The 51,279-nt window shown below is 49.5% G+C and overlaps 2 protein-coding genes and 1 long non-coding RNA gene across 5 annotated transcripts; 1 reads left to right on the top strand and 2 right to left on the bottom strand.

Moving 5' to 3' along the window:
* Positions 1 to 3,144: 3,144 nt before the first annotated feature.
* LOC119531881 lies at positions 3,145 to 9,423 on the bottom strand. The gene is made up of 3 exons (XR_005216438.1): positions 9,295 to 9,423; positions 5,410 to 5,523; positions 3,145 to 4,604 (listed from the first exon to the last, which is right to left on the bottom strand). It is a non-coding gene; the product is annotated as an uncharacterized LOC119531881 (long non-coding RNA).
* Positions 9,424 to 9,586: 163 nt separating this feature from the next.
* Positions 9,587 to 50,924, top strand: IGDCC4 (immunoglobulin superfamily DCC subclass member 4). 3 transcript variants are annotated; one of them, XM_037833673.1, is made up of 20 exons: positions 9,587 to 9,681; positions 22,605 to 22,955; positions 23,622 to 23,763; positions 29,696 to 29,832; positions 31,165 to 31,305; positions 34,092 to 34,247; positions 35,105 to 35,518; positions 36,119 to 36,283; positions 36,871 to 37,008; positions 38,477 to 38,647; positions 40,142 to 40,378; positions 40,526 to 40,627; positions 41,885 to 42,068; positions 42,801 to 42,931; positions 44,537 to 44,707; positions 44,941 to 45,078; positions 45,721 to 45,826; positions 46,310 to 46,538; positions 47,312 to 47,473; positions 48,015 to 50,924. In XM_037833673.1, exons 1-20 carry the CDS (start codon positions 9,612 to 9,614, stop codon positions 48,420 to 48,422), a joined length of 3,753 nt encoding a protein of 1,250 aa, XP_037689601.1. In that variant the 5' UTR covers positions 9,587 to 9,611; the 3' UTR covers positions 48,423 to 50,924. The 3 variants fall into 3 exon arrangements, with proteins under 3 accessions (XP_037689601.1, XP_037689602.1, XP_037689603.1); XM_037833674.1 differs by having other exon boundaries at positions 42,804 to 42,931; XM_037833675.1 differs by lacking the exon at positions 38,477 to 38,647.
* LOC119530905 (non-histone chromosomal protein HMG-17-like) lies at positions 14,666 to 20,032 on the bottom strand. Its single transcript, XM_037831590.1, has 2 exons — positions 19,952 to 20,032; positions 14,666 to 14,965 (listed from the first exon to the last, which is right to left on the bottom strand). Exons 1-2 carry the CDS (start codon positions 20,030 to 20,032, stop codon positions 14,666 to 14,668), a joined length of 381 nt encoding a protein of 126 aa, XP_037687518.1.
* Positions 50,925 to 51,279: the final 355 nt, after the last annotated feature.

The raw sequence follows: 51,279 nt of genomic DNA on the forward strand, positions 1-51,279 counted from the left end.
ACCTTTGAAATCATCTAAACTGCTTTCTTTACAGACAAACTGAGGCCAGGGCCAGCAAGTGATTCCACTGTAGCTATCACAGCTGTTGTAGGGAGTCCATTCTTGAGCCAGATCTTCTAGATCTGTCTCCGCTTCCCAGAGCAATGGTCTCCCAAACCATAGCTCAGCGGAGGAATTTGCCAAAAAGCGAGGATGCCAAACTTTTCAGGGTGGCCTCACAAGAAGTGGAGGGAGTTGAGATCCCAGTGTTCCTGGAATCTCCAACCCTCATCTCATCCAGAGCAGTTTAGCTTTCTACTGTGTGTGATTTTATTTGCACCCTAAAGGAAGCTTAAAGGAGGAGGTCAGACATCAGTGGCCCCTACCCTTATTTTACAGATGAGAAAGCAGGTCCAGAGAAGATGGCAAAGCCAGGCAGCTGTCATGTAGCATAGCTGGTACCAAAACTCAGGCCAATTTTCTGTGGTACAGGCAGGTAAAGTGATTTGCCCAAAGAGACACAGCTAGTTTGTAGCTGTACAGTAACTTGAATGCAGCCTCTGGGACTCAAGCTAGAACTCTTACTAAAGTTCCTAAAATCTGAGATGTCACCATTTGTAAGATCCTGGTCTTAGAAACATAAAAATGTGAATAAGAATGTATCTTAGTGGGATGATGGAAAAGTTTTGCTAATGGATGGCAATGATGGTAACACAGCATTGTGAATGTAATTAACAGTACTGAATTACTACATATCTGAGTGTGGTTGAAAAAGAGGAACACATCTTAGCATCAAGAAATGATATTTGCCTGAAATAAGTTCTTTCAGGGACTGGGCTCATGCTGTGCTCAAAAATCATGTACTGGTTGGGTCTTGGATATGAATTTCCTGAACTTTCCCAGAGAAAGAACAGGGAACAGGGGAAACAGTAGGGAATTTTGGAATCTGATAGGTTCAAATCCAGCAGTTGTGATCTTGAGCAATCCCTTTGCTTCTCTAACCTTGGTTTCCTGGACTCTAAAATGAAGTTCTAGCACCTCCTTCACAGAGTTGCTGTGAGGCCAAATTGCTGAGCACAGGCCTGGCATGGGATGGGGTGTGGGGTGTTGGAAGTGATTTGTGAAGTTGAAGTTGGCACACCTGCCACCCCCTCCCAGACTGCCAGTGAAAGCAGTCTGCTCTCCAGGACCTGAGCTGTCAGGGCCACACCCTGGGGAGAAGATAGATGCTAGAGGGGTGGGGGGGAGAGCAGCATGACTCAGCCTGAGATCTTGGGAAAACAGCTGGTTCTGGGCCTTGAGCAAGGAGGGTGGGCACAGAAGCCTCCCATGGGGGTGACGTGATATGTCTTGGCTCCAGATATGTCCCACCTGCCTTTTCTGGGGCCTGATCTGCTTTCCATGTTGCACACTACTAGGGATGAAGGCATCAACAACTGCAAGGCCCATGTTAGGGATAACATACTACCTGTGAGCCAGTCACACATTCACCCCCAAATACCAATAGCTAACATTTGTACACTGAGTGCCCCACTACTTACAGAATATTCCCTCATACAGCATCATGTTCAATTTGATCTTCACAATAAACTAGGATGTCAGGCTGTATTTTTATACCCTCCCTTCCCCCACACACACACCCCTCAATTTTTAACCAAGAAAGAAATTAGAGCTCAGAGAGGTTATGTGCCTTGCCCAAAGTCACAGTGCAAAAGAAGAATGCTAATCCCGGCTGTGCACTTTCGTCAATAGGAATTGAGCAACCGTCATGGACCTAACTTATGCTGAGGGATGCAAGGATGTGGGGATGCTCAGAGGTGCCAGAGACATTTTCTGCTCTTTAAGGACTCTAAATCCAATGGTGGAGATGGACATGTGAACAAAAAAAGGTCAGCACAGAGAGAGATGCCAAGTACTGTGTGATCTCCAAGGAAGCAGAGAAGGACAGCACTTAGGAGTGGGCTTGGAATCAGAAAGCCTGCTGTCCTATCTCCCCCTCCTCTTCCAACTGTGTGACCTCAGGCAAGTTACTTAACTTCTCTGTGCTTCAGTTTTCTCTTCTGAAAAATAGAGTTAGTGAGGTACTATTTCATGCAGTTGCTGTGAGTTTCAATAAGAGAAAACGCACATCAAGCTTTTAGTGCTTGGCCCTTGCAAGCACTTAAACATGAGCTATTATTTCCTCCAGGCAGTGAAAAAGAGGATGGTCAGGGAAGACTGCATGAACAAGGTAGCATTTGATTAGGCATTAAGGGGGGAGTTTCCTTCCCCAAGCGGGAGAAAAATCATTCCTGGCAAAGACAGTAGTTTACACACAGAAATGAAGGGATACAAAGGGAGGAATGCTGGAGGATTGGGGGCGGTGGGGAGGAAGGGGCAACTGGGAGACCCCACAGTGGAGGTGGGGGGGGCGGGGTGATACGAAAAGGTGGGAGTGCCAGGGATGGATTGTGAAGAGCCTTGAATGATGGGAGCTAGGAGGGTTGTGCATCCACCCCAGCTCTTCTGCTTGCTTCACCTCAGCAGACTTCATTTGAGAGAACAGAGAAGGGGATTGGGATAGTTGTGCTTCATGGGGAAAGTGAGGAGGAAAAGGTCTGCCAGTTAGGGCCAGCTTAGGGCAAGAACACTGGCCCCCAGGGGCTGTGGCGAGAACCAAGCATCCAGTGGGAGGGGTGCAGCTTCCAAAGAGTGGTGGACAATGCGACCAGTGGCACCTATCTTTTAGTTCTGCTAAAGGCTCCCATCCTGCCATGGCCAGTGTGTCCAGCTGTAGGTAGAGAGTCGGTAAAACCCAGAAGAGAGCAGGTCTCAGCCCTTACCCATTATGGCAGATGTGCAGGGCCCCTCATAAAGGGGAACAGAAAGAAGCCTCTGATTCCCATCTTGCTGGGGCAGGGTGGCCTTGAACCTAGGTGGTGGTCAGGAGGGGTGGTCCCAGGCAGGAACTAGCAGGAACTAACTGTTGGGCACAGCAAGGCAGTGGTGGAGAACAGTGTGTGCCTAGAGGGCTGGTGAGAGAGGAGGGCTGGTTCAGCCCAGGAGGGCATCCACCTGAACAAAACAGACTTGCAGCTACTTTTTTATTTTTATTTTTATTTTTATTTTTAACATGGTTACAAGGACACATAACTTAAAGAGTCAAGTTCTATAACAAATCTCCAGTTTTCTCAGTTTTGATGAGTTAGCTAGTGGCGTCCAGTGTTACGGAAGGTTGGGAATTAGCTGTTTTCCCTCCCATTTCCACCCGACCAGCACGCTTCCCATCCCCCTCATCCTCTCAGTATAGTTCTATGGTAATTTTAGACCAGTATTCAGTGTTTTCATTATTATGTTTATGTTATTATGTAAATGTGTTCAGAGATGAGGTATGTAATAAACTTTGAATTCATTTTCATTCACACAGAACTTTTTTATTTACCTAGTTAATAACTGTCTTTTTTTAAAGTTTGTTTATTACTATTTCAATCCCAAACTCATCAAGCTTTCCATTGGTTTTTCTGTTTTGTTTAATTGCTAGCATTTCAACATTTCCCTACAATATATGGTCATTGCCAATATACAATATTTTATATATTTGCAAGTTAAATAGGCTTTGATCTACTAGTCTGAGAACATAGCCATCATTTATAGTTCTTGATTCTTTGGGGCAAAGGCATTCTGAATTCCAGGCAATTGGTTTATAGATGTACTTCGAGTGTGACTACCCACATAATGCTCAGTTTCTGCCCTCAAGGAGCTTCCAGTATCATTTGAGATGCAAAACTGAGACATATGAATTATATTCATAAAGAAATAACTGTACAGCACAAAATAATCTAGTGTCCATTGAGTGGAACAGGAGGGGGCCACTGGACAGTCACCCTGAAGAGGTGGGACTTGAGTTGAATTTTAAGGGATTGTATGTATTTTTTTTTCTTCTCTGAGTTGCATTTACTATTTCTGATTACAAAAATAATATGTGCTCAATGTAGATAATTTGGAAAAAAATAGAAAAGCACAAAGAAGAAAATTAAAATACCCCGTTATCCCATAATTCTACAAGTTGGTTAGGGATTTGATGATGAGAAAGGGGTAGAAAGGCATCCCAAGGTGAGATAAGACCCATTCTACTGGCTCAGATGATTTGAGCAGGGGAGTAGTGGGAAATAGTTCTGAATAGGAAGGGTGAAGATATAAACATACCTATTTTTTGTATCTTCCATAAAAGAAAGTGAATGGGGAAGGCAGTGAGTGGTTGTGATAGTGAACCAATCCAGCTCTAATAGTGAACCCAACTAAAGCAGTTGTTCTGGTTATATATTGCTCTACAACAAATCACCCTAAACTTAGGGGTGTGAAATAGCAGCAATCATTTGCTATTATTATTATCTCTCACAGTTCTTGGCGTTAACTGGGCTCGGGGTCTCCAGTGTGGTTGTAATGTGACCAAGACAGTGGCCAGAGTCCTTCTGAAGTCTTCCTCCCTTAGCAGTTTGGCTCCTGGGCCGGAAAGACTCAAACATCTGGGGCTCCTCCAACATCTCTGTCTCCATGCAGTCTCTCCACACAGTCTCTCCAGCATGGTGGCTTCAAAGTGGCTGGAATTCTTACTAGAGGCTTAGGGCTCCAAAGGTGAATGATCTCTGAAAGAAAACCAGGCAGGAGCTGTACCCCTTTTATGACTTAAAAGAGAATCGGACTCTACTTGAAGGGAGGAGTGTGAAAGAATTTGTAGACATGTTCTAAACATGTTCACATGTTTAGACAATTCACCGTGATGAACTGTTATCTATTCTAGAATGAGTGCCACAGACACCCCCACCCCCACCCCAGTGCTGGTCCCACAGAGCAGGTTCTTAATTTAGACTCATAGAGCTGACAGAGTTCTTAGAGATTATTCAGCAAGCACCTCCTAACATTTTTTGATGCTTAGACCCCTTTCACATCTTGGCATCTGAAAAGCATTGATGATTTTGCTGTCAAATGAATGAATGAATGAATGAACAGGGTGTCAGCTATATATGTAACCTTGAGAACCCCCTTAATGATTTCAAACTTTCATCATTTTTGCATGGCATATAATAAAGGAGTAACTTTTTTAACATTCATTTTAAAAACATTCATTGTGGTCTTAATATATGCTATGCATTCTGCTAGATTCCAGGGGGACAGGAGTGAGCAAGATATACATGGTCCCTGCCTGCAAAGAGCATTGGAGCCAGATGATTTAATAAAGAATTCTAATGAAATGTGTTAAATGTAATGATAGAAGTAGCAGCTCTCAAAAGAATTACTCCAGTTTTGCTCTCTGCTCAAATCAAATCAGTTTCCAATGCTTTAACATTTTCACTTGATGCCGTGCAGACACTTCACACTCAATAGGTTAAAAAAACTAATTTTCTCCCCTCTCCCCTGTCCTGTTCTTCCTCCTGTGTTCCCTTTGTTTACCAGCGTCACTGTCCACCTGGTCAAAGCCATAGAAACTGCAGTCTTCAGCCTGCAGTTCTGTGCATCGACCTGTCCCCAACATGTTGCTTCTGTCTTGGAACTGTCTCAAAGAAACTATTCAAAGCAAAAATAATAATATTTTAGAACAGTACATTATTAATTCAAGGTCACTTTAATACATTTAGTTAAACTGATGATTAGAAAAAAACACACTTTCCCCATTTAACAAGTGATCCATGCTGATTTTAATTTAATTGAAAAGACAAACATGATTTGTCAACAAATAAAACTACGTATCAATTTTAGTTTGGAGACTCAATGTGCACTTCAATCTAACCATGCATTATAGGTTCAAAAATAGACAAAAAGTACTATCATGATATGATTGTATTTTGTGCTAATAAGCAAATTTTTTAATTTTTGTTTTTTGAAATGTGAGAAAAATTTTAGGCTCTATTGGGAAGCACTTCTCCACATATAATACCTTGTAGATATGAATGGTCTGCCTTTCCAATAAACAACAACAAAAAAACAAATTAAATTTAAATTGTCATTAGATTTTATGTTTCAAACATTGATTTTTGATGTACTAGTGACCGGGAAATGTTGATTGGAAGACAGTAACATTCTTTTCTGGTGAGGATCAGCTTGAGGCAAATTTGCAAAATTATCATTTTCTCCTTAGCATCAGTTTTTTGCAGTTTAATATTAGTGCTCCTTATACTGACTGTCATATATTTCTCATGGTCTGACATGGCTATAAATTAAACAATATAGAAATAACTAAGATTGAAAACAGTTAAGGCTGTTTAACGATAAAAACCATGACAGTGGCTAATGGTGTTCTCCTGAGCATGTCCCTCTGCCCCCCACTGACCTCCAACAGTAAACAGTAAACACACCTAGAGGCATTCCAAGGCACCATTGCAAAGAGGAAAATAATAGAATAATTATTTCATTGATTGATTTAATTAAAAAAAAAAACTAGAACAGGTGCCGTCTCCACCTTTAATGATGTGATTCATTGGAACCCCTGGTCAGCAAATGTGGCTTACACCCTAGCCCTCTTTTTTTCTCAGTAATGAAGCTGAGACCCAGAGAGAGGAAAGAAGTTGTCCAAGGTCCCACAGCCAAGTCTGTGACAGAGGCAGGACAAGAACCATGACCCTCATTCCTTACACTGGGTTTGGCTGGCTGAGACTGTAACTCAACCTTTCCTTATATCCCATACTTACTCCCCAAACAGAAACTGTGACATATGAATATAGAGAAATTAATTGGATATTTGTGTGTGGTTTGTGGAATCAGTCTCTTTATATAGTCGACACCCTGTTCATTCATTCATTCATTCATTCTACAGCAAAACCATCAATGCTTTTCAGGTGACACTGGCCCCAGCCTCCCTGTTTGGCTTCATCTCCCACCCCGGCCCTCCTGCCCATTCAGACCTCCTACATTCCAGGCTCAGGTATTTATTTCCTCAGGAAACCTTTCCTGCCTCCCCCCAAGTTTGGCTTTAGCGCCCCTCCTCCTGCCGTCCCCCATCACAACCTCCATCACATGGCATTATAATTGCTTGTCTACTCATCTGTCTCCCTCACTAGACTCAGTGCCATGCAGGCAAGGACCTTCTTGTTCAATGTTGTGCTCCCAGTGTCCAGAGCAGGGCCTGACTCGTGAAGATCGGGGAGTGAACTGGATCTGCCATTGCTGGAGCACTACCTGTGCTCTCACACAGCTGGGCCTCTGCAAAGGGAGTTATTTCCTTCTCTTCTCTGTTGGTTCTACCCTCCTTAAATTCTCAAGAATTCAACAATCCTGCAAAGGCTTCTTCCTCAATATGCCCCAAACCAAACACACACACACATAGGCACACAGAGTCCCTCCTCCTCCTGCTCCTGTACCCCCTGCCATCCCATGCAACTTAGGACCCTACCGTCCCTGGGGGCAGTGACTTGCCAGATGCTGGTCTAGCTATTTAGAACTCAGCAATGAACCTAACAGACAAAAATGTTAGGTTCTGTTCTCATGGAGCCTACATCCTAGTTGGGGGAATAAGTAAAATTTTGAGCAAGCTTGAAAGTATTAGGGACAAAAATAAGGCAGGGAAGGGGGATAGAGAGGGTGGGGGGAGTCATGAGGAAGCCATAACAGGTATCTGGGGACGAGAGCTCCAGGCTTGCAGTGGCTGGGTCTTGAGGCTGGAAGAGAGGGGGCTGGGCTCCATCAAGTTGCAGCAAGAAGGCTAGTATTGCTGCTGAGGCATTGAGCAAAGGGGATGGTATAGGAGATGAGGTCACAGAGGTGAAACAAGCCACCAGATAAGACAGGGCTTCTCAGTCATGATAGAGATTTTGGCTTTTACTCCAAGATAGGAGCTACTGGTGGTTTTTGAGCAGGGACGTGACAGGATCCTGCTGACATGTGAAGGATCACTCTGGCTGCTGTGTTGGGGAAAAAGTGTAGGGAGTCAAGGGCAAAGCAGGGAAACCAGCAAGGAGGTCACTGCAACAATCCAGGTGAGAGGTGCTGCTGCTTGGACCAAGGTGGTGTCAGGAAAAGTGGGGAGTGAAGGATGTGAAAGTGAAGAGTCAAGGATGATCTAACGTTTTTGACCTGAGCAGCAGGAAAGACAGATGCCAGAAACTGAGATGGGGGAGATTTGTAGGAGAAGCAGGTTTGATGGGGAAGCTCAGGAGCTCAATTTGGGGCATGTTAAGTTTGAGATGCCTATTAGACAGCTAATGGAAATGCTAAGAAGATCTGGGCTCAGGGGAGATGGTCCACGATGGAGTGAGAAATTTGGATACCATCACCATATACATTCTATTTAAAGCCTTAAGGACCAGATGAGATCTCTAAGATAATCAAGTGTTTCAAGGAGGAGGGAGTGATCAACTGAGTCAAATGCTGCTGACAGTCAAGTAAAGATGAGGCCTGGCAATGAATGAGTAGATGCCAGGTCCTTTTAGATCTCCAAGTACAGGTAATTATTACGAGTTAACTGGCAACAGATGGCCAAGGCACCTAGCAGGTCCCCAGCAGAGACAAAATGGCTCTAAGTCTCCAGAGAACACTGGAGACACAGGGAATGGATGAACCACAGGCATCTCAGTGTTGGAAGGGACCTTAAATAGGTCATTTAATCTGTACTCTTCTCCCCACGCCAGCCTGGCTCTAGAACAAGAAATACTTGTGGGATACTGAGGCAACCAGTCTGGCTAGGACAATTGGGGAATGAGAGAAAGGAGAGTTCCGTCAACAATGGACTGCAGACGCTATAGGAGGGAGTGTGAGATGACCGCTTCCCAGGTCAGAAAGCCAGAGTTAGGTCCCGCATCTGCTACTCTCTAGCCTCATGTCCTTAGGTGAGTCGCTTCACCTCCCTCAGCCTCAGTTTTCCCATATGAACAATGGGAGCAGTCAAACCTTTCTTATTCTTCCTGGAGTTGCTGTGAGGACTTAAGGGAGCAGTGCTTGGGGTAAATGCCCTGTCTGGGTTGGTTATTGCAAGAGCAAGGGAAGGCGGCCAATAGAAGCATTCAGCTTGGAATGGCAATGGAAACGGGGATGAGACGGTAACTACCATGTCCTGGGTGGGCCTGTTGGTGTGTCCTGTGGGGAAGTTAACCAAGATTCAGGTCAGAACCTGGGCTTGCAACGGGTTGGGCTCCCGTGGCAAGATGGGGCTAGGTGGACCATGACAGAGGCCTCAAATCCATCTCCACTGGGCCTGGAACAGAGATGGAGAAGACCCCGAGGCAGCGACAAGGAGAAGATGCGGACACCCAGGGACAGGGAGAGCAAGAGACGAATAGACCAGAAACAAGCCACCCTACAGGGACCCGAGGCAAACCGGAGAAAGCGAGGCAATGGGGCGCAGACCTCAGCGGAGCAGGGCCCCAGCGCTGCGCAAGGTCGCGGCGCGCGGGACAGCAGTCCGTGGCGAGGCCGTGGCGGCCGCACTCTCTAGGCACCCCCGCCCGGGCTGCTCGCCCAAGATGGCGATAGAGGGGCGGGCGAGGCGGCGGCGGCCCCGGCCCCCGCGCCGGCCCCCACTAGGGCCCCGGCCCCCCGAGGCCGCGCCCCCGCCCGCGGCGCCGCGCCTCCCCGGGCCACTGACGCCCGGCGCGCCCTCCCCCGGCGGCGACGGCCAAGGCGCGGGGAGGCAGCGGCGGCAGCGGCGGCCCGGGCCCGGCCCCATGGCGCGGGGGGACGCTCGCCGCGGCCACGGGCTCATCGCGCTGACCTTCTGCCTGCTGACTGCGCGCGGTAAGGGCGGGAGCGGCTGCGGCGTGTGCGTGCGCCCGCGCTCCGGGCTGGACTGGGTGGTGGGACTGGCGTGGGTCCCGGGTCCCGAGAGAGTGCGGGGGCCGTGGGGCGCGGGCTGCGCGTCCCGTGCCTGGGGATGCCTGGGCATGGGGTTCTGCGAGCTGCGGCCGGCGGGCGTTTGCGGCGCGTGCTTGTCCGCAGGGGGTGTGTGTCCTTGGTTTGCGGAGTCTGGAGTGTGTATGTGTGTGTGTTCGGGGGAGGGGTGCTCTTGCGGGCGTATGTGTCCGCAGTGCGTGCCACGGCCGCGGCGTGGCATTGGCGGGGCGGGCAGCTGCGGTGTTGGTGGCTTGCGAGAGTCCGCCTCTGTCCTGCCCTGAAGTCTCTCCGGGTTGAGAGTCTGTGAGAAAGAGGAAGGGTGCGGGGGTGTGAGTACCTCCATTTGTGTCGGGTGCATGTGTAATTGTGTTTATGGAGCTGAGCTAATATTTGGCCTTAGCTTTGGGGGAGTGTCCTTGCCCGTGGTGGGGGGCCAGGGTGGGAGATTCTGGACTGACTGCGAGGGGGACTTCACCCGCTCAACTTCAGCCAGTGGGTGTGGTCCCTGGAGCAGGTTGGGGCGGGGGTGGGGAGGTTGGGGATTGCTGTCCCAAACCTGTGGCCCCGAGTGGGCTGGAGGAGGGGGCAGGAAACCAGTTGCTTTCGTGGACGTGTCCAACACTCGCTCTCGGGATGGGACGTGTGTCACTCTTGCCCCACCCCGCAGGGGCCGATCGGGGAAACGGAGACGAGGTCAGCAAGGCCTCCTTCTGTCCCCATCCCCCAATGCGGGGTAGATGTGGGGGTAAGAGATTTGTCCACGCTGGAGAAAGAGCTGGGGAGGGGATGACAAGAGGCCCCAAGTATGTGTGTATGTCCAGGGTTCCTTCTTTCACCCCTAGCCCTGTCGCTTTCTGTCCTGTGTGCAACTGGAAGGAGGCCCATAGGGAGGGTAGGTGGTGGGATAGGAAGGGGGTTGGGCTGCCCGCTTTGTTCGCCTCGCTCTAGCCTTCCCTGCCGAGGGGAAAGCTGAGGATGTGTCCGGGGCGAGTCGGGGAGGGACTTGGAGAAGGGGGTGGGGAGGGGGATTTCTCTCCAGCTGCTGCGGCTTTCCAGAGAGACTCAGCCAGGCCACGTGGGAAGCAGGCTTGGAGGGCGGCGGGTGGGGGGAAGGAGCCTCAGCCTGTCCGGCCCCAGGCCCATCTCCAAGAAACCCAAACGGCGGGTGGAAAAGTGCGGGGAACTGTTGGGACCCTTCTCTCCTAGCAAAGACACGCCCCTTTCCAGCCCCGACAGTTGTCTCTGCGTTCCCCGCTACTGGAGGCTGCCTGGGGACCGGATCCCTGCAGCGGGACCGGATCCCGGCAGCTGGACCAGAGGAGTGGGGAGCCCGGGATTGTCAGGGGAAGGGGCCGGGGAAATGTCAGAGAAATGTCTTTCCTCCTGGAGCCCCGGAAATTAAGGAAGTTGTGTGCCCCCCTCTTCAAGCTCCAGGAACGGGCTCCGAGTCTCCCAGCAAACCCGGAGCAGAACTGGGAACCGCACAGCAAGTACTGACTACCGGTGGGGCCTCTGGCAAGCAGCTCAGCTTCCCTGAGTTCTAGACCTGATGTCCCCCTTTCCTAGAGTGCACAGCACAGGGGCAGGGCCCCGAGCTGGGGTTCACCTTGGCTGCAGTGTGAGTGGCTAAAACAACTACTCTGTTCTCCCTCCTTCTCAACCACCTCACTTTGAGTGTGCAAAGCTCAGCAGGACTGGGGACACTCCAGTGGAGTTCTGATTAGCCACCCTGATCCAGACCAAAGTCACTCATTCGTTTATTCATTCAACAAATATTTACTGAGCACCGTACTAGCATGTGCCTGATGCCTGGAAAATAGTGAATTAGGAGGCAGACGTTGTCCATGGTACAAAGCTGTGGTGTCGGAGGAGACTGACAGGTAAACAAGTCCTCTGCCTTGCTGTGGAAGATGCTAGGAGGGAGGGCTCCTAACCCAGTCTGGGGAGGTCAGGAAAGAAAGCCTTCCTGGAGGAAGTGATAAATAACAGAGCTAAAGGTGAGGGAGAGTTAGCCAAGTAGGAGAGGGATGGAAAAAGTTTTCCAGCAAGAATAGCATGTGCAAACACTCAGAGGTGACTTAGTTTACACCACTGAAAGAAACTAAATCTGGCTGGAATTTAGAGTACAATGGGTGGGAGTGAGGTCAGTGGGAGAGCGGTGGGACAGCGGCCATGTAGTACCACGAGAGGAGGTGAAGAGGAGAGCTGGATGCAGCTCATGAAGGACCTTGTAAGCCTTGCCAAGGTTTCTGCCCTGAGAGCCCTGTAAACCGTTGGCAGGTTTTAAGATCAGCTTTGCATCAGCTCACTCCAGCCGGTGTGGAGAATCGATTGGGCAGGGTTGGAGGCAGGAAGCTCCAGCTCCTTGGGAGGCTCTTGTAATCCAGAAGAGAGGATGGTGGCAGCTAGCATGCTGGCAGTTGGGGTGGCCACAGTGGCTGGATTCTAGAGATATTTAGGAAGTGGACTCAGGAGGACTTGAGAATAGATTGAATTTATAAGGAGTGAGGGAGAGGGAACTCAAGAGTAATAGATGCTTCGGCAACCACAACATGGGGCAGAACAAAGAGCTGAGGATATAGGGTCAGGGTAGTGCCAGGGGCTGCCCATCTCTCATCCCTCAGGCTGCTCTTGAGTTGGAGATTGGGACTTGGGAGGCATCTTTTGGGAACGGGATTTTTTTCTGTGGGAGTGGGGATTTAGAAAACTGAGTTCTTGCTTTTCAACACATGCAGGAAGTGGGGCTCTCCCACCTAAGTCGGAAAAGGGGGGTGGGGAAGCCAGAGGTAAATAATAGAAGAGGCTCTAAGAACCCGAGAGTTATTTTCAGCTGGGAAGCTCCCACCCCACACCCCCATCCCAAACCCTTTCTCAGCCCAGAGGCTCAGAGGAGAGCCCTCTCAGCCACTTGGGGTGGTCCTCTCTGATCCCATGGAAGAGATTAGAAACGAGGTCAAACACGGCTAGTTTCCCTTAGTAGTGAATCTTATCCAGGACTTATCTAAACCTTCATTGATTCTTTTAGTACTTTCATGACCCCATTAATCACACATTTACTTGTAAATTAGTATTTCTTTTCCTTTCTCTTTCATTAACTCTTTCAAGTTAAGTGAGCTCCGAACTGGAGTGTTATCAAATGTCAGCCCCTTCTCAAAGGAACTTAGAAATAATTTTAACTTGACCCCATTTTGCAGATGAGAAAACTGAGCCCTCAAGAGGGAAGTGGTTTCCCAAAGTTACATGGATAGAAAGGAGCTGGGGCAGAATCAGGTTTCCTGCCTCTTGAACACTACTCTGCAAGGCTGGAGCAGCCACCCTGTCCCAGGATTTGGTGGACAGGTACCCATGTTCACCCTCTCTGCACCCCACCCCCTCATGAGACATTATCAGCTTTGGGCTTGGCCCCCCTCAGTCTGTCTGGACTCTGGAATCCACCTTCCTCCACCCACCCCAACCTGCCTCCTCCTGTTTGGCCTCCATTGTCTCTGACGTAACAAGCAGGCTTGACACAGAACTCCAGATGCAGAACAGATGTCATTGCCAGGCAGGCCTTGGAACTCCCAGCTCCCTGAGGTGGAGAGGAGTAAGAGTGGCTCTGATGGAGAGGACCCCATCCTGGTTTTGGGGGAGGGGGTAGGTGGGAGAGAAAGAAAGCCAGAGGATGTGCTGGGGCTTGGCATGCAGAGAAATCCCTCGGGCCAGCCAGGCTGTCAGCTACTACTCCCTCACTAATGTGGCTGAGCAGTCTTCTGGATTCAGGGATCTATGGGGCCATTGGGACTAGGGAAGCAGAGAAACAGTGAGCGCTCTTCCAAGTGACAGGAGCAAGCTGGTGCAGGATTTGAGGTCTGTGGATGGTTTGATAAGGGGCTTGTTACCTCGCCACATAGTTTGTAGGACAGGGCTCTGGTGAGTGAGTGGAGCATACAGGGATATCGCGTAGATGCAGCAGGAGCATGGTCTTATCTATATCGTCAGGAGAGCAGGGATGGTAGTGAGCTCCCCAGGCCTGGTAATGTTTAAGTACAGACTTTCTTTCAGTGTGGGTTTGCTGCTTTGTCTCTGTGCTTTTTTTCTTTTTTTCCAAGCCAAACTGTATCCAGCTTTATTAAAGATACTTTTCATAAACGATCATGGTATTTCAGGCAGGACATGGGCAGACAGTCAGTAACAGTACACAACAACTTTCAAACTCCGTTCTTCAATGGACTACCAAAATCAGAAAGCCACTATAAAACCCAACGGAGTCTTCATTTGATGCTCTGAACAGGGGAAGTTTAGAGTGAGGGTTGACATCTCACATTTAGCATGTTGTTTGACAACTTTTCACAAGCTGATCCTGACTTTCAGGAAATGAAATGAAGACAGCAGAATTATCAGTTTTAAGATCCACAACCTAAACAAGGACTCACTACTCTTTTGTAAGATGCCATCTCAGGAGCATCACTGGAAGATCCGAATTGCCTGATATTCTGATAACCAATTCTTTTGGGTCAGGCCCCAACAGGTTTAAGAGAGTCAAGTCTGTGCTGAAGGCTGAGAGGGAGAAGAGGACATAAAAACAAATTTTAGTTTTTCCATACAAGGCATTTGTGCCAAGGTGGCCAATGTGTGTCAAAATCAGGGAATCCCATCTCCTGGGAGTAAAGAGGAAGTCTCTCAAAATTAGAGGGGAAGGGTGTTTTCCTCCATATCAATCCAGCTTCAGAGACATTCTATTATAGTGACATTTGCCCTTTCCCCAAAAAACAACAATGAAGTGTTCAGTGTGCTAACAACACAGTTTAAAAAAAAAAAGTAAAACAAAATTCTGCATTTTTATAAAACTTGATAAAAAATAGTATTTCAAACTGCACAGAAATACAGAGTTATCCAAAATGCACACACTTCATTTGGCATCTCCAGCACCTTCAGCTTTCCGTGCCTGGTCTGTTTTGGCATCTCCATGTTCTGCAGGGTTATTCCCATCCTTGCCAGCATCAGCTCTCCCCTTTTTCCCTTTGGGTACCTTCTCTTCCTTCTCTGCAGGGACCTTTTCAGGCTTGGATTCTGGCTTTGGAGGAGCAGGTTTAGCAGATAACCTTGCAGATCTTCTCTGTGGTTCCTCTTTTACCTTGGCTTTACCTCCTTTAGCATTCCCTTCAGCCTTTCTCTTGGGTATGGAGGCAACGGCGGTGGGACGTAGGCGCTGGATGTGGGGATGCAGAAGTGCGCAGGCTTTGATCGCTCCGGGGGTTGCTCTCACCTCTTCACACTACTCCTGTCTCTGTGTTTTTTAAGCATTTGTTAGGTGTCTACTCAGTGCCATGTACTATGCTAGGCATTTTCCACATGTATTATTCACATCTTCTCTAGCTCATGAAGGGAGCTATTATTTATTTTTTTTTTTTATTAAATTCAGTTTTATTGAAATACATTCGCACACCATACAGTCATCCATGATATACAATCCACTGTCCACAGTATGATAACATAGTTATGCGTTCATCACCACAATCTATCTCTGAACATTTTCCTTACATCAGAAAGAACCAGAACAAGAATAAAAAATAAAAGTGAAAAAAGAACACCCAAATCATCCCCCCATCCCACCCCATTTGTCCTTTAGTTTTTATCCCCATTTTTCTACTCATCCATACACTAGATAAAGGGGGTGTGATCCACAAGGTCTTCACAATCACACTAGCACCCCTTCTAATCTACATTATTATATAATTGTCTTCAGGAGTCCAGACTGCTGGCTTGGAGTCTGGTAGTTTCAGGTATTTACTTCTAGCTATTCCAATACATTAAAGCCTAAGAGGTGTTATCTATATAGTGCATAAGAATGTCCACCAGAGTGACCTCTCGACTCCATTTGGAATCTCTCAGCCACTGAAACTATTTCGTCTCATTTTGCATCCCCCTTTTGGTCAAGAAGATACTCTCAGTCCTACAATGCCGGGTCTACATTCATCCCCGGGAGTCATATTCTGCATTGCCAGGGAGATTTACACCCCTGGGAGTCGGGTCCCACGTAGGGGGGAGGGCAGCGAGTTCACCTGTCGAGATGACTCAGTTAGAGAGAGAGAGGGCCTCATCTGAGCAACAAAGAGGTACTCAGGGGGAGACTCTTAGGCACCATTACATGCAAGTTTAGACTCTCCTGTGCAGTAACGAGCTTCATAAGGGCAAGTCCCATGATCGAGGGCTCAGCACATCAAACCGCCAGTCCCAATGTCTGTGACAACATCAACACCAGTCCAGGTGAGGATGTCCAACACATCCGCACCTTCCCCCAGATCCTCGGGGGGAGCTATTATTTTTATGAATAAGGAAACTGAGGCTGGGAAAAGTATGAGTGACTCTGTATCATATCTTTTTTTTTTTTTAAGAGCTGTTGTAGATTTACAGAGAAGTTGTGCAGAAAGTACAGAGTTCCCATATACCCTCTTCTCACACAGTTTTCCCTATTATTAACATTTTGCATTACCATGGTACCTGTGTTAGAACTGATGAAACATTATACTAGTAACTCTACCCCATAGTTTCTATTAGGGTTTACTCTTTGTGTTGTACAATTCTGTGTGTGTGTGTTTGTCTGTGTTTTTCTGGTAACTTATATACAAACTAAAATTTCCCATTTTATCCACTTTCAAATATACAATTCAGTATTATTAATTACATTCACTAAGTCTCCATCACCTTCATCCATTGCCAATTTTTTTCCATCACCCCAAACAGAAACTTGTACCAATTAAACATTAACTCTACATTCCCCATACCCAACACAGCCCCTGGTAACCTGTATTTTAGTTTCTGACTATGAATTTGCATATTCTGATTATTTCATATCAGTGAGATCATACAATATTTGAATATTTGTCCTTTTGTGTCTGGCTTATTTCGCCCAACATGATGTTTTCAAGGTTCATCCATGTTGTAACATGTATCAGAACACCATTCCTTTTTTATGGGCAAATAATATTCCATTGTATGACTATACCACATTTTATTTATTCATCTGTTCATGCACACTTGGGTTGCTTCCATCTTTTGGCAATTGTGAATGATGCCTTTATAAACATCAGTGTGCAAATATCTGTTTGAGTCCCTGCTTTCAATATTTTGGGGATATACCTAGAAGTGGGATTGCCAGGTCATATGATAATTCTGTACTTAAGTTTCTGAGGAACAGCCAAACTGTATTCCACAGTGGCTGCACCATACATTACCACCAACAGTGCCTGAGGGTTCCTATTTCTCCACATCCTCTTCAACACTTGTATTTTCTGTTTTTTTTTTAATAATAGCCATTCTAGTGTGTGTGAGATGGTATCTCGTGCTTTCGATTTGCCTTTCCCCAATGGCTAATAATGTTGAGCATCTTTTCATGTGTTTATCGGCCATTTGTATATCTTCTTTGGAGAAATGTCTATTCAAATGTTTTCCCCATTTTTACATTGGCTTGTTTGTTTTTTTGATGTTGTTGAGTTATATATTCTGGTTATTAACTCCTTACAAGATATATGGTTTCCATGTATCATATCTTTTTTAGTGTGTCTCTGCATGTCTCCCCAGTCATCCACTCGGAATATTTGTGAATATCTGCTCTGCCAGGCACTGTTGTAGGCACTGAGGATTTAGAAATCCGTAAGATGTAATTCCAAGAGTTTGTTGCCTAGGTGGGGAGAAAAGCAAGTCAAAACTTAAGTGCAACTGTTGAGGCACCCAGAGTCCTACAGAGCAGCTAAAGAAGTTATTTTAATCGGCCTGTCAGGGCACTGCTATTCTAGACAGAGGGAGAAGCACAGCAATGTATGAAGCAGGTACGTCCTTTTAGAGAACTGGAAGGGGTTTGGTATGTTGGGGGCAGAAGGGAGCAGGCAAGAGCCAGGTCAGGCTGAGTTTAGCTTTTCCATCTAGGCTGTTGAGCTTCTTTCCTTAGGATTACAGATGAAGGGAGGGCCAAGGCTTTCCCTGTGTCCTAGGCAACCATCCCAAACTCTTCTTCCAGCTGTTGGTGGGAGGGGCTGTGTGTGTGAAATGGGAGGTGTCCAAGCTGGGAGGCCAGAAGAGAGGTTTCTGGAAGAAACTGACTTGTGTCCCCTGGGAAAGGAGAGAGGTGATGGTGTCATGGAGAATTGCCCTTCAACCCGAAAACAAGTTGTGAATCCATTTGGCCCAGAAATTCAGAATTTGTTCAGCATTGATGTTTGTGGCAAGTTCTTAGCTTGATAGATGAGACATCTTGGCTTCCTCCTCCTCTGCCACTCATATACCCCCTTCCTGAGAATTCACTGCAAAATGGGCTCATGCCAGAGGCTCACACCACACCACGGCCCCAGCTAATCCATGAAACAGCAATGAGCTGGCTCTGGGGTTCAGCAGCAAATCTCCTTGTTTGTCCTGGGTTTTAGTTGGCTCATCCAATCTAATTTATCCTGTAGGTGGGTAAAATAATCTGTCAGAAAAAGGAGATTGAATGATAGCCCCAGGCCTCCTAAGTGTAGAAGCTCTGGTCTCACTGAGGAAAGTGAGGAAAAGGACTTGAGGGAGGGGAAGGCCCCTCAAGGCAGAAAGCCAGTGGACAGCACACGTCCCCTGAGCACCCGGGGTGAGTCCACCCAGTCCCGGGAGGGATGTCTAAGCAAGACTCGTGGGAGGTGCTTCGGGGATCAGCTGTGGCCGGGGCCTGGGGACTGGCAGGAAATGGGTGGCCTTGAAGCCACTGGATAAACACGGTCCATTTTCTGGAGCATCACTTTTATGAAAAGATTTGGTGGTGGGAACCGTGTTTATATTAAAACAACCATGGCTATGTTATGGAGCAGAATGAAAAATAAAAATACTTTGGGCAATCATTGAGCCTTGTGAGTATGCTCTCCTCTGTTGTTTGGGGAATTTTAGTGAAAATGTTTGAGAAATTGGAGACTCCTCATTTTACAGATGGGGAAACTGAGACTGAGAGGAGGAAAGTGACCAGACCTAGATCCCAGGACTCTGGCTCGGAGGCCAGAGCTTTTCCCCCACATCCCATTGTCTGTCTAGTTGAGAGGAGGGATGGAGGAGGGTTGGCCAAGTCACCATGTGATGTGAGTCTTAGGATGAGCTCCTCCTGGGGAAGGTAGGGGGCGCTTCACAGAGTCACTGGCATCTGAGTCTCACCTGGGCCCAGAAGTTGGCTCGGGCATTGAGGCAGAGAGAATCCTCTAATTCAGATGCAGTTGTCTCCTCTGGGCCTCCATTTCCCCGTGTGTAAAATGCAGAGTCTTGGGCTTCACAGACATTTCCACGAAAATAGGCCTTGCTGGGCTCCTGGACAGCCCTGTCACTCTCAGAGGGGGACCCTGATTCTTCTTGCTTCTATATCCCAGGTTCCTTCTTCCCTCTTATGGGATCCTCAGAGGTGGGGAAGCCAGACATCTGCTGCTCCATGAATATTCAAGAAGGGAATTGGAGCCTCCTTCAGGCTCCCCAGCCAGCCGCCGTCCTGCCCGCCAGAGCCCGGGCTGCTGACATGCCCAGCAGCTGCTCAGGCCCCAACTGTTCACATTGTTTGTTCAGCGCGGCAGGGGATTTTCCAAGCCCCGGACATGCTTTGGGGGGTGGGGCGGCTGCCGGAGGGCTGTGGGATTCGTGTAGTGCAGGGCTTTTCTCTGCCCTGAAACCCAAAGTGACTGCTCAGCGGCTGGAATGGGTGGTGAGAAGCCACTAGGCTGAGAGCCTGGGCTTGCCTTCCCTCCTGGGGTTCGAGTCATGGGATCCAGGGCCTCCGAGATAGAAAGGACTGGATGTTAGGAACAGTGATTAGCATCTGTACGACCCTTTACAGTTTACCAAGTGCCTTTAAAGAATGAGCTCTCATTTGTCCAGTGATGTCTCTGGGCTGGAGCCCTGACATACTCCTCACAGGCTCACTTAATCCTCACAGGCTCTGTAGCATCGTCTCCATTTCACAGATGTGGAAACCAAGGCCCCGAGAGGTCAAGTGACTTGTCACGTGGCTGGTAGGTGGAGCAGCACGGTGGAACCCTGATCTTCTGTCCCAAGGTCAAATGTTCTTTCCGCCACAGCACACAACCTTCAGGGTTGTGAATGCCAGTTTGATTTCCCCAATTAGAATGGAAACTTGGGGAGGACAAGAGCTGCAGTCTCCTCCCTGTCCCAGCCAGTAAGGCTTGAGTCCAGTTACGCAGATGGGAGGAGCCCAGCGGATTCTTTCTGAGGGATTAAGTAAGGCAGCGACCCAGTTCAGGTGCCGCCCATCCGTCATCCTTCACCCTGCAGTGTCAGGGCCCTGGCCGCCTTGTCGTGGCCAGTCGGAACTTCTCTCATCCTTGTTCCTCTTTGGGGGACTGGGAAGGGAACCTGGGGATATGCTGCCTTGCAGGGGTTCTAAGCATTAGCAGGTGTGTGTTCAGGTGATGGTGAGTGTGCAGAGACTGAGGAGCATGTGGACGGTTGTGTCTATGGTTTTGTTTGTGTCTACATGGTATTTTATGTTTGTCCAGGAATAGGTGTGTCCAGGTCACTGAATCATAAAATTATAGCATCTCAGAGGTCACCTGCCACATTTGAGTAAACTGAGGTCCAGAATGGGAAGTGACTTTCTCAAGGCCACACAACTAGACAGTGATGCAGCTGAGTCTATAACTGAAGGTCTCCTGATTCCCTAGTCACTGTGCTTTCTGTATGTCCCCACGTGGCTCGGTCAGCACAAACCTGCCTTGCAATTGGCATGGGCTATTGTCCTCACCTCTGTCCCCAGTTCACTCTCAGACATCTCATTCTGCCTTGGAGCAAGGAGTTGGGCCAGAGGATAAGCAGGGACCTTGGGCCATTGACCTCTTATGGGACAGGGAGGCAATGGGTCAACCTTCTGGGAAGCACAACTGGGATAACCAATCATTTCTCTATGAATAATGGCTACTGGGCCCTGCTGAAATGATGATTAAAATAATAAACATCTTACCTTTGCCTCTGTGGTTTTCCATTCCCCCTGGGATAGCATTCCCTTCCTCGTTGTTCCCTCTTTCTCCCTTTGTGGGAAGGGCAGCCTTGGAGTCTACAGGCTCTTCTGGAGCCCCTGGAGAGGAAAGAGCCCTGGAATGGGGATCCAGAGACCTGGGTTCTGGTTCTGACCTCAGATAGATTAGCCACAGGAAGAAAGGGTGCTTGGCTTAGGAGTTAGGGTTAGAGGTAGGGGTAGAAGAGTCACTGGGGTAGAAGAGTCAGCTGGCCCCCAGGGCTCTGTCCACAGGTGCGTGGAATGAGCCATGGCAGCCTTCTCGTGGGCTTTCTCTAAAACCAGCTTGAATCTAGCCCCTACTGTGGAGCACTCAGCTTTTCCCATCAGGGTCTGTTTGCTTTGTCCATTGGCGGAGGGGAGGGAAGGGTTGATTTCCCTTCATCTAGGTGGCTCCACAGATCAGCTGGGATTTATTTTTGTTTTGTTTATTTGAGATATATGTATTTATTCATATACACACACACATGCACCGTCTCACATTCATAATACATATTTTTAATGTTTCCTGGATACAGTATTTTTCTAGCCCATGGTATATTTTAGTCTGGGTAATAGTGATTGAGACAAGCCGTAAGGTTCCAGGGAATGGAATGACATTACTGAGCCCCAAATCTGGACCCGGCACTGTGATATACTCCTTCATGCATCTTCTGATTTAATGCTCCCAACAGCTCTATGACAAAGGAATTACTGTGCCTTTTTTTTTTTTAACTGAAATATAATTCACACCCCATAAAACTCACCATTTAAAGTGTATAATTTACCCACTTCTAGGTGTATGCTCTAAGAGTGAAAACAGGGTTGCAAACAGATACTGGTACACCAAGGTTCATAGCAGCCTTATTCACAATAGCCAAGAGGTGAAAACAACCCAAATGTCTGTCAACAAAGGAACATATAAACGAAATGTGGTATAAACATGCAATGGAGTATTATTCAGCCATAAGGAAAAACGAGGTTCTGAGGTCTGCTGCTACCTGGAAGAATCCTGAAAACATTATGCTCAGTGAAATAAGCAAGATACAGAGGGACAAAAATTGTATGATACCACTTATAAGAGATGACTAGACAAAGCAAATTCACAGAGATAGGAAGCAGATTAGAGATTATGGGGGAGGGGAAGGATCGAGGAAGAGGAAAATAGAACAAAGTGGCATAATAATTAGCCAAAAAAAAAAAAAAAAGACCAAAAACAGTATACAATTCAGTGATTTTTTAGTATATTCACAGGGTTGTGCAACCATCATGATCGTCTAATTCCAGAACATTTTTATCACCCTAAAAGAAACCCTGTACCCATTAGTACTCACTCCCCCACCATCCCTCCCCCAGCAACCACCCATCTACTTTCTGTACCTATAGATTTGCCTATCCTGGACATTTCAAATAAACGGAATCATACAGTACGTGCCCTTTTGTGGCTGGCTTCTTTCACTTAGTCTAATGTTTTTAAGGTTTATCTATGTTGTAGCATGTTTTAGAACTTCATTCATTTTTATGGCTGAATAATATTCCATTGTGTGGATATGCCACATTCTGGTTCTCCATCAGTTGATGGACATTGAATGATGCTGCTATGAACTGTGTCCTTTTATGGATGAAGAATTCTAGCAGTTGGGTGCCGAGTAGTGCAGCAGTGTGTCCAAGATCACAGTTTGTAAGGGGCAGAGCCAGGATCCAGACACAGGTCTTTCCGGGAGACCTCTTTCTCAATGACTTGCCCCAGACCCCTGGCTGGGAGTCTCAGGGGCTGGAGGCCACGGGAGGTGGGTGGGCGGGCACACACACTGATGGCTGGTGCCATTCCTCCATGCAGGGGAGCTGTCGTTGTCCCCGGAGTCCACAGTGGAGCTGAGCTGCGGAGTGGGGCCACTGCACGTGATCCTGGGCCCAGAACAGGCTGTGGTGCTGAACTGTAGCTTGGGGACTGCTGCTGCTGGACCCCCCACCAGCGTGACATGGAGCAAGGATGGGGGCCCCCTGCCCGAGCATGACCACCTGCACCTGCTGCCCAACGGCTCCCTGTGGCTGTCCCTGCCGCTAGCACCCGATGGCAGTGACGAGGTGGCCCCCGGGGCCTTGGGGGTCATTGAGGGCAGCTATTCTTGTCTGGCCCATGGCCCCTTCGGAGTGGTGGCCAGCCAGGCCGCTGTGGTCAAGCTCGCCAGTAAGTGCCTGCGTCTGGGGCTGGGACTGAGACCCAGGACACTGGGGTGTGTGTAGTTACTTGCACAAATGCCTGTCTCTTGAGGCCACTGCCCCTTTCCCTGCTTCCCATCTGCCTCGGTAGGTCCCTTCCTGGTATTGTTTTTCCCTCACTGTTCTGTATTCTCTTTCCCCTTCTTCTCTACTCCCTATTCCTCCCCCTTTTCTTTCCCATGGGGGTCTAGAGTCTGGAGTGGCACTCTCCTCCAGGAAGCTTTCCAGCGAGGTTTGCTGGAGTGTCGTGGTGCTAAGGTGCCTCCTCGGGGAGCTTTCCACCCCTGCAGGAGGCGGAGTATGTGGAGTCAAGCCCCATTGTCCAGCCTACCCCCATGGGGAGCTCTCAGGGGGCCCAGATCACCAGGAGAAGTATGCATCCATCCCACTCTAGTCTGAGCATCAGGGTGTGCTAGGTAGGGGGCTTTGAATTCCTTCTGTCTGCAGCATTTGACCAGTAATCACCACTTCTTATTCCCTGCTGCCTCTCTCCACCCGTGTGTGTCTCCCTTGGTCTGAATTTGCTCTGCTGTGTGTTTCTGTTGCTCTGTTTCTATGTCTGCTCACGGTGGCTGTCCTTTCTCCATGCTCCTTTCCTGTCCCTGTCCCTGCGTCTCACCATCCTCACCCCCAGCACTTGCAGGCTTCTCTCTGCACCCTGAGTCTCAGACGGTAGAGGAGAATGGGACAGCTCGGTTTGAATGTCACATTGAAGGGCTGCCTGCACCAGTCATTACTTGGGAGAAGGACCAGGTGACAGTGCCTGAGGAGCCTCGGTGAGTGCCCTGAGGGGAGTGGGAAGGGGGCCCCGGAGGGCTGGGCACAGAAGGCTTGGCGATGAGCTTGGGAACCAGGGTGCTTAGAGTCCAAGTGATTCCATTTGCCCAGACTGGCTTGGGAGCCTACCACTGCCTGGCTCCCAGGTTGTTTCTGGTCCCAAAGAGAAGGTGGACAAGAAGTTTTTGCTCCCTGGGAGGGAAGCCACCCACCAAGCTTTGGAGCTTGGGCAGAGACTAGAGGTAGGGTCCTTCAGGGCATATTTAATCCAACCACTTGCTTTATTGAGAAGTAGACTGAGGGCCAGCCTTGGTTTATCCAAGGCCACACTGTGAATCACTAGCAGAATATATGTTGTTTGTTCAGGGCTCCAAGGTTGCTGGGAGGGTTTTCTCTTTTCAGTATTCCCCCAGGGCTTCTGTCCCAGTTCCTTCCAGTGGGGTTCAGCCTTCTGGTAAATGGGTTGTGGAGGTCCTTCCTGTTCCACCCCCCTCTCTCCCCACAAAGGCAGTGGTAGGTGAAGCCATCCCAGGGAAGACCCCAAGGTGGAAGAGAAGCAGAGGCTAGACCCCAGCCTCCATCCCCATTTTAGGATTCAGATGTGCATGTGACCAAGAAACCACAAAGCTCATTTGCATCTGTGGTTTCTGAGTTGGTCTCATGACTTAGTCACCACCCCATGGATTCTGACATCTTTGGAAATGTGGCTTCAGAGGCCTTTCCCAGCCACCTACAGTCCTCTCTCTATATCCTGCTAGTTGTGGTTACCAGCTCATTTGCTCTCCTCTCCTGGGTGGAGGTGAGTTTCCGAAGGCTAAGAAATACTAGTTTCCCTATTTCCCTCCCCTGGGACTAACTTTCTGTAGACTGTGTTGAGTTGTCCCAGCTCCTCTGACTTTTTTCCATGTCTTGGTAGGGATGGAAGGTTTAGGAGAAACTTCTGTGTAGAAAAGCCACAGGACACATCCCTGGGACAGTTGTAAGGGAGGAAGAAGGGCAAGAGGTCAAGATAGAAGAGATCCTGTTGACCCTGGTGATGGATTAGCCCCACTGCCCTTAGCAAGTCACTTCTTCTTGCCCAGCCCCATTCTCCCTACCTATAAAATGAAAGGGTTGGATTAGATTAGGGTTTCACAAAGTGTCTTCTTTGTAGAACATCAGTCCCATAAGATGCTTCTCGAAAAAAGTATTCCATAGTCAAATAAGGTCAGGAAACTTTGCCTATAAATCTCCCTCTTGGAATTAGCAAGGCCCTGAGAAGTACTATACTGAAAAATTTAGTTAACTTGTTTAGCCCAGAACCTCCCAGTCTCATTTGTCCATGAACCCCTTCTGGAACAGAACCCTGTTAACATCCCATGAATGAGCATTCTAGGGAGTTAGCCTTGGAAAAAGCTGGCCCCGTCTTTCTAGCTCTGACATTTTCTAAAAGTGAGTCCTCTCACCGCAGTTGGGTGGGTGCCTCCTGGAGTTCATGAGCTCCGAGCAGATGAGCTGGGCAGAACCCACTCCTAGAAGCCCCCAGAAGAGGCTGGGAGAGAGCAGAAAAAATCCCCCACGTTGAAAGTCATGACAGCCACTGCTTAATGCGAGCTTACCCTGGGCCAGGCTCTGTGCTAAGCCTTTTACATGGTTTTGTATTTATTCCTTCCCACCATCCTTCAAGGTAGGTATTATTCTTCATATTTTCCTCTATTTTAATAATTCAGATAAACTTAAAAGAAGAAACGAAAACTACCCATTATTCTACTACCCACAGAAAGTCACCATGAGTTTTGATGTTTGTCCTTCAGACTTTTTTCCTATATGTTTATAAATATTCTCTTTGAAAACTTGGATTATATTGTACATACTGGTGTTTTCATTCAGTCATCTTTTTTTAACAACACAAAAATGGGATTGGTCTGCAACTTTTTTTTTCCACTTAATATATAACTAACATCCTTCCAGGTCTATACATACACATATATTAGATATTATCTGTATCATTAAATGAGGAACTAAGGGTCGGAGATGGAAGTAACTTGCCCCAGGTCACACAGCTTGTACCAGTTGGTCAGACCCTGGAGCCCAGGGATCATGACACACAAGCCTCTAGGGTGGTGGTTGGGGCAGGGACACCGTGGCTCTAGGAAGCTCATGCTAACGATAGGCTTAGAGATCAGGTGGTCCAACTCAGAGCAGAGAAGTGGCTTCCCCAAGGTCTCTCAGCAAATCGGCAGGGTTCAGACCTTCTCTCCCCAAGTCTAGTCCAGGCATCGTCCTTTGAAGCCACCAGCCTCTCCCAGGAGGCCGGAGCTGCCAGTTCCTGGGAGTGTTTGCTCCCAAGTCCTCTGGAAAGTGATCCTCATCTATAAATAAGCCGGGCTAACTTGTCCCAGCACATTGTGTGTGGAATAAAGAAACATCTAAACCGGCAGCTTGATTATGCCCAAGGTGTGTTTTTTTACACATGCCCAGATATAGTGCATGTATAAATATGCTATTCATAAACTCAGCCCAGTGGTTTGAAGGCAACCATATGCCTCAGTGTGTGGAGCACTTGTGCAGTTAACAAACACACTCTGTCAGGGTATATGTGCATATTTTTGGAGCTGGTGGCACAGGCTAGACCCCAAGGCAATTCCCTTGTATTTATGCTAATTTCTAATCAAAGGGGATAATCTAAGGAGAATTTTTCTTCTGAGCAAACCAGTAATCAGTGAGAACAATGTTTTCCAAAGCTCAGGCATTCACAAGCCACCTTCATAATTTTGGCCATCTCTACACCATTTATACAGTCACTTCATGCTTTTCTTTAAATCAGCTCACTCTTTATAACTTTAACAGATATTAAAAGGGGCATGTATCTCACTGTAGTAAATGGAAAATCAGTAATTGCTTGCCATAAATAGAAGCTAGCCATAAAAATAACACATAACCACTGGAATAAAAAAAATGTGTCTGGCTCCTCTTGAAATCATTCTCTTATCTCCATTCATTCACACCAAGAAACAAATAATGTGGCTCCCTGGTCTAGCCTTCTACCCTAACCACCTCCCAGTGCCCATCGTGTCTGTCAACCTCCTGTGACCCGCGGCTAGTATCCCCTTTCCCTGGGTGGATTTCTTCTGCATCCTTAAGTTCCTGGGCCCAGGTGGTCTTTTGGGACTGGGGGTAGCAGGCTCAGGCTTGGGCTTGAAAAAAGAGTAATCCCTTCCTTTTGAATAGAGGTTGTTTTCAATCTATAAGTATTTATTTCATTTTATCTAAAATTTGAATTTATTTTTAAATTATAAAATATACCAACTTTACAGAAAGCTTAAAAAAAGTCACCTACCCACTGAACATAGCAATTATAATTTTTGAGTGTTCCCTTCCGATCTTTTAAAATATGTGTATGATTTACACTGTAGTAAACGTGTTTAGAGCTTGCAGTTCATACACGGTATTTATGTTCATTATCTCCTAATTCATATGAGGGTTAGCGTTGTGAAGTAGGCAGGGCAGGAATCGTTTAACCCAGTTTTCAGATGAGAAACCTGAGGCTGAGACATGTAATGTCACTTGCTAAAATCACATGGGTTGGAACCAGCTCTCTCCCCACCAGGCCCCAGCTGCTTCTGTGTTAGCTCCTGGAGTTACAAAACAAAGTGTGAAAGGGCACATGCTTTTTTTAAGTTTAAATTTTTAAAATATTTCCCCAAAATACATATTCACTGTAAAACAAAAAAAACAACATTTAAAAAACATAACAGTTCCCCAGTAATCCCACCCCCATAGAAAACCCCATGAACAATGTGAGCTTCACCACGCTTGACTTTTTCCGTGTATATCATTTATTTATTTCCCAAAAAAATGGAACTGCTCCATAAACACTGTGATTACTTTTCTCCATCAATCAATATGTCTTGGACATCTCTCTGAGGACAGCTTCTGAAAACACATTTCAGAACATAGAATGGATTTTAGGTGAACCCTAAAAGTGGTTCCACCACTGTCTCTACTGGCTGCAGCAACAGCACCAAGTCCAGATAAAGAGAGCCATTCATTCATTCATTCGTTCATTCATTCATTCATTCAGCACACAAATTAAGGATACATTCCCTGGAAAAAACAGGGAACTTTGGGGTTAATAAGTGTGGGCAGCTCCTGTAGGGGACATAGTCAGTGAGCTAGACTGAGGGAGGAGGAGAGGAAGAAGCAGATATACTAGGTGGGACAGGGACATGGTGGGGGGGGGCTTGTTTCCCAGATGGGTCCTGCTTGTCCTCCCCCTACCTGTCCTTTCTCATCAATTTTTCCATGGCAGCAGGCTGGGTCCTGGCTCAGGATTTTACCTCCAACCACCCCTTGCCTCCCTGTCCCCTTCTTCCCCTCTGGCTCCAACACTGATGTGGCCAAACCCATAGAGGCAGCTGTTGGAGTTGAGGGTAGGAGGCTGCAGGAGAGGTGGGTTTGCCTGTGGGATGAAGGAGGTACAATGCAGGTGTTTGAGTTTTTTTTTTTTTCTCTAAGTCTTTGTTGGGCCATAGCAGGTTTCCAGAATTCTAACCCTTCCTCTCCCAGCCTCTGAGTTAGTTCTCCTCTTCCACATTTGGACGTTCTTATATCCCATTTCTCCACGAACTAAAGGATCTCCACCAAGTGTATAGCTGCCCCACTGTCTCTCTGACCAGGGCCCAGCTTACACCATAGGGACCATTTGCTCTAATGAGAAACTGGAACTCTTAACCTGGAGCTGACCCTGTGGGGGGTCACAGCTGGTGGACTCAGGAGGACCCCCTCACCTCTGGCCAGCACCCACTCTGCTCCTCATCACCCCAACTTCCATGGGGACCCTGCCTCTCTGCATCATCCCTCAGGCAAGGTCTTGGCCTTTCTAACTCAAACTGCTTTCTAACCCTCTAACTGCGAGGACAGAGAACAACTGCCTCAGTGTTCCCTCTCCTCCCCAGTAACATACACACTGACTGGGACCTGCTGGAGACCGTGTCCCTTCCACGGGTGTTCTCCGCCATCTCATGGTGGCTGCTGAGACAGGAGGATGGGAAGAACATGGGAGTTGGCACTTGAATATCTGGGTTTAAATATTAACTCAGCTCCAGCTGTGAGACCTTGAGAAAATACCCTACTTCCTCTGTGCCTCAGTTATGCCACCAATAAAATGGGGGTAGTGAGCCCCTCTATCTCTTGGGCTTGTTTTGAGGGTCAGATGAGATAGTATGAACAAAAGGAATTTTATCAAGGGAGGTAATCTAGGCAGGGGGTACAAAAACCCAAGTTGTATAGAAGGGCACATAGTAAAAAGTAGGTCTTCTCCCACCCTCAGTTCCCAGGACCCCAGGTCCCCCTTCAGAGACAGCCAGCTTTGCCAGGGATATTCAATGCATATACAAGCATCCCTGTATATAAGCACCCACATCCCCTCATATATTGTTCTGCACCAAACACATTTTGGAGATCATTCTATATCAGCTCCTGTGGAGCCGCCTGCCATCTTTTTAACAGCTGCCTAGCATTCTGTTGTGTGAAGGTACCAACCTGCTTTACCAGTAACCCCCCTACAGATGGACACTTGGGTTGTTTCCAGTCTTTTGCTATTACAGACTATGCTGGAGTGAATATCGTTAAACATACGTTTTTGTGCATATGAATGAGAATATCTAGGATAAAGTCTAGAAGTAGCATTGCTGGGTCAAAAGGGATGTGCAATTTTAATTTTGAGATTAGCATAATTAAACCTTTTGACTTTTGCCAATCTGATAGGTGAAAATTGTATCTTGTACTTTTAATTTCTTTCTTTTTTTTTTTAATGAGTGAGGCTTGAAAGTGTAACACTCTAGGTATTTCAGGCTGGGGTGGGAGGTAGGCCCAGGAAAGTTTGGTCACCACCACCCTCTCCCTGGGTCTCCTGCCCATCTCACAGCTACCTTCTCCCCTTTCCCCAAGGCTCATCTCTCTTCCCAACGGCGTCCTCCAGATCCTTGACGTTCAGGAGAGTGACGCAGGCTCCTACCGCTGTGTGGCCACCAACTCAGTCCGCCAGCACCTCAGCCAGGAGGCCCTACTCAGTGTGGCCCGCAGAGGTAAGGGGGTGGCTGGGGGTGGAGGGCCTGGGGGTTTTTGAGTCTGCCACCTTGGAGCTGGGAGGGGCCTCAAGAGGTCCAGCCCCTCCTTCAAGTAGGTGCCTGAGTATTAGTTCCATTGCAACGAAGCCCAGGGAGGGCAGGTGCCATCAGCAAGTCAGGGATAGAAGCTGGGAACAGAGTTGCTCAGGGCTCCTCTCTTCCTGTGGAGTCTGTTCCTTTGGGTTGGATGGAGCATCCCGGCTGGGAACAGGGGTGGGAGAGAGGAGTGCCAATGCCCTGAAGCCCTGACTCCCCGCTCCTTTCTCTCCTGCCCCTCCATGTGCCCAGAGGGCTGTGGACACTGGGAGATTTCCCCCTCGCTGTTTGCTGTGTACTGCCAGCTGGGGACCCCACAGCCTGTCCTTTTCCCCATTTTGCTGAAAAGCTCCTGTCTCAGTGTGATGGAGAAGGAAAGGCATAGGCTTTAGGGTCAGAAAGACCTCATTTGAATCCTGGCTTCTCTACTCACCATCTGTGCCACCCTGGGCTTCTTCCCAAATGTCCAGCTCCAGGGCAGTTGTGAGAATAACTGAGCTAAGAGTGCAAAGTGCTTGGCACTTAGCAGGTATTCAACAGATCTTAACTCAGGCTTCCCCCAAGGGCCCCTCGCTGGCCTGCCTCTGCCATGCCATCCTCCCTTCCCCACCCCCAGGGTTAGCTGGGAAGCTGCTTGGAGTCCCAGTTCTCTTCTTCTTCCCCCGTCCCAATGCATGGGGTCTCTGCTGCCACCTGCTGGAAAAATCACAAATGAACCATGCTGCCCAGGGGCCCGGGTCACCCTGAGAGCTGGGCAGGTAATCAGGGCTCAGACAGCTGCCGAACTGGCAGAAACCCAAGCCCACCCCACCCACCTTTTCCTCACGGGAACCCAAGGCCCTTGGTTACCCAGCTTGCCCAGGTCACACAGCACCTTAGTGTCAGGGCTGGAACCAGGCATTCTGACTGTTTACTCTGAGTCCTGAGCTGCGCTTGTGACCCTGGGAGTCCTCTGCCTGGAGGGTGGGTTAGATGTGGGAGGGAGGAACGGGGGTCACTGAGGTCTGTCCAGTCATTTCTCTGGTGCCGAGTCGGAGGCCAGTTCATTCTGGCTTCAAGAGAGAGAGCTCAAAGCTCCAGTCCCAGCTCTGCTGAACTATGTGGCTATTTGTCCCTGGGTCTCACTTTACTCACCTGTCAGACTGGAACATTGCTGCTCCCTGCTCACCTGCCTCACCAGGCCACCGTGAGCATCGGGTGAGGTTATTGCATGTAGAGACACGTAAGGCTGCCTCCTGCCTGCCCTCTCTTCAGGGTCCGTGGCTGCCACCAGAGGGCAGGACGTGGTCATCGTGGCAGCTCCGGAGAACACCACGGTGGTGTCTGGCCAGAGTGTGGTGATGGAATGCGTAGCCTCAGCTGACCCCACCCCTTTCGTGTCCTGGGTCCGGCAGGGTGAGTGAAGGGTGAAGGAAAGGAGAGGGTGGGAGGGCATGGGAAAGGAGGGTGTGGCATTCACATGCCCCCAGGCTAGGAAGCTGTAAGGGCCACTACTCTGGGGAACACTGACCGTCTGATGTAGCGGGAAGGCCTCTCAGGGCTGGGCGTGGGTGGGCAACCAGGTCAGGAGCTGCATGGGGCTCCTGGACAAACATCATCAACACATCTGTGTGGCATTTTCCTTTGAGTCTGCCCATGACAAAATTGTTACTGAGATCCTGGGCTAGGTTCTCCACCTTATTTTATTCCATTCCTCACACAGTATTGCAAGTGAATGTTTGAGAGCTGGGAGGGTGGGCACAGCCAGCCAGTCAGGTGGAGCCAGGATTGCAGGGCTGGTCTTTTAACTACAAAGGTGGCACTTTGATCTGCCCCAGTGTGCCGCTGCCTTTATGTATCTGGCGTCAGGCAGGGCACAGAGAATAACTGTTGCACGAGAGAGGCACGGATCCTGCCCTCTGAACTCATAGTCTGGGTGAAGGAGATAAGAAAGTGAAGAGAAGTTTGACGGTATCAGGCAATGAGTGATAAGTGCCACATGGAACTGAGTTACTGGAGATAATGTCAGGGTAGTGAGAGCACTGGCCGAGCATCACTTTGCAGCTGACTGAGCACATTCACACCCATTCTCCTGCGGGAGCCTCCCAAGAGCCCTTCAAGGAGCACAGGGGCCAGGACTATTATTCCCACTGGGCAGACAAGGAAGCTGAGACTCAGAGAGGCAGGTGGCAGAGTCCTGGCCCACATTTCAGAGCCTGTTCTTTTTCTGGAATGCCACTTTCTATAGTCCTGTAAGGACGGACGGCAAGGATTACCTTTGCTTCCACTTGTCGGTAAGAAGTGGCTGCACAGGTTAATGGCAGAAGCAGGTCTTTCCCCTTTTTCCCTGGCTCCTTCTATTACCCTGCATTGCCTCCTTTTAATAAGTTTATATCACACATTCAAAAAAGTATATGAATACATAGTTTACAGAAAAATAATAAACTGAACGACTCTGTTCCCACCACTGAGCTGATGAAATAGAACAGTGCTAGCTTGTATCTTTGTGCTTCCCTGACTAGCATTGCCTCATTGGACTTGTAACATTTGCCTATTTGGTAGGATCCCAGGGGCCAGTAGGGCCCTCATACTATTGTTGGGGTAAGCCTGTGCTGTTGCCCCGAAATCCTAATATCAAGGTTTCTTAAATCCTTACCTCACATCATGATCACCCAGGGAGCTTGTCAAAATTGCAGGCTCTCTCCCTTCACCCCTGGAGAGCTGCGATCCAGGAATCTTAAAGCTTAACCATTGCCCTGGGTCCTGGCTACTGTAAGTGTGGTCCTCTGATCTACCACCCAGGGCTAGTTAGAAATGCAGAATCTCCAGCCCTGCCCCAGGCTTCTGCATCTTAACATGATTCCCTGTGATTCTGTGACTCGTGCACAGTAAGGATTTGAGAATTGCTGTCCCAGGTGATCCGACAGCTGCTGTCCTGGAAACTTACTTGGAGAGACACCTGGATAGATGCTGGGAAGAGAAGGGCTGGAAAGGGACTACATTCCTGATCCCACACACTGCTCCCTCTCTAGGAATTAACTCCACTGGGTCAGGGAAGGGACTGGTTTTTTTGGTTTGTTTGTTTTTTCGAATTGCAAAAGTAGTACATGTTCATTGTAGGAAACTAAGGAAAAAAACAGAAGCGGAAAACTTCCCACCACTCAGAGATAAAAATCGTTAACATATGAGTGTATTTTCTTCCAGGTTTTTTCTGTGCATATGCACATTTTTCCCATGAATCGAGAACATACTGTGTTTACAGTTCTGAATCCTAGTTTCATTCAACAGTATATCATAAGCATTTCCCCTATCTTTAAAACTTCTTTAAAAAATAATTTTAGTGACTATTTGATATTCCATCATTTGAATGTAGACATAATGTAATTTGTGGTCCCCTACTGTTGGGTTTTTAAGTCTTCTCCAGTTGTCCACTATTACACTTAACACCCCAGCGATCATCCTTGGTCGCAAAGTCTTGCCTGTAATTCTGATCATCTCCCCAGGACAGGTTCCCACAAGTGGAATCTCTGGCTTCAAGATCAAGATCAAAGGGAAGGCCCCTTTAGGGCTCCATCAGCATTCACCCCTTCACCAGCATTGCAAATTACTGTTTTTAAAATCCTTCCCAATTTGATAGGTGAAAACTGGTATCTGTGTTTTGATGTGCACTTGTTTGATTACATGAAGTTGAACACTTTTTTCTGTGTTTCTTGGTCATTTGTATTTCTTCTCTGGATTTTCCATTTGCATCTCTAAGTCAGGAGCTTTTAAAATGGTTTTCATTTCACGTCAAGGTAAAAGTCCCCACAGATATTCAAATCTTTGGCCCTGGTCAGACCTTCAGCATGGTACTGGGCTGACACCATAGGAGAGGTGTCCTTCTTGAGAGAAGTGGATTTAATAATAATGACAATTGTAATTGAATAGCATCCTGAGCATCTAGTACAAGCCAGGGGTTCTCACAGACCTTATTTTTTTCATCCTCACAGCAGCTCTTCCAGCCAGGGACTGTCTCCCCATTTTACAGATGGAGACACTAGGGCTCAGAGGGGGTCACTGGCTAGCAAGTGGAGGAACTGAGATTCAGATCTGGAACTGTCATGTTCACTTAACCTGAGTGTAAGAGGGGCCCGAAATCCAGAGAGTGGATGGAGACGCGGTCCCCTGCGTCCCCCTCCAACGTACCCCCCCTGCTCTCCCAGACGGGAAACCCATCTCCACGGATGTGATCGTTCTGGGGCGCACCAATCTACTAATAGGCAGCGCGCAGCCCCGCCACTCCGGTGTCTATGTCTGCCGAGCCAACAAGCCACGCACGCGCGACTTTGCCACGGCTGCCGCCGAGCTCCGCGTTCTGGGTGAGGCGGGGCAGTCATTTGGGCCCCTAGGCGGGGTGAAGGGGGAGGTGCAGTAGGAGTGGGGGAGACCAGATTGGGGCTGGTTAGCTGGGGCGGATGGGAAAAGTGGGCAGGTGCATGTGTTAGAGGGACCTAGGGTGTAATCCTGGGGGGTGAAAAGGGGTAGATTTAGGGAAGACGGGCTCATAGGGGGAGTCCTTAATAAGAGGGCATTGGATAGGATGGGGCTGGTAATTGGGGAAGGGGAAATGGTGGGAAGAGATTAGAGCATGAAGTGAGGGGAGTTGAGTCAAGAAGGAAAAAAGAGGAGTGATTTAGGGCCTGCCTTGGTGATTGGGGGAAGGGACAGTAGTCAAAGTGGGACCTAGGTAATTGGGGGAGGGGAGGGCTTGAGGTGATTTGGAGAGAAAGTGGTTTCTGGTTGGTACTAAGAAAACTAGGGAACGCGGTTTGTTCAGGACTGGGATAACTGGGAGAGAAAGTAAATCTGGGAAGTGTGGGAGTCATTGAGAGGAGGGCGGAAGGAGGTGAGTAAATGGAGTGGGACTACATCGGGGCCTGCGGAGCTGGAGTATTTAAGGGAGACTGAGGAGGCCTGGGTACAATTCAGACAGAAAAAAAGAATGGTCAGTGTGGGGCTAGAGTAAGTGGGGGGAAGGACCGGGGTTGATTTGCCCTGATTTAGGGGAGGGGTGAATCAGGGAGAGGTTATGATTGGAAGGGGGGGTGGGGATCGTCCCGGGCAGGTGCGGCTGGGGAGTGTTTGGGGGAAGCTAAGGAGGGCTGGGGTGCTTGGGGGAGGGGAAGAGCCCCTGGTGGCGGGAGCCCAGGGTCAGCGTTCCTCTCCCCGCCCCCAGCGGCCCCAGCCATCTCGCAGGCGCCCGAGGCGCTGTCGCGGACGCGGGCGAGCACAGCGCGCTTCGTGTGCCGCGCGTCCGGGGAGCCGCGGCCTGCGCTGAGCTGGCTGCATGACGGGGCGCCGCTGCGGCCCAATGGGCGCGTCAAAGTGCAGAGCGGCGGCGGCAGCCTGGTCATCACGCAGATCGGCCTGCAGGACGCCGGATACTACCAGTGCGTGGCCGAGAATGGCGTGGGCACTGCGTGCGCTGCCGCGCCGCTGGCCGTGGTGGTGCGCGACGGGCTGCCCAGCGCCCCCACGCGCGTCACGGCCACACCGCTGAGCAGCTCCGCTGTGCTGGTGGCCTGGGAGCGGCCGGAGCTGCACAGCGAGCAGATCATCGGCTTCTCCCTTCACTACCAGAAGGCGCGGGGTACGTCCGCCGGACCCGAGACGCTCCAGAAAGGCCCACACGGGGGCGCAGTGGGTGGGTGGGGGTGTACAGGTTGAATGACGGAAGGGTTGACTACCTGGTGGGCATCTGTGGGGATGGGATGAGAGGCAGGCCTGTGTATGGGTTAGGCAACTGTTCTTAGGCCTGGGGCTGGATGGATGGATGTGTGGGGCACGTTTTCCCCTCAGTCACCTTTGTTATGAGAGAAGAGGGAGAGGCTACTTCCCTTTCCTTGGCATTCCCAGCCCTGGGTCCCTAAGCGACCTCCCCCTTCATCTTACTAAGTACAGCAGGAAACTTCAGTTAGATGCCAGAAAAAACTTCCTAACCAACATAGGAATTAATAGAATGGGACTAGAAGCCAAGGGAGTTTATTCACTCTGAAGATTATCTGGTGTTATTATCTGAGAACAAAAATGCTCCTAGCTCAGGGGATTATCTAGGATTGTTTAGCTAAAAACAGACTATTCCAGAGACTGGGACTGTCTGAGAGTCCCCTAGACAGTCTCCATTTTCCCTGGCACGGAGCCTGGGGGTGGCTCTGTGACAGTTCTCTTGTTCCCCGTGTCACTACCCCAGGCATGGACAACGTGGAGTACCAGTTTGCTGTGAACAATGACACCACAGAGCTACAGGTTCGGGACCTGGAGCCCAACACTGACTATGAGTTCTACGTGGTGGCCTACTCCCAGCTGGGGGCCAGCCGCACCTCGACCCCCACGGTGGTCCACACGCTGGATGATGGTAGGGATTCTGAACTTGTAATGGCAGCACGGGGCCCAGAGAATCCCTTAGGGATGGTAGCTCCGACTTGTCTCAACTAGTGTACACCAAAGCATGGTCACCTACCCCATGTCGTGTTTTGGGCCTGTAACGTGATGGGCAGAGGTTCTTCTCTCCAATTTACAGTTGGGGAAACTGAGGCCCAGAAAATGAGAGTGGCTTACCCAAGGTCAATAGTACATCTGGGTTTGAGCCTACATCTCATGCTTCCCTCTATTGTATGGCTCTTCTCCCTAATACACATGTATCCACCCTGTCAGGGTAGGGACCAGGGACATTAACACATTGAATGTGGAAGATTGTGCCACAGACCTTGCTTTTGCTTCCGGATGGGAGGAATATCCCGTGTTCACAGGAAAAACTCCATGCCAGGGCTTTTAGAATCTCTAGGGCCCATGCCCCTCATCCTCCAGCTCAGGGCTCCCCTGAGAGCCCCTCTTTCCTCCCTCAGATCCTGGTCCTGGCCCTGGTTCTGGCTTGCCATGTGACTTGGGCCTTACGTTCCACGTTGGTGGAGCAGGGCTCATATTGACGTTCTTCTGTCTCAGTCCCCAGTGCAGCGCCCCAGCTCTCCCTGTCCAGCCCCAACCCCTCGGACATCAGGGTGGCGTGGCTGCCCCTGCCTCCTGGCCTGAGCAATGGGCAGGTGATGAAGTACAAGATAGAGTATGGTTTCGGAAAGGAAGGTGAGTGGGGGCGGGATGTGGGCTCCATGTGGTTGGGATTATCAGTGTGAAGGGTTGTTTGGAGCAGCCGTGGACCTAAGTTGGGCAGAGGGAGTGGAAGGAAATTAAGCAGAGGGGTGAAGTGGGGAAAGGTAAGCCTGGAAAGTGGAAAGTGGGCTGGAAGTAGGGACGGCAGGAATGAAAAGGGGAGGCAAAGAACACTAGCCCCACCTCCTCTACAGCTGCACTTCATAACCCTGTTGAGTTCCTGCCTCTGTTTCCTTATCTGTGAAATACGGCAAGTAGCCTAGGTAATCCCTAGGGTCCCTTCCAGCTCAAAAAGCAGATTAAAGGTGGAAAACAGTTTGGTGGTCCCTCAAAAAGTCAAACATAGAGTTACCAGATGACCTAGCAATTCCACTCTTAGGTATATACCAAAAAAATTGAAAGCAGGGACTCGAACAGATACGTGTACACCAGTGTTCATAGCAGCATTATTCATAATAGCCAAAAGGTAGAAACAACCCAAATGTTCACCTACAGAGGAATGGATAAGCAAAATGTGGTCTATCCATGCAACCATAAAAAGGAATGAAATTCTGATACAATCAAAAAATTGATGAACCTTGAAAACATGCTTAAGTGAATAACTCAGACACAAAAAGGCAAATATTGTATAATGCCACATATATAAAATACCTAGAATAGGCAAATTCTTTGAGACAGAAAGTACAGTACAGGTACCAGGGACAGCAGGGAGGGGAATGGGGTGTTAATGCATAATGGATGCAGGGCTTCTGTTTGGAGTGATGGGAAAGTTCTAGTAATGGATGGCGATGATGGTGGCACAAAATTATAAAAGTAATTAATGCCACTGAATTGTACACTTTAAAATGGTTAAAATGGCAAATTTTATGTTATTTATGTTACTACACATACACACACACACGCACACAAAGCAGACCAGGGGTAGGTAAGTGTGGTGGGGGGTGCTTCTTGGATTGGAGAAATGGGGCATTGGAAAGGGTGTGTTAGGGTAGATATAAGTCATCTAGGGGAAGGGATATGAAAGGGATAAAGCTAGAAGAAAAAAGGTGCCCAGGGTCCCAGGGTGAGGATAGGGGGACAGAGAAAGAGGTTTGGGGTGATTGTCAGGACTCTGGGAAGCAAGCAGTGCCTACCAACACAGCCAGCCCCTTGGGCCTGTGCCCTGGTGTGGGGACAGTGGCTGGCAGGGGAGGTCATTGCCAGCTCACAGGGAAGGAAGGAGAGCATGTTGTGATTCTCCCCATTCTGAGCCGCCTGTGTCAGCCCTAGAGCCATGGACCCTGGAGTCTGCCCAGGCACTGAGCAGTCAGTGCCAAGAGGGCCTCAGCTAGGCTGGGCACCACAGAACCAGGATCTGAGGTGGCAGAAGAGTTGGAATAGGGGAGTAGAGGGGTCATGGTCCTCAGGTGGCCACCCAGAGCCCCTCTCTCCTGACCAGCAGATCAGATTTTCTCCACCGAGGTGCCAGGGAATGAGACACAGCTTACGCTGAACTCGCTTCAGCCCAACAAGGTGTATCGAGTACGGATTTCGGCTGGCACAGGTGCAGGCTACGGGGCCCCCTCCCAGTGGATGCAGCACAGGACGCCCAGTATGCACAACCAGAGCCATGGTATGGGGCGGGAGGGGACAGGACGGGGGGGTGTGTGTGACTGTGTGGGTGTATGTGTGCCCTTGGAGCCCAGCACCCTGCCACCCCCTCCATCAGAGACTTTCCAGGGTGCCCAGGCAAAGGGCTGGCCTTTGAAGACACACTCGGACTCAAGCCTCCCTTCTTCTATCTGCTGCATGACCTAAGAGCTTTTTTTTTTTTTTAAATTAAATTTAATTTTATTGAAATATATTCACATACCATACAATCATCCATAGTGTACAATCAACGGTTCAGAGTACCATCATATAGTTATGCATTCATCACCCCAATCTATTTTTGAACATTTTCCTTACATCGGAAAGAATCAGAATAAGAATAAAAAATAAAAGTAAAAAAGAACACCTAAATCATTCCCCCATCCCATTTAGTTTTTGTCTCCATTTTTCTACTCATCCATCCATACACTAGATAAAGGAAGTGTGATCCACAAGGTTTTCACAATCACACTGTCACCCCTTGTAAGCTACATTGTTAAAGAATCATCTTCAAGAGTCCAGACTACTGGGTTGGAGTTTGATAGTTTCAGGTATTTACTTCTAGCTATTCCAATACTTTAAACCCTAAAAAGTGTTATCTATATAATGCATAAGAATGTCCACCAGAGTGACCTCTAGACTCCATTTGGAATCTCTCAGCCACTGAAACTTTATTTCATTTCATTTTGCATCCCCTTTTGGTCAAGAAGATGTTCTCAATCCCATGATGCTGGGTCCGACCTAAGAACTTTTTAAATAGTATTTGCTGCCATGATTATGATTATTGTCTTTGTTGAGAGACCCTGTAGTAGAGTGATTAAATGCAGCCTGGAGCTGAATACAAAACCTGGTGGAAAAAAAACAAAAAAACAAAAAACCTGGTGCACATACTACCTGTGTGACCTTGGACAAGTGACTTGACTTCTCTGAGTCTCAGTTTTCTTATCTATTTTATAGCTATTTTATAGGGTTGTGAGAATAAAGTTAAAATATATATACAAAGTGTCTAAAACAGTCTTACACATAGTAAGCACCCCGTCTTCCCCACCACCACCACCATGCTGGCTCCAGCCCTCCCTCCCAGCCTCAGCAACCCCCGTGGCCCCCTTGCCTGCTGGTATCCATGCATTCGTTCACTTAGGCGACTTGTAGAGCCTTAGGGCCAGGTACTTTCAGCCCTGCCCTGAAGTGCTCCTTGCTGACCTCTTGACCAGTGCCCAGGAGACACCCCTGCATTCCAGCACTCTGTTACTGTAGAGTAGTGAGTTTGCCTCTAGACCTAGCCCAGGGCCTGGCAGGTAGGGCGCATGAGTGACTGGGTAGCAGTGAATTGGGAGGACGCTGGCAAAGCTCTCACTGAAGTTCATCTTCCTGCTTTTTTGCTTCCTCCTGCCTCTTGCCCTCCCCATCCCTGGCCCCCTTCCCTTCATCCCCCATTCTCTTCCTCCTTTTTCCCATCCTGCTGGTCTGCCCCCAGTCCCCTTTGCTCCTGCAGAGTTGAAGGTGTGGGCAAGGATGGAGTCCCTGGTCGTGTCTTGGCAGCCGCCCCCTCACCCTGCCCAGATCTCTGGCTACAAACTGTACTGGCGGGAGGTGGGGGCCGAGGAGGAGGCCCATGGCGAGAGCCCTCCAGGGAGCCGTGGAGACCAGACTTGGGATGTGGGGCCCGTCCGGCTCAAGAAGAAAGTGAAGCAGTATGAGCTGACCCAGCTCGGTGAGGAGGGCTCTGGGGAAGTTAGCCAAATGGGTATAGTTGGGGTAGGGGCTGGACAAGCAAGGGGCAGATGGAAGTGTCTCTGGGGATGGAGAGTGACTCTAGATGTCCCTCTAGTGAGTGAGTGACCCCTGTGACCTTCCCCAGTCCCCGGACGGCTGTATGAGGTGAAGCTCGTGGCATTCAACAAACACGAAGATGGTTATGCAGCAGTGTGGAAGGGCAAGACAGAGAAGGCTCCCACACCAGGTGAGCATGGCCGGGGGGAAGGGGAGAAGGGCTCACTCTGGGGGGCTGTGTGCCATGTCTTTTCCCTTTCCTTTGGGCCAGTCCGGTGGGCAGGCAGCCCAGTAGCCTCAGCCCACCCTCAAACCCATTGTCCTAGAGTCTGGGTTCCTCTTTGAGATGCTGACAGCCTCTGTCATAAAGAGAAGCTCCCATTTGTGCAATGTCTTTGGAGCCTCATTATCCATGAGCAGATGCTGATGTGGAAGGTTTGGATAGAGAACAACCCCATGGTTGATCCCAAGTTTGACCTTAAGACAATCATTTAAAATACAGCCACCTGCATCACAATAGCTATCAGATTACTGCTAGGCTCTGGGAAATAGGCAGGGAGAGATTCCCTATGTTGCCCCCTGGGAAACTGAGGCTCAGAGAGGTAAAGGGAGTTGCCCATGGTTGCACAGAGGAACCTAGAATAGAACCAGGACTCCTGGCTTCTGGGCAAAAGACTTCCCACTGCAGTACACTCTCGCAAGCCTGATTGGTTTCCTTGGTTGCCACTCATGGCCTTCCTTCATCCCTGACCTCCCGGGCTGATTTTCAACCATGCGGTTTAGTGGAAGGAGCACTCCACCAGGAGCCAAGAAACCTGGGTTCTAACTCCAGTTCGTTCATTCATTCATTCATTCAGCAAATATTTACTGAGTGTCTACTACATGCCAGCTCTGATCTGGGAATTTAGTGATGAACAACATAAATAAGGTACCTGCTCTCATGGAGTTTATTTTATGTTTAAATAATAAGCATTTATTATATAGTACTACCTATAGGCCAGACACTTTTCTATTTTTAAATATTAACTAATTTAATCCTCATAACAATGCTCTGAGGTAGGTATTATTATCAACCCCACTTTACAGAGTAGGGAATGGAGGCACAGAGAGGTTAAGTAAATTGTCCAAGATCACACAGCTAGTAAGAGGCAGGCTGAAATTTGAACCAAGACAGTCTGGCTCCAGAGTCCGTGCCCTTAACTGCCATGCTATGCTGCCTCTCTCTATTACTAGTGTTCCATGGTCTGCTCTATGTATGACCTTGGTAGAAATCACTTAAATTCTTGGGAGCCTCAGTTTCCTCCTCTGTGAAGTAGGAGTGATGCCAACCAACTCACGGGATCAAAAGACGCAGGGTAAGAGAAAGTACTTTAGGAACTGTAAACTGCTGTACATATTAGTGGTAATTGTCCCCTCCTTTCCCCACACTCTGCTTTTCACCTTCCAGACCTGCCTATCCCAAGGGGGCCACCCTTGCCCCCTGCCCACGTCCATGCAGAATCCAACAGCTCCACATCCATTTGGCTTCGGTGGAAAAAACCAGACTTCACCACAGTCAAGATTGTCAACTACACTGTGCGCTTCAGCCCCTGGGGGCTCAGGAATGCCTCCCTGGTCACCTACTATACCAGGTGGGGGAGAGGGGCTGCTGCTGTGAAGGGGGGAGGATGGTAGGTGGGGCGTGATGGTGAGGAGTAGGGAGGAGAATAGCAGGTGGCCTGATGGGGAGGAGGCCCTGGGGAATTCAGGAACATTCCACTGCTCACCTGTTCCACTGGGGGCACGCTGAGGGTTCACATGGGGTCTGGCTTCCTTGACTGGAAAAGGAGAGGCCATCTGATCCCACCCCTCACAACAGAGCCTTGGTTCAACCCTGCAGAATGTGATGTTGGCGAACCTATTACTCCAGCCTCAGGGAGCTCCCAGTCTGATGGGGGAAGAGACAGCCCAGTCCCTGTCCTGAGAGGGCCTCCAGTCAGATGGGGAGACCACCCCTGCCTGAGGAGCTGTCGATTTGATAAAGCAATGGAAATACACAATTGCAGCCAAAGCAAAATTAAGGAAGAGATGCACCAAGGAAAAGATGTGCCAGAGATAGTTTCTTAGGTGAAGAATGACTTGGATGAATCCAGGAAGGTTCCCTGGAGGAGGGGGCCTGGTTTTGAGATTGGACATGGAGCAACATATATCCAGACTTCTCTGTAGGTTCTCTGAGTGGGTGTGAATGGCCCCCATGCAGGGAGCAGCTTCCCTTTCTAGTATATGGCCTGGAGCTGGGGCTGCTAGCAGGGAAGGAGATTTGGAAGGGCCTGCCCTGCTAGGTCAGCGGGCCTGAGAGCTCTCGTTTCCATTTCTTGCCTCAGCAGCTCTGGCGAAGACATCCTCATTGGCGGGCTCAAGCCATTTACCAAATACGAGTTTGCGGTACAGTCCCATGGCGTGGACATGGATGGGCCCTTTGGCTCCGTGGTGGAGCGCTCCACCCTACCTGACCGTGAGTGGCCCCTTGGCCTGCTGGCCACCAACCCACCTTTTACCCAACTCCTCCTTCTACCAACAGCCCACTTTTCTGAAACATCCCTCAGAACCCCTTAAATGTCATTTGCTTTGCATTTATATAGGACAGTCCTTGTGTCAGTCTTAATGACTTTACTCCTAAACACGACATGGGGTTTAGTGAGTGGCTTCTTAAGAGGCTGTGCCAAGACCTCACTGACCTGGTGAGAGGCCAGGCTGGGGAGGCAGAAGTCCTGGATTCTGCATTCTGGTCCTCATGCCACTGACACACAGGGTGACTTGGGCAGGTGCCTTCCCCACTCAGAACCTCAGTGTCGTCATCTGTAAAAAAAGACGATGGAACCATTCACTCTGCAAGTCTGTGACTCTCAGATCCATAAGAACCATCTGGAAATGGCATTTCAAGACAAATGAGAGTTCTTGGGTTCCATTGGCCCTAAGACTGTTTACCTTCCAATTGACAGAAGACCTTTGTCCTTTTTCTCAGGATCTGAAATAGGAAGATGTGTGTGGAGGCCCTCAGCTCTCATGAATTTGCTTTAACAAAAACCACTTACAAATTGTCTCTCTCATGAATTTGCTTTAACAAAAACCACTTACAAATTGTCTCTCACCCACCTCTAACCTCGTTCATTATGGTGTAAAAGTGTGCAAGGACTTTAAGGAGACCCGATACTTTCTCGAAGGAGACTTTATGCCTTTGGAAACCCAGCACAACTGTTGGTGCTGCAGAGGGAGGTTTTTCCGCTTTTGCAGATGGAGAACCAGGAGCCTAAGATGTGGAGAGCTACCAATGTGAAAGACAGTCCCTAGAGTGCATGATGCTGTGGCTTAATGTCATAGAGCCCTGGGACTCCATCCCACCCTCTGTAGGGCCTTGAACTCCCGAGTCCCCAAATTGCTATCCCTTCCCTACTCACCAGTCACTTTGTGTCCCTACCTCTCACCCTTCCTCATCCACCTCCCATTCCTCAGGATCTTCTCAAAAACACAAATCTTCCCAAGGTGATGCTTCTCAAAATGAGGTTCCCAAGTCCTGTGTGAGCCTGTGCCAGGGGCAGACATAGGCAAAGTCTACAGAGGATATCTTCATGTACAGCCCATTTAACTTGAAGATTTGGGGTGCGGGGTTTAGAAACTTAAAATGATAAATAGTTTAAAACATTATTTTTGTATTAAACTTTGCTATGGAATAGATGGCAAACTTAGGATAAGAGTTTAAAATAAAGCATAAGCCTTCCAAAACTTTTTAAGCTCTGCCCCCAGGCCCCTAGAATACGGGACAATCTCCACAACCCTTAGAAGCATCTGGGTGTGGAAGGCTGAGGAACTCTGCTGCCAGGTTGGGCAGAGCTGGGGGAGAAGAGATTCTTGGAGGGGAGAAATAGTGGTCAAGCATTCCCCACTATTCTCTGGAATTCCCTAACTGCACACCAGACCTCATCTTTGCTTTGTGCTTTGTGGTTTGTTCCATGAAGGAGGAAAAAGGGAAGGCCTGTTCTCAGGCCCTGTCACCCACCTTCCCCCAGAGCTGGGGCTCTCAGTGACCCTGCCTCTCCCCATCTCCTCCCTGGCACTCCAGGGCCCTCGACGCCCCCATCCGACCTGCGCCTGAGCCCCCTGACGCCATCCACCGTTCGACTGCACTGGTGCCCCCCGACAGAGCCCAATGGGGAGATCGTGGAGTATCTGATCCTCTACAGCAACAATCACACCCAGCCAGAGCACCAGTGGACTCTGCTCACCACGGAGGGTAAGGGCTCCCATCCCCAGGGCATCGGAGCAAGAACTTCCCGGTCCCTCCTCCTTTTCAGTGAGAGTGCCCCTGGGAGGCATTCTAGGGCCTCTGGGAGGAGCTGAGCAGGCAGAAGCTTGGGCCTGAGGCCGGGAGGAGCAGCAGCTCTCAGTCCTGCTTCCCTGTCTGTCCCACATCCCACCCCCACCCTATCCACCAACCCTGCTCTCCCTACCCCCTCCCCGTCCCAGGAAATATCTTCAGTGCTGAGGTGCACGGCCTAGAAAGCGACACTAGGTACTTCTTCAAGATGGGGGCACGCACAGAGGTGGGGCCCGGACCCTTCTCTGGTCTGCAGGATGTGATCACTCTCCAGGAGAAGCTGTCAGGTATGAGGGCAAGGAGGAAGGAGTGGGGCCCATCCTGGGGCCCCCATAAGCCCCTTGAGCTGCCTCAGAGGCTTCCAACCCCCTAAGTCCTCTCTTCCAAGCCCCTGTCTCTGGGCACAACTGCCTTGTCATTTTGGGGCAGCTGCTCTCCTGGTTGGGTGGGGAGAAGGCGAATTGAAGGGGAAGTTGGTGTGGTTCAGCGATTCATTAGGGACCAATTTAACTTGGGACCAATTTAATTTGGAGACCGTCTTGGGAGACTAATTTGATTGCACGATTGGTTCAGTGAAGGGATGAGCTTCATAGGGTGGAGGTAGGCACTAGTACCGGGTACATAATTTGCAGGGCCCAGTGCAAAATGAAAAGGCGGAGCCCCCCTTAAAAATTACTAAAGAGTTTCAAGACGGTGACAGCAGAGCATTAATCCAGGCATGAGGCCCTGTGAAGCTGGCCCTAGTGGGCAGGCAAGGGGAGTGTTTCAGGCCGTGGGGCCCTCCAGTGCTGGCATCAGAAGATGGCTAGTGTCCAGAGGGGCAGGCTCAGGCCAGTGATCTCCTGAAGAAGTCCTGACCTGGAGCCCTGTGCTCCTCTCCTGTCCTTGACTGCTCTGTCCCCTTCCTCCCACCCCCCTCCCCCCGCCAGACTCCCTGGACGTGCACTCGGTCACGGGCATCATTGTGGGCGTCTGCCTGGGCCTCCTCTGCCTCCTGGCCTGCATGTGCGCTGGCCTGCGCCGCGGCCCTCACAGGTGGGCACGGGAGCCAATCCGACTGCAGGAGGGACGAGTTCCAGGAAAGGCTGCAAAGACGGGGGGCAGGGAACATGGCCAGGACTTGCCCTGGGCACCCCCAGGAGCCTCATAGAAGTTAGGGCTCTGGGATCAGGGTGCTGTCCTCCTAAGAATGGGGGAGTGGACGCAGGGGAGCCCCCAGCCTACCCCCCTTAGCAGGGGCAGACATAGGCCAAGCCACCTTTCTCCCTCTTCCCCTGTAGCTACCAGCGTCTTGGAAAGAAGGGCTCCACATCTCCAAATGGGAGGGAGGGACCCCAGTTGCATTGTCATGGCAGCTTTAAACAATCACAGAATTTCCTACTCGTTACACAGATGAGGAAACTGAGTCCTAGAGATGGGCAAGAGCCTGTCTAGGGCCATAGGCTGGACTAGATCTCAGCCTCGCCCCCATCCCCTCACTGTTGACCATTGTGCCTTGTCCCCCATCTTCCCTTGCAGGGAAGCCCTTCCGGGTCTTTCTTCCACGGCCACCACTGGGAACCCTGCGTTGTACTCCCGAGCCCGGCTTGGCCCCCCCAGTCCTCCAGCTGCCCGTGAACTGGAGTCCCTTGTGCACCCCCGTCCCCAGGACTGGTCCCCTCCTCCCTCAGACAATGAGGGCAAGGCCGAAGTGCACAGCCTTATGGGGGGCGGCATTTCGGACTGCCGGGGTCACCCCAAGAGAAAGGTGAGCTGGGTCAGAGCCCCACGCTGCAGCTCGTTCCCAAATAGGACACCAGGGTGCGCCAGAGCACATCGTGTGACCCCCTGAGAGACACCAGCCCCCAGCTCCATTCCCCACCCCCACCGCCCTCCTTCCCCGTCCTGGGCCAGCTGCTGAAGAGAAGGAGCTCTCTCCCTATTCCATGAAAGGGTTGGCAGGGCAGGGAAGCAGATGGGCCTCCATCCCCTGGCAGAATAGGTCAGCCTGGTTCTCACGGAGGGGAGGGCTCCCAGTAGGTTGTTTGTGGGTGACTGAGAGTGGCCAGAATGCACAGCTGCCTCCTGATCCCCAGAGCTGGGGAGACCTCTGAGACTTCCCAACATGGGGAGAAGAGGCTGGTCAGCTTGTCTCTGGCCAGGCGAGTCCAGGATCCATCGAGATACAGCAAGGTGAGGTCCCCTCCATGCCAGCAGTGGGCTTGTCCTGCGCTACTCCAAGCAGCCCACTCAGCCCCTGCCTACCTCATCTTCTCCCTGCCTCTATGGTGAAGGACACTCCACCTTGCTTGAAACCTCTAGGCTTTACCAAAGGATTGGGTATCAGGCCTTTCTGCAGGAGGAATTCTCCATCCTCAAATTCTTCCCCAGTTCTGTGCTCCCAGAGCAGGCAGCCTGTTGGGGAAGGAGAAAGCAGGAGCCAAGGCCCCCACTTCCCCTTGCCCCATCCACTTCCCTCCCTTATGCTTCCCTCTCCTGGCCTGGCCCTGCCGTCAGTGCTCGCCTTCTTTCCCTGTGCAGATTTCCTGGGCTCAGCCAGCCGGGCCGAGCTGGGCAGGCTCCTGGGCGGGCTGTGAGCTGCCCCAGGCGGGCCCCGTGCCCTCGCTCGCCCAAGCCCTGCTACCCCCTGCTGGAACTGGGCAGACTCTGCTGCTGCAGGCTCTGGTGTATGACGCCATAAAGGTCAGTGTCCGGAGGAAGGGGTCCCCGTGCTTGTGAAGAGGAAGTTAGTGAGTTCTCTGGAGAACCCTGGATGATAACCTCCCTGGGGATAGGGGTCTAACCCAGAGACCCCTGGACCCTCCAAAGATTTTTTTAGAGTTTTATAGGTGGAGGGCCGGCCTGTTAGTGGGAATCTGTGTTTCACCCGGGTTGGGGCCAGTCCCTCCTCCACCCAGACTTAAGTGGGCTGCAGCAGAATCACTGTGGATCTGAGGGTGGGCCCAGCCTGAGGACACTCACCCTTTCTGCTCCCCACTCTGGCCCTGACTGAGCCTGGTACTTCTAGAACACCTAGGCAAGGGGCAAATGGGTAGTGTTCCCGTTTTTCCTGCCTTCCCCTGGGTCTGAACACCATCTTTGGTGGGAGGGTCCCTGTGTATCCTTTCCCAACTCTAATGTAACATATACCCTGTGATGGAGGGTCAGGCTGTCTCACCCTTATTCTTCTGATGATCACCGTCAGTGGTGGTCCCTTTGTCATTGTGTTCTGTGCTCTGAGCAGGGCACCGGGAGGAAGAAGCCGCCTCCAGCCTGCAGGAACCAGGTAGAGGCCGAAGTCATTGTCCACTCTGACTTTAGTGCCTCCCAAGGGAACACTGACCTCCATCTCCAAGACCTGGAACCTGAGGATCTCCTGCCTACAGAGGCTCCTGACCTCACCTTGGGTGTGGCGGATCTAGGGCACAGGGCAGACTGGCTGGACATGGAGCTGGGAGGGTGTGAGCAGGCAGCCACTGGGCCAGACAGACTTACCTGCCTGCCAGAGGCTGCCAGTGCTTCCTGCGCCTACTCGGATGTCCAGCCCACCGAGGTTCTGGAGGCCCCTGGGGCCAGCTGCCAGCCCAAGGCCCCCTGCCCTCTAGCAGCCAGCCCAGCCCTGCCCAGAGGCCCTGTCTCCTCCTCTGCTTAGCTCCCTCCCCTAGGGAATGCAATTGTGAGGCAGGCTGCTGTGGATCATGGGACATGACATACGTGGCCACACATGCACCTGCAGATACTGACCGTCATCACGCTGTTTGCAGCCTTCAGCTGGGGGGGTGGAGAGAAGTGGATTGTTCACTCTCCCTGTACTCTGTGACACATGTATGTGTGAGAGACATATAAGACACAGCTACACGTGACATACACACGTGTGAGGCACAGGCCTATGTGCTGGTTGGTGAGCTGGGGAACTGTGGCCCTGGCAGTGGTCACCAGCTAATTGATCTTCCAGGTCAGGACAATGCCCCCAGCCCTGGCGGGCCCCCTCCGTCACCCAGCCTTTTATTACACACTCTGAGAGTGTCTCCGATGCCCTGTCTGACACAGACACCACCAGCCCATTTTCCTGCCCTGCTGGGCTGAGTGCAAGTAGGCTCCGAACGCCTAACATTTAGCTGCACCGCCTCCCATCTCCCATGCCCCCATTGCCTAAATTGAGAATGTGACCTGGGCTCCCCTCAGAGCAACTCTGTTTAATTTTGTAATGTGGGAAGTGCCTGGTTTTGAAAATCTTCTGGTCTCCCTTTCTCTCTCTCCCCTCCTCCCTTCCCTGTCCTTTCTTCCCCTTAACTGCTCTGGTGGGCTCTCTCTCAGTCACCTTGCTCTCCCAGTTCCAGTGCTCTGCTCTTCCTCCCTGCTGCTCTCTTTTCCTTTCCTCTCTCCTGTTTCTCTTTCTCTCTGTCTCCTTCTGTCTGTGTGTCTCTGCCTCTCTCTCTCCATCTGTCTGTTCCTCCCTCTTCTCCCAGACTGCGTCATCTGGTTCTCCTGCCTGGGTTCAGCCTGCATCCTTCCCTAACAACACGGCTACCTCATGTCCGTTCCAAGGCCATACCACTACTCCTGTGTCCGCCGTTCGCTTCACCGCTAGCCTCTTGCCCCGTCCTCCCTCTGGGACTCTGCACGCCTCCTTGTTTCCTTGCAGACTGCCAGCCCCAGGGCCGGCTTGGAGATGACCTTCCAGTTTCCCTGGATCTTTCTCCTGGCGTTGGGATAGGGGAGATCCCCCTGGGGATGAAGTCAAGTCACAAAGGGGAATGGACCCAGTGGCTCAGGAAAGTAACCCCCTCCCTTTTATGCAGGGAGGCAGGTTTGCTGGATGGAAGTGGTTTTGGATCTTCCTTCACAGCTGAAGCTAAAGCAGGATAAGTGGGACAGGTGTTAGGGAAACTGCAGCCCAAGCTCCTTCCCACTCTGTGCCCCTTGAATGTGAACTGATGGGGAGGGGGGGTTGTTGAGAAGAATCTCATGAATCTTTACTTGGCACACTTAACTCTCTGCAGTCCCACCCTGGGGTGTTGGAAGGGAGGTCTTTGCACAGGACAAGGGTGGTTGGCTCGTTTTGACTCACCACACGGGGACAAGTTTGACTTCTAGTTCCTGTGTGGAGCAGTGTCATTTATTTGATTTTTCACCTCTGTCCCCTCACAGGAGCATAGAACGTGGGATATTTGCTTCCTAATTGCATCTTTTTAACTGATTGGTACACCAAGGGTTAACTCTGGCTTCTGGGCCAAATTGGAAATAACCAGTCTGTCCTTTTTTTTTTTTTAATGGTGAAATGTCTCTCAGCAGAATTGCAGCTTCTTCAGACCCTGAAAGCATCTGTGTTTATTACACTTCGGTGTCACTCATGTTTGACATCCACCCCTATATTTCCTCCCCCTCCCCCTCCTTCAACCAGCCTATGATAACACTAAAGATTATTAATGTTGGTTTTGTATCTTGTTAAGGACAGAATTGTCACTTGTGCTATTTCTGTAGCATTCAGCGTTGCTGTGGATAACACCACTGTATATGTTTCATCATTGCTCTGAAGGTCAAAAGCCTCATTTTATTTTGCTGGTTTTTTAAGGAAAAAAAAAAAAAACTGCCCTGAACTAAATGGCTGTTTTAACAGTAGGCTCTTAGCATTACACCACATACTCATTTTTCATGTTCTTGTTTAACAGGCACTGAGGTTCTGGTTTAAATTAAATAGCTGCAAATGAGACAATTTATAACCCATTAGGTTGGGTGGAAAATTGTTTCTCAAAAGCAAATAAGTAATAAATCTGGTATCTGCCTGTAACTCACACTTGATAAGAAAGTCGCCATTACTCACTAGCATTATATATGATTTGGGCTCTGGGTAATTTTGGAAGTGTTAGGTCTGTGTCTTTTGTAGCAGTATTCTTATTAGAAAAGAATCTATTGGCCTTTTACAGGGTATTAGTCCCTTTGTCACCTTCCATCTTGATGCCTTAATTTTTCCAAGAATCTCATTTTAAAGATCTTCCTTTTCTTGATGCATGACAAATGTAACCGGTACCTGCTCATTTATTTGTCTATTATTTAGTGTATGTTGTATTATTTAATTATTTTTCCAGAATTTCTTTTTTCTCCTTACAAATATGATATTCTTTAGTGTTAAGCCAAGGCCTTGATCATGTGTCGGTACCTATAATGAACTAATAAACTATTTTCCAAAAACCTGGAATTCTTCTTTGAAACCAACAACTAGAATTTCCTTAGCTTCTCTGCCCTGGAAGTTTATTTCCTACCAGGATGGAAAGTCTTTGAGGGTAGAGAGCCAGCCAGTGGCTATGGGAGAGAACTGAAGCATCTTCCCCCATTAACAGACACTTAAGAAAAAGACTTAAAGTTAGGAAAATTGTGTCCTTTATAGCACTCTTTTAGGTTCTCTGGAGCTCTCCATCTAGGCACACATTTCTCTGAACATTCCTAGGTGCAAGGGAGGTGCGAACAACTCTAGTAATTTAGACTTCACAACCGTTCTTCTATATAAA

This window comes from Choloepus didactylus, chromosome 4 (genome assembly GCF_015220235.1).
Source record: "Choloepus didactylus isolate mChoDid1 chromosome 4, mChoDid1.pri, whole genome shotgun sequence".
NCBI classification, from domain to species: domain Eukaryota; kingdom Metazoa; phylum Chordata; class Mammalia; order Pilosa; family Megalonychidae; genus Choloepus; species Choloepus didactylus.

What these genes read in the sequence shown, in the direction of transcription:
- IGDCC4 (XM_037833673.1), top strand. Translation starts at nt 9,612, where the DNA reads ATGGCGCGGGGGGACGCTCGCCGCGGCCACGGGCTCATCGCGCTGACC. An exon ending in CGTGTCCTGGGTCCGGCAGG is followed by an intron (nt 31,306 to 34,091) that starts GTGAGTGAAGGG and finishes CTGCTCTCCCAG; the next exon opens with ACGGGAAACCCATCTCCACG. An exon ending in TCACTACCAGAAGGCGCGGG is followed by an intron (nt 35,519 to 36,118) that starts GTACGTCCGCCG and finishes TCACTACCCCAG; the next exon opens with GCATGGACAACGTGGAGTAC.
- LOC119530905 (XM_037831590.1), bottom strand. Translation starts at nt 20,032, where the DNA reads ATGACGGATGGGCGGCACCTGAACTGGGTCGCTGCCTTACTTAATCCC. An exon ending in GCTGGGCTCCTCCCATCTGC is followed by an intron (nt 14,966 to 19,951) that starts GTAACTGGACTC and finishes CCCCACATCCAG; the next exon opens with CGCCTACGTCCCACCGCCGT.